Source organism: Lepus europaeus, chromosome X, assembly GCF_033115175.1.
Source record: "Lepus europaeus isolate LE1 chromosome X, mLepTim1.pri, whole genome shotgun sequence".
Lineage (NCBI taxonomy): Eukaryota > Metazoa > Chordata > Mammalia > Lagomorpha > Leporidae > Lepus > Lepus europaeus.
Genome location: NC_084850.1, coordinates 104514520 through 104586608, shown reverse-complemented (window position 1 = coordinate 104586608; position 72089 = coordinate 104514520). Strand labels below are relative to the sequence as shown.

General features: G+C 42.2%; 1 pseudogene; it reads left to right on the top strand.

Annotated features, from left to right (window-relative positions):
• The first annotated feature begins 40984 nt into the window (after positions 1-40984).
• On the top strand, positions 40985-64353 carry LOC133752819 (large ribosomal subunit protein uL30-like; annotated as a pseudogene).
• Positions 64354-72089: the final 7736 nt, after the last annotated feature.

Sequence of the window (72089 nt, the reverse complement as noted above, 5' to 3'; positions counted from 1 at the left end):
GTGCAGGGGCTCAAGCAGTTAGACCATCTTCCACTGCTTTTCCAGGCCATCAGCAGGGAGCTGGATCGAAAGTGGAGCAACTGGGACTTGAACCGACATCCATATGGGATGCTGGCAACACAAGCAGGGGCTTAACCTTCTACGCCACAGCGCCAGCCCCTTCAGTGGACTTTTAAATCATATTTAAGAATGCTGAAGAGAATTACTTAGCTGGAAAATATGCCTGAGGAATTTACTCAAAAGGCAGCACAACAAGATAAAAAAGATGGAATGTGTGAATTATGGAGTATATGAAAAAGAGGTCATAAAGGCATCGAGGATAGAATGAGATAGTCAAATATACCTCTAGAAGAAAGTCTCCAAGGAATGACTGGAAGGATTGTGGGGATGGAGTGTGATTGAGAATCAATATTTTAAGACATAATGGCTGACAATTTTTTTCCTGTATTGATTAAACTCATAAATCCTAGTTTTAAGAAGCATATTCGTGCCAAGCAGGAGAAAGAAAAATAAGCCGAAATCCGGACACTTTGCAGAGAAACACTACAAGATCAAAGTTAAACAGACCATCTTAGAAGCCGTTAACATCTTAAGAAAAATTCAATTGAGAAGAGATACTGCATGAGCAACACTGGAAGCCAAAAGATAATGGAATAGTGCCTCTACAGAGTGCAGAAGTGCTAGCTCTCTGGTTAGAACTCAGTAGGCAATGGTTATGGTTTGAATGGGTCTCCAAAAGGTATGTGTTTGAAACTTAGTCACCAATGCAACAGTGGTGAGACGCAGGAGCTAATGCAGGTGTTTAGGTCAATGAATAAATGAATTTAATGCTGACCATTAAAGGGCTCAAGGTCGTGAGTTCAAGCTCTCGCTCTCTTTCTCTTTCTCTCTCTCTCTCTCACTCTTGCCTTCTTTCTGCTCTTCAACCCTGTGATGGTTTTTCACAGTGTCACGACGCTGCAAGAAGGTCATCACCTTAATATTGAACTTCCCAGTTCCCCAGAACAGTAAGCCCATAAACTTCCCTTCCTTGTGAATCGCTCACTCTCTGGCATTCTGTTTAGAAGAGAACAGACTCAGCCACCAACTAAACCCTTATTTAATCAAGAAGATTAGCTGGAAAGATTTTCAGACAAAGATTGAGAGAGGTTCCCTGAAAGACATCCTTGTTGAAAACAAAGCCCCTCCAAATGGTATCGGAGTTGAAGACAGGCATTTCATAAGGAGTGCGCACCAAACAGCAGAGCTTCCAAATACCTGGAGTGAAACCTGAGAGAATGTGGAAGAGAAATAGACAAATCCACCGTTATCATTCAAGATTTCCACACTCTTCACGGTGTAATCAATATAACAAGTAGACACAAAATCAGTAAGCACATAGAAGACTTAAATGCCATTGACCAACTTGACAAAATTGACACCCATAGAAAATTCTACGGAACAAGAGCAGAACACGGATTCTTAAAAAATGATTCACTGGGGCGGCGCTGTGGCTCAGTAGGTTAATCCTCTGCTCCTCTTCCTCTTCTGATCCAGCTCCCTGGCCTGGGAAAGCAGTGTCTCTCCCGTGTGGGAGACCTGGAAGAAGCTCCTGGCTCCTGGCTCCTGGCTCCTGGCTTCGGATCAGCGCAGCTCTGGTCGTTGTGGCCATTTGGGGAGTGAATCAATGGATGGAAAACTGCTCTCTCTCTCTCTCTCTGCCTCTCCCTCTCACTGTCTGTAACTCTATCTCTCAAATAAATAAATAAAATCTTTAAAAAATATTTATTTATTGGAAAGGCAGAGCAAGAGAGAGAGAGAGAGAGAGAGAGAGAGAGAGAGAGAGAGAGAGAGAAGGGAGACAAAATATTCACAACTCCTATATCTGACCAGGGACTTGTATCCAGACCTGTAAAGAACTTCTATATGTCAATTATAGGAAGAAAAATAAATGGAATTTTTCAGTGAGCAAAGTATTTGAATAGAAGCAGGACTCCGCTCCTAGACATATGTAGAAAAAAAACAAATATGTCACTAGAGTTCTGTATGTATGAATGTACATAGTAGCTCTGTTCATAACAGCCGAAGAGTGGAGACAACTCAAGTGTCCATGAACAGGGGCACAGATGGCTCCTGGCTGCTCCTGTCCTCAGCCCTTGATCCTGCCAGAAACCACTGTGACAAGGCCATGGCGAGGGCCCAGGAAGAGTGAGAGTTGGGCTCTCTAGGCTGAAGGCTTGCATACTACTGCCTTGCTTGAAGAAATGAGTACTGGATTGGCTCCAGTTAAGACTCCATTGTATGCATTCAACTCACCCTTTTCTCTGATAATGACTTCTATCGAATATTTTCCAAGTGAGGCAAAGTTGGAAAGGCAACCATAATGAAAAATAAAGATACAAGGAAGAGTAAAAAGGTTGTATTTATTTTATGTTTGGAGAAAGATTGTGCACAAAACTGCACCAGGGCAATAAACAACACATAGTTAGGTGGTCGAGTGATAAAAGCCAGCACTGCTTTTGACAATGGAAGAGCAGGTGAGTTCATCCAAAGATGTGAGTACTTTGAAGGGCTGGCACTGTGGTGTAGTAGGCTAAGCCTCTGCCTGTGGCACTGGCATCCCATAGGGGTGCCAGTTTGAGTCCCAGATGCTTCTCTTTAGATCCAGCTCTCTGCTTATGGCCTGGAAAAGCAGTAGAAGGTGGCCCAAGTCCTTGGGCCCCTGCACGTGTGTGATAGATTGGAAGAAGCTCCCAGATCTTGGCTTCGGATTGGCCCAGCCCTGGCTATTGTTGCCATTTGGAGAATGAACCAGCGGATGGAAGATCTTTATCTCTCTGTAACTCTACCACTTAAATAAATGAATAAATATCTTTACAAAACAAAGAGCAACAAAAATAAATGGAAATCCAGCTCAGAGGGGTCCCGCAACATCAAATGATTCAAGATGCCCAAGGATAGAGAAAAGCACATATTTCAGTGATGAGAAAAAATTTGGCAATTAAAACGATATTATGTAAATAACTCTAAAATTAAAAAAAAAAAACTTGGGTCACAAAGGTCAGGTGGGAACCCAGATTGCTTTTGATATTTGAGCAGCAGAACACTGAATACCAATTTTTTTTTTTACTATAAAAGAGTTCATAGGAAATTTAAAAGCAATGTTAAAGTATTATGTTTCTATCCTGCCTCAGCATGGCACGTTTAAGCATCCTTAATTTAAAAATCTGAAATCCAAAATGATGCAAAATCCAGAAATTTTTGAGTGCTGAAAGAAAATTTCGTACCATGAAATTCTGTTTCACGCAAAGCATTATGAAGAATGTTATCTATGGCCTGCGCCGTGGCTCACTAGGCTAATCCTCCGCCTGTGGCGCCAGCACCCCGGGTTCTAGTCCCGGTTGGGGCACCGGATTCTGTCCCGGTTGCTCCTCTTCCAGTCCAGCTCTCTGCTGTGGCCCGGGAGTGCAGTGGAGGATGGCCCAAGTGCTTGGGCCCTGCACCCCATGGGAGACCAGGAGAAGCACCTGGCTCCTGGCTTCGGATCAGTGCGGTGCGCCAGCCGCAGCGGCCATTGGGGGTGAACCAACGGAAAGGAAGACCTTTCTCTCTGTCTCTCTCTCTCTCACTGTCCACTCTGCCTGAAGAATGTTATCTAAGTTTACCTTCAAGGAGATGTTTATAAGGTTATATAAAACATAAATGGATTTCACATTTAGACTCAGATCCCACCCCCAAGATATCTCATTGTGTATAGGCAAATGTTCCAAAATCTGAAAAAAATCTGAAATTCAAAACACTTCTGGTCCCAAGTATTTTGGATAAAGGATACTAAACGTGTACTAAAAAAAAAAATCAGGATGTGCTAGTAATAAGTAATTTGGAAAAGAACTAATTTTAATAACATTTTTTAAAATGCTAGGATAGTAATGTTATTGTCATCCCATTAAGATAGATATTAAAATGATTTATTTGAGATATTCATGATAAAATCTTTATTCATGTCTGACTGGTTTGCATAAGGATTTTTTAAATAATGTAATCTTCAAAAACAAAACTTAATAAAGACAGAAATTGAAAGAATTATTGTTAATACTAATGTTAATAGACTTTTCAAGAGATTTATGTCTTTAAATATGGGTGCTCTGTCATCTTATTTCTTTTAGCTTTATCCCAATATGGACAATGTAAATACCCATCAATTATAAAGCAAGATAGCTTTAAAAGGCTTATAATCAAACACAGCAGTTATCTGTCTGCCCTGTTTATAGTACTAAATTCCATTCCCCAGGAGCAACTACTTATAACTTCTTTAGCTGTTTCTTTTCATATACATAGACATATTGCTAAATAAAATACACGTATTTCTGTCATTTAATTCATAAAGGGATAAAGCAGGAATTTTCAATGTCTTATACTCTCCTCTACCTTATCCTATCTTAAGATTTCTGGTAAATCCATGTTTAGGGGGGGTATGTGATGACCATGTAAACAGTTTTCATTTCATGTATTTATCACATTTCTCTGTATTTACAGCTACATCTTCGCTTCCCCTTTGTCATATGGGAGTGGGATGATGGAGCTTTTCATTTTCTACTTTGTATGCTTCTGCAGTGTTTCACTGCTTTGTAAGAACACTCATGCATTTTCTACTTACTGAAAGCAATATAAATGTTTCTACTTTGAACCCTAAAAAATGAACAAAAAATTGGGGAAATGGGAAAGCAAATTGGGATATGTCCACATCATGGAATACTACTCAGCAATAAAAAGAAAGAATGAGTGATGCATTTGACAGCCACATATGAACCTTAAAATTATTAAGCTACATGAAAATAGACACAAAAGAGTAAACTGTGCATGATTTCATTTACAGAAAATTTTACAACAGTCAGATCTAACCTAAGTTGGCAGAAAACAGACCAATTTGCCTACAACTGAGGGTGAGAGAGAGAGATTAACTACAAAAAAAAAATGAAGGAACTTTCAGTAGGGAATGGAAATATTCTTTTTTAAAAACTTAATTTGGACCAGCAATGTGGTGCAGTGGGTTAATCCACTGGCCTGTGATGCCAGCATCCCATACTGCAATGTAGTTTGAGTGCTGGCTGCTCCACTTCCAATCCAGCTCCCTACTAATGCAGCTAGGGAAGCAGCAGCAGAGGGCCCAAGTGCTTAGACCCCTGCTACTCATGCGGGAGACCTAGAAGAAGCTCCTGGCTCCTGGCTCCTGGCTCCTGGCTCCTGGTTTCAGCCTGGCCCAGCTGTGGCTGTTGCTACCCTTTGGGGAGTGAACTAGCAGATGGAGGTACATTCTCTCTCTCTCACTCTCTCTTTCTCTCTCTCCCTTTCAAATAAATAAATAAATAATTTTTTTTTTGGACAGGCAGAGTAGACAGTGAGAGAGAGAGACAGAGAGAAAGGTTTTCCTTTTCCGTTGGTTCACCCCCCCCCCAATGGCCGCTGTGGCCGGCGCACCACACTGATCCAAAGCCAGGAGCCAGGTGCTTCTCCTGGTCTCCCACATGGGTGCAGGGCCCAAGGACCTGGGCCATCCTCCACTGCACTTCTGGGCCACAGCAGAGAGCTGGCCTGGAAGAGGGGCAACCGGGATAGAATCTGGCGCCCCAACCGGGACTAGAACCCGGTGTGCCGGCGCCGCAGGCGGAGGATTAGCCTAGTGAGCCGCGGCGCCGGCCATAAATAAATAAAACTTTTAAAATAAAATTTAAAGGGGTTGATGTTGTGGCTTAGTAGGTGAAGCTTCTGCCTGTGGCACTGGCATCCCATGTGAGCACTGGTGTCCCGGCTGCTCCTCTTCTAATCCATGTCTCTGCTATGGCTTTGGAAAGCAGTGGAAGATGGCCCAGGTCCTTGGGCCCCTGCACCCATGTGGGAGACCCCAGGGAAGCTCCTGGCTCCTGGATTTGGATAGGCCCAGCTCTGGCCATTGTGGCCACTGGGGGAGTAAATCAGTTGATAGAAGACCTCTCTCTCTATCTCTCCTTCTCTCTGTCTGTAACTCTGCCTCTCAAATAAATCAAATTAAATTAAAAATATTTTATTTGACAGGCAGAGAACAATGAGAGAGAGAGAGAGAGATAAGCAGAAGAAAAAAGACAGACAGAGACAGGGATATGGCCCATCCCCTGGTTCATTCCCCCAACGCCCAGGAGCTGGGAACTCAATCTGGGTCTGCTATATGGGTAGCGAGGACCCAAGTACTTGAGTCATCACCTGCCACCACCCAGCTTGTGCATTAGCAGGAAGTTGGAGTTGAGAGCAGAGCAGAGACCCAACTCCAGCCACTCTGATAGAGGATACAGGAGTCCCAAGCAGCGTCTTAATTGCAGTGCCAAACACCTGCCTCTGGAACTAGTCTTTATCTTGATTAGATGGATGTAATAGCACGATCAGTTACATGGTATCGTCAGTAACAGTTGTTGAAGGCCATCAAACTGTACACTTACAATGGGCACATTTCATTTCAGTTTTATAAATTTATTGTATTTATTTGAAAGACAGAGTTACAGAGAGAGGTAGAGACAGAGAGACAGGGAGATCTTCCATCCGCTGGGTCACTCCCCAGGTGGCCACAAGAACCAAGGCTGCCCCAGGCCGAAGCCAGGAGCCAGGAGCTTTGTCTGGGTCTCCTAGATGGGTAGCAGGGGCCCAAATATTTGAGTCATTTTCCAGTGCTTTCCTAAGCTTATTAGCACGGAGCTGGATAGGAGTGGAGCAGCCGGGACTTGAACAAGCACCCATATGGAATTGTAGGTGACAGTTTAACCCACTACACCACAACACCTGCCCAAGCACATTTGATTTTAAACTACAGCTAAATACTGTTGATTTTTTAAAAAAAAGCATTTATGATGGATTTGTAATGTGTTGATTTCCATAAGCTGAACAGCACTTCCTGGTGCAGTTTCCTTGGTATCTGAGGGGGACCAGTTCCAGGATCCCCTCCCAAGGATACCAAAATCTGGAGATACCCCAGTTCCTTGTATAAAATGGCATAACATTTGCCTGCAACCTAACCACAGCCTCCCATACACTCTAAATCATCTCTCGCTTACTTATGATACCTAAAACAACATGAATGCTATGTAAATAGTTGATGTGCTATATTGTTTACAGAGTCATGAAAGAAAAACAAAGCTGTACATATTCCATACCGATGCAATTTTTTTTTTCCTTAAAGGACTTCGATCTATGGATGGCTGGAGCCACAGATGCAGAACTTGAGGGTACAGAACGTCTAACGGCATTCTTCTTCCTGTGTGTTTCCAGTTAGTATGGACCATAAAAGAGATTCTCGTACAGGATTTGGAGGACAGGAGTGAAACAGCAGTTATCTTGGGACTTACACATGTTGTCGCTTACTCTCGGATTCGCCTTGTTGGTGTGAGCAAGTGGCTGCAGCAGCTCTATCAAGGTCAGAGGCAACCAGAGCTAACGTGACCTTCAGTCCATGCCCACAAGCTTGTGGGCTCTCACTTCTTGCTCTTCCCTACTTTACATTCATCATCCCTTACCAGCTGCTTGCCCTGTGGACTTGAATTTCCAACAGCAGATGCAAAGACAGCCTTACGGAGACTGTTTTACCACCTTCTACAATTGCCCAGGGTTAAAGCCCTGTAACCGATCCTTATAGCAAGGTCTTCAAAAGTTCATGGAAAATGCTTATGATGAAAAAAAACTATACATGGATTTAAAAAAAATTGCCACCAAAATAAACTCATCATATATATATATATTTGCTCTCTTCATTGCTTTTTTTTTGTGATGTTCCAAGTTTGGTTTTTTTTTTTTTTTTTAAGATTTATTCTGTTCTTCCATGAATATTTTGAAGTAACCTACATCCTGTTGTTCATTCATTCTTTTTTTTTTTTTTTTTTTTTTTTTTTTTTTTTTTTTTAGACAGGCAGAGTGGATAGTGAGAGAGAGAGAGACAGAGAGAAAGGTCTTCCTTTTTGCCGTTGGTTCACCCTCCAATGGCCACTGCGGCCAGCGCATCTTGCTGATCCGAAGGCAGGAGCCAGGTGCTTCTCCTGGTCTCCCATGCGGGTGCAGGGCCCAAGGACTTGGGCCATCCTCCACTGCCTTCCCTGGCCATAGCAGAGAGCTGGCCTGGAAGAGGGGCAACTGGGATAGAATCCGGCACCCCAACCGGGACTAGAACCCGGTGTGCCGGCACCGCAAGGCGGAGGATTAGCCTGTTAAGCCATGGCGCCGGCCCTGTTGTTCATTCTTAGTGGTATTGTTTCTCTGATTGAACCTTGACTGTTAAAGCCTATTTAGGAAGGGGACTTTCTTCAGCCACTGTTTGTTATTATTATGTATACTATGTTCCAAAAGAAAAAAAATAGCATCACTATAAATCTGTATTTTATCTTTTCTTTTATAAATCTATATTACATAAAAAATAAATGAGATATCCAAAACCTGATTACTGCTGGAATCACCATGTACTTATTTAATTACTGCTTTAATCATCCAATCTCTAAAACGTGTGCTGGCGAGCAAAAAAGGGACTAAAGGAATAATGGGGCAATGATAGAAGACAAAAAAGGGGAGAGTACAGCTATGCTATGAATAAGGGTCACTGTAGTTACTGGGATGGGAGAAGGGGAATCTGAGCTCCCTGGTAGCTAAGACTCAGAGGGAAAGAAGATGAAAATATCTGGCTAATATAAATCTCCCATTAAAATGAGGAGACACATTCATAAACACTGCAGTCCTCGTTTCTGCAATGGGTCACGTGGTTACAGTTACCTTCTTCCACTACCCATTCCATACTCCCTTTGTCTTCAGCAAGCCACTCAGCATGGTGGGGGTGGATATTCTTATATCGGGGCCAGGTGCGTGTGTTGACTTCTGGACCAGAGCCCTGGCACTCAAGGTCAGAGGTACCAAAGAACTGACACAAGTTTCAGTATGTTTTCACAGGCTCCAGCTTGTGCATGTGGGATCAGCCTCGCCCTTGGTCTTCCCCAGTGGACTTCAGTCTCTAGCCTGAAGCCTTACAGATACTGCTTAACCAGCTCTTACAATGGTATGCAGTCAAATCCCTGGAACAAATGCATAACAAATATATAGTGGCCCTGCTTCTCTGATTGAGCTCTGATGGTTACATGAAGTGTTAGAAATGCTCTCTTTAAGAAGCAAGTGTATGATTGAGTGGTTAAGATACCAGTTAAGGTGCTCACATTCCATATTCTAAGTATGTGGGTTCAATACCCGAGTCCGGCTCCTGACTCCAACTTCCGGCCAATTAAGACCCTGGGGAGGCAGCCATGGTGGTTCTAGTGACTGAATTCCTGCAGCCATGTAGGAGACCTGGAGTGTGAGCCCAACTCCAGCCTTTCAGTCCAGCCCCGGTACTTATAGACATTTGGGAGCATGAACTCACAGATGACAGCTCTCTGTCTCTCTCTTTTTTCTCTCGCTCATAAATAAAAAATAAAATAAGCAAAAATAAAATGACAACAGAAGCTTAGATTCTTTGAAAGAGAAGTCTCACCAAAAATTCATAGGATATTCCTAAAGAAAATTAATACAATCTAATGAAAGATACAAAAGAGGAAAAATGGGAAGATATACCACATTTGTAGGTGGGAATTCTCAACATCACCAAGATCAAAAATCTTCTGAAATTGATTTACATATTCAATGTAAGTTTAATCCAAATCTCAACAGGATCTTTCATAGAACTTGCTAATCTCAATTTAAAATTCCTGAGAAAAGCAGAGGACCAAGAACAATTAAGGAGATTATCCTGGAGAAAGAAGGAAAGATTTGTCTGTCAGATATTAATGCTTATTATAAATCTATAGTCATTAGAAGTATTGTTACTGGCAGATTCATAGGCCTTGGAAATAGAATAGAGAGCTCAGGAAAAAAGCCCACATATACTTTCAAATTTGGTATTTGATGAAAATGACATTATAAATAAGTCTAGAAAAGATGAACTCTTCATTAAATGGTGCTGGAATGATTTGCTAGCTACAGAAAAAGTTTTAAACATTACAATCAAAGCTCACTTCATAAAGGGAAATAATTCTGGTTGATTAAAAAACTCTGTAATATTTTGATCTAACAGACCACATTTAAACATTTTAAACCTCTATATGAAAAAGACACAAAAACAAAGTGACAAATCCAGCCACATCATATTTTTTAAAGATTTTTTTTATTTATTTGAAAGGCAGAGTTACAGACAGGCAGAGGCAGAGAGAGAAAGAGAGAGAGAGAGATCTTCCATTCGCTGGTTCACTCCCCAAATGGCCACCATGGCTGGAGCTGCGCCGATCGGAAGCCAGGAGCCAGGAGCTTCCTCCAGGTCTCCCACATGAGTGTAGGGGCCCAAGGACTTGGGCCATCTTCCACTGCTTCCCAGGTCATAGCAGAGAGCTGGATCGAAAATGGAGCAGCCAGAACTCGAATCGGTGCCCTTATGGGATGAAGGCACTGCAGGTGGCGGCTTTAACCCACTACACCCCAGCATCGGCCCCACATCAAATTTTTTTTAAGTTTTTACCTTTTTAATACACATACTGAAAAATCTGTGAATGAAATGATAGGCTGTCTGGAATTTGTTTCAAAAGTTCTGGTTGGGGGTGAGGGCTGAGAGGAAGGTTGGAGAATAGCTTGAATATAAAGCAAACAAGATTGACCATGATAATTGTTAAAGCTAGGTAATGTCAGGGCCCTGGCCCAGCAGCACTGGCATCCCATATGGGCACCAGTTCTAGTCCCGGCAGCTCCTCTTCCGATCCAGCTCTCTGCTATGGCCTGGGAAAGCAGTAGAGGATGGCTCAAGTCCTTGGGCCCCTGCACCCATGTGGGAGACCCGGAGGAAGCTCCTGTCTCCTGGCTTCAGATCGGCGCAGCTCAAACCTCGTGGCCATCTGGGGAGTGAACCAGCAGATGGAAGACCTCTGTCTTTCTGCCTTTCCTCTCTCTGTAACTCTGTCTTTCAAATAAATAAAATAAATCTTTTTAAAAGAAAGTAGGTAATGTGAATGAGCATTTATTATGCAATTCTTTCTACTTTGGTGTATATTTTAAGATCTCCATTAAAAAAAAAGATTTTAAAAAAGAGACAGGAAAAAAAAGAAATGATACCTAAGGACAAGGTCAAGATACAGGTTGGGAGACTATTGCGCATATAAATAACAGAGGATCAGTAGTCTCAACATATAAAGAATACCAACGCATCAGTAAGAATAAAATAATCAGCACAGTAAAACAGTGGCCAAAAGGTTTAAATGGCAAATTCACAGAGGAAGAAACGCAGATGGGCAATGTATGTATTATGCTCAAAGATCAACTACTCTTGTAACCAGGAAAGTATAGTTTAAATTTAGATATCTTTTTACCCTGAAATATTCTACACAAAACAGCAGATTGGCAAAAATTGAAAACATCCCAGTGGCTGATAACACTAATTGATGATTAGGATCTAGAACTAGGGGATCCTGTAGGTGAGTAATTTAGAGAACCAGTTGACTACACATAACAAAGTTGATTATGTGTTTACCCAACTACCCAAGATTCCACGTGTTCATATTCACCCTGGAGAAGCTCTCCCACATGTTCGCACGTCAACACATATACGTGTTTATTGAAACTCAGAAATCATGGGGGAAAGTGCAAATAAATTTTATTCCCATTAATTTAGGAATGGATAAATTAATATCCCACAGCAGTAATCTTCTTCTGGATTCATACACATATAATCATACACACTAACTTTAAGATGCTGATTTTCGTTGTGAATGGAAGAAGAGTAGGGGAAGAGAACAAAGCTTTAGGTAAAGCAGAATTTTTTGTTTTATTTTATGTTGTGAGACTAAAACCACGAAGGCCAAAGTTGATGCTTGCTGTTTTGTGGTAAAGGATACATAAGTGTTAATTATTCTCTTTTAAAATCCTTCTATGTTACAAAATCGCTTAAAACCAACAAATCCATATTCTTTCTTATTTACACCATGCCAAATGATAAGTGGGATCTTTTTGTCTTGCTTCCCACTAAAATAGCTATTTTGGTGTTATATAAATAGGGCCAAATTTACACACCACACCCGCTAGAACAGTTGAACATTGTTAAATGTTCTTTTCCAATAATTCATTTAGGAGACTAAAGCTAAGAGTCCTTCTGTCACTGTATCTTCATTGCAATAAGCACCCCAAAATTCGTAGGTGGAAATCTGAGCCCCAGGGTCCTAGTGTAAGCAGGTGGGGCTTTCAGGGGTGAGTGAATTACTAAAGAGACACCAGCGAGCCCTTGTGCTGTTCTTCCTCTGTGTGAGGACAAGGTGGACAGCCAGCTGTCTGCAACCCATAAGAGGGGTGTCACCAGAACCTGATCCCCTTGTCACTCTGCCTTTGGGCTTTCCGCTTCCCAAACTATGAGAAATAAATGTCTCTGCTTTAAGCCACCTACTATATGGTACTTTATTACAGTAACTTGAACTAAGACATTCATCCAAACATTTATCTTGGCATTTATAAGAGCCTAGCGTCTCATGAATGTATAATTATAAAGCAATTTTATAGTTTCTGCCCTAGACTTAGCATCTAGTTCAACATGTAAGCAAGTCAGGAGTTTTCCCAAATAAAGAGACCACAAACCGAAAAAACAGATTGGGAAACATCTAGAGTAGAAGGCAGGGTGACCCAGGTGTAGAGGCTTCTACTTTTCCAGAGAAAGTCCGTTCTATTATTGCTATTGCAAGCAGTTCTAAGACAGTGCTATTATTTTAATACTAATTCTGAGCTTTACCTTGCTTTTATGCTAATGTAAGAAGCAAGTCATTAGAATGGCTAGTACCACCTTGAAGAAAACACCCATAGAGATTATAGGAGTCCTAATGCCAGGTCTTCCGAATCCTAGGGGTAGATTGAAATCACCGAGAAGGCAGGCGGCTAATGCATAATACCGCATAAATCAGCATCCTCAAGTAGCTCTATTACATTTTCCCCTAGCTGGTTAAAGATTCTCCCCTCCACTCGTGTCACGAATAAACATATGACCTAGGCAAACTTTGGTTTTGCAATATCAGGACCAAAAGAAAAAATGGTTAGGATATAAAAGCACTATGGGGAATCTCAGGAATACATCTCTATTTGCATCAGGGCAGTTTCTCCCCAAGAGCTCCAATTTGGTTGCAGGCTTCGTGGGGTTATGGTAAGATGTGAAATACACATAGGATCAGCAAGGGAGGAAATACATCATGGGTTTTTGCTTTTTCTCCAGAATTAAAGCTCCCAGTTAGACAGGGGGAAGACAAATGCGACACAAGCTCTGAATTATTCTTTTTTATTTATATACTTCAGCAGTTCATTGTTGCCTTATCTTCTGGAGGTTGGAACTAATGAGAAGCAGAATAATTTCATGTAAGTCAAGGAAATGGAAATTGGATGTTCGGAATAGTCATTATATAAAATATGGTTGTTTTTATTACTTTTAACTTTTGTATGGTAGACTATCTTGATAATTCAATAAAAAAAGTATGAAGGTGAATGAGTAATGTCTGTAAGTCTCTTTAAGCTCCATGGATGAAAGGTGCTATATAAAACAAAAGAATAGTGTGCTGCATTATTATTTTATTTCATAAACTCCGCAGCATAAAGAGCTGCAAATAAAATCTCTCAATGGGCTTGGTAGGATGATCATTATCTTCCTACTCCTGGAAATAGATCTTGATGATTTTGTGAAAGCAACAAATCCTGATTTTTGTTGTTCAAGTTTGGAATGCTCGCAGGCAAATACAGACAGTTCAAGGTTTGTTGGAGCTGTGTGAATACTGTGTGTGTGTGTGTCCCCACACATGTACGTATGTACGCATGTGCACAGGCACCCTTGTATGCTCACATGGGAAATAAGTCACACACAAAGGATGACTCAGATATTTGATTAGGTGTCATTATATGGCCAGTATTTATTTCTGCCTCATAATGTGTACCGCATTCCTGAAATCAGTATTTTGTTCTAAAAAATACGCGATTTGAGGAGTGTTTATTTTCAGGGTCCAGAAATTGGAAAGAAAAATTTGTGCCTTGTCATCTTGTGACATCACTGAAATTTATGTGTCATGTTCCCAAATTAAATCACTTTACAAAGATAAATTGAGTGCACTTATGAAATTCTCACATCATAATCCCAAGCTGTGTTGATGAATTGGGACATTTAACACAAATTTGATACTCTGACTGCAGGCAGGAGGTGACAAAGGAAAGCAAAGGACATGTGCATCAAAAATCAAATAAGGAGAACAGATCATAGTATATGCCAAAAGGCACCCGATGAATAATGTAAGGAGTAAACACTGTATTCAGAGGCAGGAGAAGCCCAGGAGTCAGGGGTAAATGGGACAGCAGTCTTCAGAGGACTGGCGGAAATGGAATTGTCAGCGAGGGAATGGAGGAAGTAAGGTTGGAGATTCAGTTTGGTAATACTTCAAAGTGAAATAATATCATAAATTGTTGCCAATTTTCTTCTTCAATTGCAGTTATTCACCATTATTTGTTTTGTCCTTAATTTAAACCTTGACATATGAATATGCATGCTGCCCAGGACGGAGACACACAGTTGGTCTTGCTTTTCCAACAAGTACGACAGAACAGATGGTGACAAGATCTTAGTTGATGATGATAATGTTTAAAATATTTTATTTTATTTTACATTGGATTTTTTTTCCCTGACTATATCCAACAGGCTCACATCACTGTCAGCAGCCCTGAAACACTTGATGTGTTTGCTCTATCTCTTTTTAATTCTTTTCATCTTAACAGTCTGGTCTGCTGTCAGCAGTCTTGAAAGTCTGATTTAAAACAAAATCAAACAGATGTGGAGAACTCGGAACCCTCATACATTGCTAGCGAGAGTGTAAAATGGTGCCGCCACTGTGGAAAACAGTTTGGCTCTTCCTCAAAATATTAAACACAGAGTTATGATCCAATGACTCCGCCCCAAAGTATATATCCAAGAGAAATAAAAACATATGTCTGCGTACAAACTTGTACATGAATGTTCATAGCAGGATTATCCAAAGTAGCCAGAAAGGAGAAACAACCCAAATGTCCACTGACTGATGAACGGATAAAGAAAATGGCATCTATCTATAGAACAGAATTTTGTTCAACCTGAAAAATGAAGAAATGGTGGAGTCAGTGTGGCAGCATAGTAGGTTAAGCAAACCAGCATCCCCTATCTGAGCCATGGTTCGAATCCTGGCTGCTCTGCTTCCAATTCAGCTTCCTGCTACCGTGCCTGGGAAGGCAGCAGATGATGACCCAAATGCTTGGGCCCCCTAACATCCATGTGGAGAGCTGGATGGAGTTGCCGGCTCCTGGCTTTGGCCTAGCCCAGCCATGGCTATTGTGGGCATTTGGGAAGTGAATCAGTGAATGGAAAATTCTGTCTCTCTCGTTCTCACTCGCTCCCTCTGTCACTCTGTCTTTCAAATAAATATTCAAAAGTTCCGAAATCAGATGGTGCATACTCTGAATATACTAAAAACCACTGACGTGTACACTTTAGATGATCTTGTATGTTATGTAGCTTGTATCTCAACAAAATTGTTTTAAACATCAAACATAGTAAGATTTTTAAAGAGCTTTGTTTGCCTTCTTTTTTTGGCTCTTCCTCTTGACAGTGTCTTTCTCCCGCTTAGGCCATGCCATAGCTGTTATTTTCTGCTACATATGGCCCTCCATAATTTCCCTAGATCACATATTTTGATTCTAGGCACTTCTGGAATTTTCTTGATAACTATCTTAAGGTTTGATTTCTTTTCTGCATCAAATGATAAAAGGGAAACAACTGTGCTGTTATAAATTCTTCTTTATGCTTGGAAATAGAAATTGGTTTCTTATCAAATGCGCTATCAGAAAATGACATCATTTTTTAAACTGAAAACTCAACGTTTCTGGTATAAGCTGAGAGTTTATTACTTACATAAGATAAGACCATAAAATGAAATGTGTTTTTTAAACAAACCCAATAGACTGCACAGTTCCAAGAAGTTCCAGCACTTTCCGGGTAGTCTCTTTATGAGGCTTTGCATTAATGTCAAGATTGATGAAATCATTGCTCAAACATTTTTGGAATTCTTCTATTGTTATGTTTGCCTCCAAAACCATGATGTGTGATTTTTTTAAACATCCTGAATGGCAATACATTTCAGTCCTTTAATGGTGATTTAATTTTTGGAAATGTTCAAAAGTCACCCATGCCTGATGAATAGGTCTGAAGATCAATCTGGAGAGTATTTTTTAATGTCAAAAGTGAAATATGACTCTAGGGCAATGAAACTTTCCTTTCCACGGTAACTCAAACTAAATCTGAAGGCACTTAAAAATATGCATTTCAAAAAATAATTTGAGAAGTGACAGTGTTATTGGAATAAGCCACTGGCTTCTCACCAGACATCACGCCGGGGATTTTACCCAGATTACTCCCATAAATCCTTCCCACAGTCCTGCAGGGTAAAAATTATCCCCATTTTACTGATAAGGAAACAAGATTGGAGAAGCTAAACAACATGCCCAAGTCCACGTAGCTGCCTGAGGCAGAACTGGTCCTCAAATCTCCAGCCTGCTAACTCACAGGGCCAACTGGTTCCCAGACATTCTCATTCTCATTTTTAAAATCCAGTCACTTTATTCTCAGAGTGCTTTACAATTTTTTTTTTATTTAAAAGGCAGATAGAGAACCAGAGAGAAACAGAGAAAGAGCCTCTCCTTGCTGATTTACTTCCCAAATGTCCGCAATAGCAGGGGCTGGGCCAGGCCAAAGCCAGAGCCTGGAACTGAGCCTGGGTCTCTAACATCGGTGGCAGGAACCCAACTACTTGAGCCTCTCAGTGTGTGCATTGGCAGGAAGTTGGACTGGAAGCTGAGTCGGCACTCAAACCCAGGCACTCTGACATGGGAAGTGGGTATCCCAAATGCCATCTCAACTGTTGTGCCAAAGGCAGCCCATACAATCTTTATTTCCTGTGGTGTATGTGTCCAAGCTTGAAACTGGGGACGTCTTCCTTAAAGATCTGAGTTTTTCCTGCTGTTTCTAACCTCCTTTCTCATCTCTTCATTTCAGATGTACAACCACAAAATAAATTCAACCTGGAGAAATCTGAATGTGGTGCACTTCTCCCATAATAACACCAGGAACCTTTCATTTATCCTGTATCTAAATGGCCACGGATTCCAAGTCTGTGGAATCTACATGAATGAGGACTTGTCATCTTTCCGCTTTGAGCTTCTTGGAAGGCCCCCACGCCATGCATCATCCAAGACTGTGCTTTTTTAGCTTAGAAAATCTCAAAATACAGCCCAAGGTATCAAGGCCAAAGAAAGGTATTAGGAGGGTATTGTTAAAAACCTGTAATAGAATTAAAACCACGAATATAACTAGGGGAACTGTCCAACCATGGAATGAGCATATTAGTATAAATGCATTAAGAGTTAGGAACCAATGAGGTCTATTAATTGAGTCGGTTCCTGTAATCTAATAAAATTCAAATGGCATTTTCTGTTAGTTGGCCCATGGGCTGCCCGAATGAGCACCACTAGAACCTGTGGAAAGACTAAAAGTCAGCCTATGCTTTAAAACTTGCCATGCCGGGGGTAGCTCAGCCACCTCTTGGCTTTAGAGTCATGGGTTCCTGGAATTAGAGTAATAATAATAGAGACCGCTTACCACTTGCCACAGGTGAAAACAATCAAGGTACCGGTTAAGTGATTTGCACAGGGTCACATAGCTAGTGAGAGATGAGCGCCGGATCTAGATGCTTTCTAAATTATTACACACCCACGCCTCCCTTCACACTATGCTGCTGTGGGTGGGAAGTGGCTTGGCAGGGAGGACAGGCCTGCTACCTAAGTTACAGTCATGCACTCATCTGAAAACAAACACAAGCAAAAACCAACCATTGTAAATCTTCAAAGCCAGGTGATTGGAACAATTTAGCCTTCTCCCTTTGTTAACCGGTTCCCCTTTGTGGTCGATGCCATCTTGTCCCCATCTCTTCCTCCCTCCCCACATCCATCCAGCCTGCCTTGTAACTTTGTAGTTCTTCCCCGGAGAGGTGGAGTCCATTTCTCCACCCCTTAGACTTTAGGCTCCACCACGTGATTCCCCTTGGCCAAAGTGCTCTTGCAAAAGAGTTATGCAAGCAAGAGCTTGAAGTGTGCTGGCACAGCTGGGCTGCTTTCCTTTTTGCTTGCTGTTGCCATGTGAATTGCATGCTCTTGCAAACCCACTGGTCCAAGGAGGATGAGTGACACGTGGAGCAGACCTGCCTCCAACTCGGGCTTTGAGCCAATCCCAGCTGAGCCCGGCTGACACCAGCCAACCTGCGGATGTGGGAGTGAAAATAAATAAGTGGTGTTCTTAGCCGCTGGATTTTGAGGTGGTGTGTTTTACAGTAAGATTGTAGCAATAATGGATGATTAACCCACTCCACTGCCTTTCTACCTTAGGTATCAACTCCTCCCACTCATGAGTGTGCCCAGACACACTCACTTTGTATTTAATTATAGGACCCTTCATAGCCTTCTTTCCCTCTTCCACCACCTTTGTTTTTACTATGACTTTGTACTACCATGTTTACCTTTCTCTCCTTGGCTCTTCCGACACACCTCTCTGTGATCCACAAGCATCTCCACAACTGAGTCGGTGGCATTGAAACTGTGGAGGTAACACAATAATGTACTCCTATGCACACTTCACTCTTCCGGTTAAAATAATCCAAACAAGTAAGCACAGGAGGACAACACAGAGGCCAGTTTTCAAACGCCAACAGCTCATCAATTCTCTTAGTGTAGTTGATGAAGTGACTCTGTGGAACCAGACGTGATTTCCAGCTAGTCTGGATTTAATCTGCTGCCACCTGTCTCGTTCAGCAAACGTGGCCAGAGCGTTCATCTGCATATTAGTGGAGAGTTAAGTCAATCTTCTAAATGGATATTGAACTTCAGTCACTCTTCCAAAAGTATTTATTTTCAATTGACATGAAAATAATTTCAAATGCACTCAGAAACTCACAAGAATCGTACAATGAAATCCTGAGCACCCTTCACTCGAATTCAGCAATTAACATCTTGCTGCATTTGCTTAATCATTGTCTCTTTTTCTATTTTTTTTCCCCCTGAACCATTGGCCAGTAAACTGCAGTCCTCAAGCTGAATTCTTCCGTGTGTTTTTCCTAACAACAAGGACATTCTCACATGATCACAGCACCATTATCATGAAAATCAGAAACGGTAATGTTGATGCAATGCTATTACCTGATATACTGTGTGTATTCCCATTTTTCCAAATGTCCTTTATGGCATTTCCTCCTCCTTCTTTGATCAAGAATTCAAGTCAAGATCACAGATTGCAATTAATCAACACATTTCTTTAGTTTCCTTTAATCTAGACATTTTTGAGTAGTGCAGGCCAGTAATTTTGTGAAATGTCTTTCAACTTAGCATTATCTGAAGTTTTCCCCTGGTGAGAGTCAGGGTATGCATTTTTAGCAAGAATACCACAAAAGTGGCATTTACATTTTAAATTCTATTTCAAAGTATGATGGAGACTTGGAAATGGAAATATGTAATATCATTTAAAGACACTATCAGGTGAAGAATTATTTTGAGGGGAGAGAGAAGCTCACTATGCTATCTACATTGGAAGCCAATATTATTTTTCTGTAGTATGTTCATTGGGATCAAAAGAACAGCATTTTAACAAAAGCATGCTCTAATTACTGTCATGCAGTAATTGCATGAAGATTGTGGCTCAGTATAAAAACTTTCTAAATTTTAGCATCACATACGATGTCTTCAATTTTGTGAACTCCTTAACTCCAAACCGCTCTGCTAGACAAGGCAAGGAGGTCATCTAAGCATCGCACAAGGACTGGACCGGATGTAAGGTACTTGGTGACTGGGATTTGTGTTCCACAGAGGCTGCTGCTCTCTGGGCTCACTCCAGCTTTCTTGCTACAGGCAAGGATATCACTCTTTGAATCAACAGGGAAGTTTTTAGTATATTAAGAGTCTGCGTGTCATATGAAAAGATGCTCATTTTCACTGAGAATTAAAGAAATGTAAATTAATACTGTACTGAGATGTCACCTTAAATCTAAAGTTCGATGACAGTGCTCTGTCGATGACAATGTGAGTAAACAGACACTCTCATATATTCCTGGTGCCGATGTAAACTGGTGTAGGAACTCTTTGGAAGGTAATTTAGCAATAGCTACCACATTTATAAATTAACTTAAACTCTTAAATGGGCAAATACATTTTAGGGTATTTATTTCCCATATATTTGCATACACGGAAAATGATGGAAGTACAAAGTCACTCATCACAGCACTGTTTGCAATGGTGAAAGATTGAAATGTCCATCGATAGGGAACTAGTAATAGAAATATATATCCAGCTGGCGCCGTGGCTCACTAGGCTAATCCTCCGTCTAGCGGCGCCGGCACACTGGGTTCTAGTCCCGGTCGGGGCGCCGGATTCTGTCCCAGTTGCTCCTCTTCCAGGCCAGCTCTCTGCTATGGCCCGGGAGGGCAGTGGAGGATGGCCCAAGTCCTTGGGCCCTGCACCCCATGGGAGACCAGGAGAAGCACCTGGCTCCTGCCTTCAGATCAGCACGGTGCACTGGCCGCAGCACGCCAGCCACGGCAGCCATTGGAGGGTGAACCAACGGCAAAAAGGAAGACCTTTCTCTCTGTCTCTCTCTCACTGTCCACTCTGCCTGTTAAAAAAAAAAAAAGAAATATATATCCATACAATGGAATACCATGAAAACATTAAGGAAAGAGAAGGAGGGAGAGTCGTCTATGTGCTGATTTAGAAAGAGCTCTAAACATTTTAAGTGAAAAACTGCAACAGTTTTCATATGCAGCTCAGTTTTTATAATATTCTATCTTTGTTATAATAAAGAAAAGCCCAAAGGTCTACAAACATCCATGCCTATGAGGGGTCTTCAAAGAATTTCTGGGAACTATGTATTATGAAAAACTATGTATGGGTTCAAAATGGTTTTGCTACAACATAACTGTTTCTTTTAATTCCATTTTTCCATGAACATTTTGAAATATTCTCATATATTCATATTTGTTTATCCACATAGAAACTAAGAAAAGCAGCCAAGGACAGGTCTTGGCATGTGGGGATAAGGATTGACAGGAGAATTTTTACTGTTTATTCTTTTGTGTTTTCAAATTTTGGAATCATATGAGTATATTATCTGTTCAAAAACCAAGTTCAAAAATACACAAATAGAATGACCAGAAAATGGTAAACTAAACAAACCAAACCAAACCAAGAACTTATGTTTCCCTTCCTTTCTACCCAGAATTATGAACTCCAAAGACATCCTTCTAACATTTAGAACTCTTTCTTGTTTAAATGTGATAACTTGAGCCTCAAGTATTAAAGGATATTTTCAGTAGTGTTAGAGTAAGAGAGAAAGAGAGAGGCTATTGTTTCTCTTCCAGGAAATCAAATCCCCATACATTTATATGAAGGTACTTCAAAAAGTTCATGGAAATGGGGAATTAAAAGATAAGTTTATGGGGCCTGGCACTGTGGCCTATCAGGTAAAACTGCCACCTGCGATGCCACCATCCCATTTGGGTGGAGGTTTGAGTTCTGGCTGCTCTACTTCCAATCCAGCTGCCTGCTGGTGCACCTGAGAAAGTACCTGCTATGCCACAGCTCCGGCCCTCCATAAACTTTCTGAAGTCCCACCATGTGCAGCAAAATAAACACCTTTTTTTAAGTTTATTTTATATCTTTTTGTTTATTTTCATTTTTATTTGAGAGGGAAAGAGAAAGAGAGGGTGCAGAGAGAATCTTTCATCTGCGGAATCATTCCCCAAATGCCCCAAACAGCCAGGATTGGGCCTCGCCAGGCCAGGAGCCGAGAACTCCGTTGGTTCTTCCACATGGATGGGATAGACCTAAATATTGTTGCAGGAAAACAGGTGAGATGAGTCTGTGTTCATCTCCTGGTGTCAATGACAATTTACGAGACCAGACATAATGATGAGAGTAGAAGAAGTGAAGTTTTATTTAAGTAAGAAAAGAGAAGCTCTGAGGGCTGGTGCTGTGGTATAGTGGGTTAAGTCACTGCCTGCAGTGCCGGCATCCCATATGGACGCTGGTTAGCGTCCCAGCTGCTCCACTTCCCATCCAGCTCTCTGCTATGGCCTGGGACAGCAGTAGAAGATGATCCAAGTCCTTGGGCCCCTGCATCCACGTGGGAGACCAGGAATTAGCTCCTGGCTCCTGGCTTCGGATTGGCACAGTCCAGCCATTGTAACCATCTGGGAAGTGAACCTGCAGATAGAAGACCTCTCTCTCTCTCTCTCTCTCTCTCTCTCTCTGCCTCTCCCTCTCCCTCTCCCTCTCCCTCTCTGTAGCTCTGCCTTTCAATGAATAAATAAATCTTTTAAAAAAAACTTAAAAAAATAAGAGAAGCTCTGAACAGTAAGATCGGAGGAGCTGGTAGAAAGAGACCAAGCCACAGGAGCTCACAGTCTAGGGGTATTGTATGTCTTTAGCACATTATCCCCAAACAACAAAGGTAGAGGTTAGACATTAGTTACTGTGAGTGAACTCCAGGGCCAGTCTTGATGGAGTCCTTTCTGGCTATTTATTATTATTATTATTGAAGCCTAGATCTCGTCCTTGAAATCTAGATCTTGTCATCCTTGATAAGTATTTGTTATAAGGAGCTTCCATCCTGATTTGTTTAGTGTGTACATGCTGGGAAAGAGCTGCAGGATGGAGCCAGTCTGGCCTGCTTCTAGTCCTGGGATCCCTCAGGATCTGAGCCATCATCTGCTGTCTCCCAGGGTGTGCATTTTCAGGAAACTAGGCTCAGGAACAGAGCCAGGACTCAAACCCGGGGCACTCTGATATGGCATGTAGGCAACCCAAGTGTTATCTTAACCACTAACTGACACTTACCTTTTAATTCCATTTTCTGCAAACTTTTTGAAGTATCCTTATATAAGCATATTGTAGCCAACTTGTTGGTGTTCTCCACACATCCCCTTGGAGCTTCTGAACATTTGTATAAGTCCTCAATCCCTAACTGCCGTGCACTTTGCTTTATCATGACCTGCACCTGTGACACCTGTGCCCCTGGGCTGTTAGAGCTGCTTTGTCCACCCACACAGAAAGCAAGACATGCTCAACCGATTATTTTCCCTGGGAGCAACCTTAACCAGTGGCTGGCTAGTACAGAAATATGAAATTCTAGCTCATGGTCTCTGTTCTGAACCTTATTTGCTTCCTCCCTTTCCTTTTTTTTTTTTTTGGTAAAGATTTGTTTTATTTATTTGAAAGATGGAGCTACAGAGAAAGGTAGAGCCAGAGAGAGAGAGAGAGGTCTTCCATTCCACTGGTTCACTCTCCAGATGACCGCAACGGCCGGCACTGAGCTGATCTGAAGCCAGGAACCAGGAGATTCCTCCAGGTCTTCCACGTGGGTGCAGGGGCTGTGGGAGTTGGGCCATCTTCCACTGCTTTCCCAGGCCACAGCAGAGAGCTGGATCAGAAGAGGAACTGCTGGGACTCGAACCGGCGGCCATATGGGATGCCGTCACTGCAGGCTGAGGCTTTAACCTGCTGTGCCACAGTGCCAGCCCCACCTCCCTTTCCTTTCCTACCTCTCCTATTCCCCTTGATTCCTCCTCGGAGTACTTTCTTCCTCACTCATCTGTGTGTGAGTCTGGATCTCAGGACACTCTCTTGGAGAGCATGACCAAAGACATACGGTTTATATGTCTATAAACAGATGGCTATAATCTGACACCAAAATTATATTTTCCTAGAGACAGATTGGAGAAATTAGGATATCATTATTATAAATTCCAACCTCCCTTTATACATTGTAAATACTCCAGATTATATCGCATTATGTGATTATTTTATGATGCATAATAATTTTAATACCTTGCTTCTATGAGTAAATCGGCTTTACCACACACCTAATCATATTACCAATTTCGTTCACATAGAAGTCCTGCCCCTAAGGTCTAATATTTTAAAAGGCTATAAGTGAAATCTACAATGTTTTGAGTAGACCAACATGGAGGCTATAAAAGAAAAAAACCTCCATAGACCAGATTACCCCATCATTATTTCTGCCTGTCTACCTAAAGATATCATTAAAGCTCAAAGCAGAAGGCAGCTGATTTAACAACTGCGTATTTGCATTTCGCCTCTGTAAATGCTCATTTTCTCTAATATAACCCATCTTGGATCTTACCTAAGGACTAGCTTCCTGGGTGCATTTTTCTCTTGCTCCTTTCCACACAAACATCACATTGGTACCTGGAACCTCTCTACAGGTAATGGCTTTGGTCAAATGTTTGTGACCTCCATGGGGCTCCAAGCTGGATTCCCTCTAGGCTCTTCCTGCAGCTTTTTTTGCCAGTGGCTTGGGCTACTGTATTCTGGTCTCACCTCACTCTCCAGTGCTGGTGCAGAGGCCCCCAGCCACTGGGGTCCTGAGATGTGGGCGTCCACGCACTACACGTAGGTCCACTATGTCACTCTAATTTGCCTAGCATTTCCTCTGCTGTTTTCTCCCTAACTTTTCCCACTTTTTTTAAACTATTTTTTCCTAGACTAGAGTAGCAAGCTCCCTCCCTACTCTGCCATCATAATCCCCCTTAGCTTCTTGGGGTTCTTTGGCTTGTATGTGACCACGCTAATCTGTGCCTGTGTCTTCACATAGCCTTCTCCTCTGTATCTTTGAGTTCCCACTGCTTTTCTTTTATAAGGGCACCTGCCACTGGGTTTAGGACCCACCCTGAATCCAGTGTTACTTCATCTCAAAGTCCTTACTTATATCTGCAAAGACTCTTTCTAAATAAGATCAGGTTCATGGGTTCTAGGGGTGGGGGGTAAAGTGTCAGTCATATCTCTGGAGGCTGCTATTCAATATACTATAACCGCAAGCAGATTAAGTAATGTTGCATGGACTCGTTGTAGTGAAGAACCACTCCCCCCCCCCCTGCAGAGTACATAGTGTCTCACAATGGGGAAATGAACATCTGTAAACATGGCTACTTACAGGGTTTCATACACTTTTGGAAGACTCCTCGCATGCATGGATTTCAAAAATTTTTGTGCTAGGGGAGGGCGTTGTAGGGCAGTAGGTTAAGCTGCTGCCTGGAACACCCACATCCCATATCAGAGTACCTACAACTCTGCTTCTGATCCAGGTTTCTCTAGTGCATCTTGGGAGGCAGCAGGTGATGGCCGAAGCCGTTGGGTCCCTGTCACATAGCGGGGAGACCCAAATGGAGTTCCAGGCCCCTGACTTCAGCCTGACTCAGGCCTGCTTATTGCGAACATTAAATAAAAAAAAATTTTTTAAGATATTAATTTAAGGGCCGTGGAGCTCAGAGCTGAAAAAGAAAAACTACTAAAACAACTTATCTTCTAATTACATTTTCCATGAAGATTTTAAAGTACTTTGATATATTACATGCAACTATGGGAAGAAAAATATACTCATCCACTTATTTTAGGCATCGCTTTATAAACAGGATATTATTCTGTTTACTCATTTATTATCCATTTCTTTCTACTGCAACACAATCTTCCTGGGAAAAGGGCTTTCTCTTGTTCACCATTCCAGCTCTAGAGCTGTGCCTGCCACAAATTAACTGCTTGAAAAATATTGGTAGGATAGATGAAAATAGACTATTGCCATTTGGACAAATATATTAAACAACTGTAGGAGATATATGGATATAGCAGTCAGGCAGAAAACGTCTCTAGCTTTTACATCTTGCTGGTCAAATAAGTCAATTGCTGGATAAGATCTATTAAAATCCCACTGATTATGATAGTAGGGGTTTTGTGCAAGAGAAAGCCGATGATAGAAGTTCGAAATAGAAATATATAATTTGCTCTTGCTCTATTCTTAGGAGATTTAAAGTAGGATGTACAGTGACAGCATCTAAACTGTAGGATCAAGATGAACCTCTGAAAACAAATGACAACCTGAATGATGCAAGCTATTTTTCATAGCAGAAATGGAAGCTACATTGCACATCCTCTCTGAAGCAGCTAGTATGTACTAAGGCAGAGAAAATTATTGTAACGATTGATTTTAATTTAGCACAACTTTGCCTTTAATAAATGAAATTTTCTCTTTCTTAAGAGGTATCTAAAACGGCTTGGAGAGGTTGTCAAGAGAGGAGAGAGCTAAGCTTTGCAGGGAAAATGATCGAATGATGTTCTTAGGGGGAATTCTGAACAGTATTAAAATTGACTAATTCATTAGAAGAGCCTTTTGTGAGCTTATTACAGGTCCTTCATTATTGTAGGTCTTCCAAAAGAGCTTAAAGGGCTTTTAAATGCAAAATGACATTCTGCTTTTTGTTTCCCAAATATCTGACTTTTTGAAAATAGGATAAGTACATGTAAAAGCCAGACAGATTTTCAGCTTCCTCAATGATTCTAAATGTTGTTTTGTATGATTCTGAGAGTTCAGCAATTTGTACATCACAGTTCCATGAAAGATTTCATATACAAAATGTTTGTGGTGTGTGCGAGCATGTTTTATTAACTTCCAGTATACACCAAACTCAATTCAATTATACCTGTATATTATATTAACATTCATTACAATTTCCTCATTCTTTTTTTTTTAAAGACTCATTTATTTATCTGAAAGGCAGAGTTATGGAGAGGCAGAGGCAGCGAGAGAGAAGTCCTCCATCCACTGGTTCACTCCCCAAATGGCCACAACAGCTGGAGCTGAGCTAATCCAAAGCCAAGAGCCAGGAGCTTCTTCCAGGTCTCCCACGTGGGTGCAGGGGCCCAAGCACTTGGGCCATCTTATGCTTTCCCAGGCCATAGCAGAGAGCTGGATCAGAAGTGGAACAACCCCCACCTCGCCATTCTTTGACAGGGCCATGGTTCAGTGTAAAACTATGTGAATGCAAAAAAAAAAAAAAAATCTTCTTTCGTCTCATCATGTAGTTGCTGTTGGGTAACTCCCTGTGTATCTGATACACTTCAAACTGTTCTAAAAAGAAATCTTAAGTATAAACCTTGTGTCTTCTCTTCAAATGGTCTCAATTCAGATCCCCCCAAATAATATACTTCCTCCATCCAATCATTGCTAAGGAAAGTTATACAAAACTTGGAGACAAGACAAAAAAAATAAAAGAAAAAAACTAATGTCCTATCCTTCCAAAGCTGAAATGGAGAAGGGGGTTCAGTCAGGACGATGTGTCTCGTTTGCTCACCTTATCTTGGGTTAAAGCTCAAAGCTTTAGTGGAGCTACACAAAAACTTTGGGAATTTTGTCCAGTAAAGATGCAAATGATTTCTGTCCGAAGAAAAAATAATCCCAAAGATTATAGTATTTTTTCCCCTATAGAATAGTTTTGTATCTACTTTAGCGATTTTTAAAATAGATTTATTTTATATATTTGAAAGGCAGAGTCACAGAGAGGAAAAGATAGAGAGATCTTCCATCTGCTGGTTCACTCCCCAAAAGTCCTCAATGGCCAGGGCTGGGCCAGACTGAAGTCAGGAGCCTGGAACTCCATTCAGGTCTCCCATGTAGGTGGCTGGGGCCTAAGCACTTGGGCCATCTTCTGCTGCTTACCTAGGCACCTTAGCAGGGAGTCAAATCAGAAGCGGCGCAGTCGACACTCGAACCAGTGTCCATATGGGATGCTAGTGTTGCAGATGGTGGTTTCACCTACTGTACCAAAACATCGGCCCCTAATCCATCCAATTTATCATACCATTCCTTTACTAAATTGCCTGAATATACCTCACTCCTCACATGCTTTTCACACCAGACTTCATATCCTACTGGCTCCCACATTAATTAATGATTTGATTAAAATCTTTAGCATATGTTTGTTTTACGTAGGCTTTAGAGTCAAGCCTTACTTTTTTTTTTTTTGGAAATTATTCCTTAGGGTCACTTAACACCTTGCACACAGCACCACCCCACCCAACCCCTGCCATAGGCAAATGTTCTGGACTACTACTATAGGCAAGAAAACAGAACAGAGCAAACTTTAATATGAAAAACAAAATGAAAAGTCACTGGAAAAGGAAAAAAAAATTTTTCAGTCTCTGAAAAAGAAAAAAAATAATGAATCACCATAGAAACCAATGTGGTTAAAAATGTTCTTTCTTTGATCCTTATTCTGTTCCTCTCATTGGGAAAAGGGAAGACCTTGGGTCCAAGCAGTAGGGGAGGGTAAGGAGGATCATTGGTGGTAAAGAAGAGGTATTTGGTTCTCAGCTTTGACCACTGATCTTTCCTCTCACCAAGAACCCACCTATTCCTTAGCTGACCAACTCAGGGTACTTCCTTTCCTTTCTGTTCATTTAAAAAAATTATGCCATTACTCAATTTCCAGAGGTACAACTCTTATCTCCTCACCTATTCCCATTTTCAAAGGTCACCCAAGTCACATTTCAAGCTTTGAGGACCATCTGGTTATGATACACTGGCGTCAGATAGGTGGGGACAAGCTGTGCCCCTCCTTCAAGGAAGTCACACTCTCACAGAGAAAGGATAAGGGAGGAGAGTGGACACAGATCAGTGGAGGAGACAGCTGCCATCTGAAAGGACCTACTGGGATTTGTCTGAGACTCAAAGTGCCTGCGTCTGAAGTGAGAACTGATAGGAAAGCATCGGAAATTTCACCCTAAGGAATAAAAGTAGTGGGTTTTCAGTTATTTGGGCTCATGATTGTGGAGGCCGAGAAATCCATTATCAAGGGGCTGGCATCTGGCAAAGAAGTTCTTACTGAGTCACCCAATAGACTCAGGGCAAAGGGAAGGTGAGAATGAGGGGCAGAGGGGGTTCAAACTCATTCTTTTCTACCTAACCCACTTCTGAGACACTGGCATTAACCTGTAGGTGAGGAAAGAGCCCTAGTCATCTTTCATTGGCTCCACCTCCCAACACTACACTGGGGATTAAGTTCCTACCACGTGCTTTTTGGGGGAAACACTCAAATCATAGTAAGGGCCCCAACATTCTATCATTTGTTCACTTAGTAAGAATTTTCTGAGGAGGCATGTTTGTGTGATTTTTAATTCTTCAAATAAGTAAGAATCAATAACACAGTCTTTTTTTTTTTTGAAGATTTATTTATTTATTTGAAAGTCAGAGTTACACAGAAAGAGAAGGAGAGGCAGAGAGAGAGAGAGAAAGAGAGTCTTCCATCCGCTGGTTCATTCCCCAGGTGGCCTCAATGGCTGGAGCTAGGCTGATCTGAAGCCAGGAGCCAGGAGCTTCTTCCAGGTCTCCCACGTGGGTGCAGGGGCCCAAGGACTTCGCCCATCTTCTACTGCTTTTCCAGGACATAGCAGAGAGCTGGATCATAAGTGGAGCAACCGGGACTCAAACCGGCACCCATATGGGAAGCCGGCATTGAAGGCTGCAACTTTACCTGCTATGCCACAGCACCAGCCCCAATAACGCACTCTTAAATAAAGTGAGGTTATGATGCTAAACTTTGGACTCCTCTCCAACCTTGGGGAGTGTGGATGGGAAACCACGTGGCAAGGGACTTACCAATGGGACAGCAGCTTTAGAAAGAAGACAAAAGCCAGACTTATGACATGAACCCAAAGCTTGGGATTTACTCTAGGACTAGAAACATCCCCTTGGAACGCAAATAATAGACCCGTAGACCCTCTGTTGTATCGGTGAGCTTGCTTCCCCTCCTGTACACCCCTCAGGCTGCCCTAGAGTGACTTCCTCTTACTGTTGCCTTGAGGTTCACTTGAGCAAAACTGTTCATTTGTTCTGATGTCAAAGTATACAAATCAGGAAATGAAACCACAAAACAGAAGTTACCCATAATACCAACTCACAGGGCCAACACTCAAGATTTTGGTGCACATATTCCTTTCTATGCACGTGTGTCACATATATACCTGTGTTAGTTTTCCAGGGCCGTTGTGACAAATTAGGTGATGAAAATAAACAGAAACGTGTTATCTCACAGTTCTGAGGCTGCAAGTCCAAAACCAAGGTGTCAGCACGGTTGGTTCCTCCTGAAGGCTGTAAGGGAAGAATCTGTCCCAGGCCTTTCTCCTTGGTGTGAAGATGACTGTCTCCTCCCTCTGTGCCTCTCTAGTTACATTACTTTTCCTCTACATGTCTCCGTCTCTGTGCCCAAATGCCCCCTTTCTTTAGCTTTAAGAAAAAGTTGAGAGAGAGAGAGAGAGAGAGATTGTCCCATCAGTTGGTCCAGTCTCCAAATGGCTGCAATGGCCAGGGCTGGGCTGCGTTAAGGCCCTGCTCTGTAGTGCTGGCATCCCATATGGGTACCTGCTCAAGTCCCAGCTGCTCCATTTCCAATCCTGCACTCCTGGTTTTGGATCGACTCAGCTCCGGCCATTGCAGAAGATTCTCTCTCTCTCTCTCTCTCTCTCTCTCTCTCTCTGTAGTTCTTTCAAATAAATAAAATAAACCTTTAAAAAAAAAAAAACAAGACTTGGGGTCGGAAAGGTTTCCCAGTGTTACTTTATTACTTGTCTCTGGAGACCTCATCATCTCTTTTTGAATCTCCTTAATCCTGTCTACACCTTTGAAGTCGTCAGTTTATTAAACACTCCTTAGTTAAATCCCTTGTATGACATTAACTTCCTGCAAAAGCCCTGACTGACACTTTGACATACAACATTTTTTTTTTTAAGATTTATTGATCTACTTTCCCAAATGCATTAGCAGGGAACTGGATTGGAAGTGGAGCAGCCAGGATTTGAACCGGCTCTCATATGAGATGCAGGTATCACAGAGAGCAGCTTAACCCACTGTGCCATAATACTGGTCCCCATATATCTTCTTTAATGAAATAGCTTCAAATTTTTCACCATTCATTAATTGTATTCTTTATTTTCATGTTACTGAGTTTTGAGAGTTCTTTCTACAAAAACAAACAAAAGAATTCTTTCTTAATTGATAAAAACTCATATGCCATTGAATTCACCCTTTTCACATACAATCCATTGGTTTTTAGTATGTTCATAAAGTTTTGCAACCCATTCCTGCTCTCTAATTCCAGATTTTCATTGCCACAACAAGAAAACCTCTTGTCCATATTAGTCGTCACTCCCCATTCCCTCTTCTCTACCCCCTGACAAACACTAATCTAACTTCTGTCTGCATAGATCTGTTTATTCTGGTTATTATATACAAATAGAATCCTACAATATGTGGCCTGTTGTGTCTGGCTTTGTTCACTTAATATAATGTTCTCATAATCAGACACATTGTATTATGTGTCAGTATGTCTTCCTTTTTGTGGCTGAATAATATTCCATTATGTGAATATGTCACATTCTATTTATACATTCACAAGTTAATGGAAATTTGGGTTGTTTCTACATTGTACGTATTGTGAAGAATGCTACTGTTAACGTTCATATACAAGTTTTTATGTGGATACGTTTTTATTTCTCTTGAACATACATATAGCTAGTAGTGGCATCATTGAGTTATATGACACCTTTTGAGGAACTGCCGAACTATCTTCCACAGCAACGACACCATTTTACATTCTCTGCAACAACTTATGGAGGTTCTATTTCCCCCCAACCTTGTCAACACTTGCTATTGTGTGCCTTTTTTATCATGACAATTCCAGTAGATACCGAGTGATATTTCATTGTGGTTTTGAACTGCATTTCCCTAATGACTAATAATATTGAGTATCTTTTCATGCATTTATTGGCCATTTGTGTATTTTAAAAAAATATGCACATCCTTTGTCCATTTTATTAATTGAGTTATTTGGCTTTACTGTTTAAGAGTTCTTTATGCATTCTGAATACAAGTCATTTATCAGAGCTGTATGATTCGCAAGTTTTTTTCAATGCTGTGGTTTGTTTTCTTATTTTCTTGATGATGTTTTTTGAAGCAAAGATGTTTTTAATTTTCATATAGTCCAATTTATCTAGCTTTTTCAATTTTTATACATATGTTTCACACTCCTTACTTTATGTATTTTTCTTTTTTATTTTAAATATTTATTTATTTATTTATTTGAAAATCAGAGGTTCAGAGAGAGAAGGAGAGACAGACAGAGGGAGAGAGATATCTTCCATCCACACTCCCCAAATGGCTGCAACAGCCAGAGCTGAACCAATCTGAAGCCAGGAGCTTCTTCTGGGTCTCCCATGCAGGTGCAGGGGTCCAAGCACTTGGGTCATCTTCTACTACTTTCCCAGGCCGCAGCAGAGAGCTGGATCAGAAGTGGAGCAGCCAGGACACAAAATGGTGCCCATGTGAGATGCTGGCGTCACAGGCAGCAGCTTTACCAACTATGCCACAGCGCCAGCTCCAGATATGAATCCTTTTGGATTTGGCTTGCTGGGTTTTTTTGGTTGGTGTTTTGTGTTGAAGATTTTCACATCTATATTCACATGGTATATTGGGTCTGGGTTTTTCCCCTTCTTGATGGCTTTGTCTGACTTTAGGATCAGGGTGATCTTGAACTCATAGAATAAGTTGATCCCTTCTCTTCTATTCTTTAGAAGAGTTTGTGAAGGATTGGTATTAATTCTTCTGCAAACATTAATTCTTCTGCAAACATTTGACACCTGTGAAGTCACCTGGGCCTGAGATGCTCTTTCTGGAATGTATTTTGACTACTGACTCAATTATTTTACCCATTATAGGTCTATGCAGATTTTCTCTTTTTTCCCTCGAGATAGTTTTGGTAATTTGTATCTTCCTAGGAATTTGTTCATTTCCTCTAGGTTGTCTAGTTTGTTGGCATGCAGCTGTGCATGGTTTATAATCCTTTCCATAGCTATAAGGTTGGCAGTGATATCTTCTCTTTCATTCTTGATTTTAGTAATTGGAATCTCTCATCCTTCCTAGATCAGCCTAGCTAAAGGTTTGTCAGTTTTGTCGATCATTTCAAAGGATCCAGTTTTGGTTTTGCTGGTTTTCTCTATGCTTTTCTATTCCTTATTTCACTCTGATTAATAGTGCCAATTTTATTTCATGTACTTTGGGGATCTGTTATTATATTCACATATATTTATAACTGTTACATCTTCTTCATGGATTGACTTTTAAATAAAGTCAATTTATTTAATTTATTTTATTTGAAAGACAGAGAGAGAGAGAGAGAATTTTCCATCCATTGATTCATTCCCCAAATGACTGCAACAGCTGGGGCTGGGCCAGGCCGAAGCCAGAAATTAGGAGCTTCATCTGTGTGTCCCACATGGGTGCAGGGGCCCAAGCACTTGGGCCGTCTTCCACTGCTTTCCCAGGTGCATTAGCAGAGAGCTGGATCAGAAGTGGAGCAGCTGAGGCTCGAACTGGTACCCACATGGGATCCTGTGTTGCACTCAGTGGCTTAACCTACTACACCACAACACTGGCCCCCTGGATTGACTTTTTAACTATAGTAAAATGACTTGTTTGTTACTAGTACATGTTTGCTGTAAAGTCTATTTTGTCTGATAATAGTATAGCCTATCCAGCTCTCTTTTGGTAAAAGTTTGCGTGGTATATGTGTTTTTATTTTTTTCTTTTCAATGTATTTGTGTCTTTACAGAATAAGGCAGTACCTCAGTAGAGATGGGTCAGGTTTTCTTCCATTTTATTGATCTCTGCTTCAGATCTGTATCTACATATATACTTTTAATTGACACATAGTAGTAATATATATTTATGTGATGTTTTAATACATTTTTACAATGTCTAATGATCAGAACAGGGTTAGCACATATGCCACCTCAGATATTTATCATTTTTTTTGTGTTGGGAACTCTCAAAATTCTCTCTACAAGCTATGTTGAAATATTTAATTAGTCTGTCAACCATAGTTATATTGTGTTATAGAATATTATAAATTCTGCCTTTTGATTGGAATATTTCTAGAGAATTTCCCCCAAAAGGTGAGAAAATGGGAATTTTCTTGCAATGGGATTGGGGGGGAGCTCCCAAACCCTTTTTCCCCCAGGGGCCGTTAGGCTGTTGCTTTCACAGTTGCTTTGGTTGTGCTAGCATTGGACTTTAAGGCTTCCATAGAGCTGAGGAGAGACAGTGAGCTTTGTACTCTCATTGAGATTCAGTTGCTTTTCTTGAACAAATGTTCCCTGAATTGTTGCAACTCTTTGGCTACTTTCCAGAGTTCTGAAAAAGTCTGTTTTATTAATTTTTGTCAGTGTCCTCATTGTTCTTATGGGGAAATAGATTTTCAGAGGTCTTTACTCTGCCGTTCCTACTGATGCCCCTTCTTCCAAAACTGTCTTTGGGCCTATCTGGCCATGAGGGAAAATCTGTCACATGCTTATTTTTTATGAAATATATATATACATATATATATTCCTGTGTTACTGGAAACACGAAAATAAAAATTCCTTAACAGACAGATACATTTAGGAAATACACAGAAATGAGGAAAACAATAACTTGTATAATTCAGAAAGACAAGGAACAATTTGCACCATTAGAGCAAAGCAACTCAGATTTTAATTACATACTATACAGAACTCAGCAAGTTCATGCACCCAAATTCCAAACTTTATGAACATTTCCCTCCTAGTACCTGGATCTTCCCAAGATCCTATAGCAGTTTTATATTACCACCATATCAAATTACCACACACCTAGTGGCTTAAAATAGCACCAGTTATTGGCTTGTAGGTCTGGCTGTCAGAAATCTAGGTAGATTCCAATACTTTGTTCTGGATCTCACAAGGCTGAAGTGCAGGTGTCAGCCAGGTTGCATTTCTCTATGGAGATTCTGGAGAGAATTCCTCTTCCTAGCCCGTTGAAATTGTTGGTAGTCTTCAGTTCCTTTCGGGTGTAGTCAGATGTCTCCTTGCTCACTATCTTTTGGGAGCTTATTTCTTTTTTTAAAAAAAGATTTTTAAAAATTTTTTTTGAAAGCTAGAGTTACAGAGAGGGGGGAAGATAGAAAGAGATCCTCCATCCACTTTTTTACTCCCCAAATAACTGCAACTGCCAGGGCTGGGCCAGGCCAAAGCCAGGAGCCAGGAGTTTCATCCGGGGGCCCAAGGTCTTGGACCATCTTCCACTGCTTTCCCAAGCACATTAGCAGGGAGCTGGATCAGAAGTGGAGCAGCAGGGACTCTTGAACCAGCTTCCATATGGCATGCCAGCATCACAGGTGGTGGCTTAACCCGCTATGCCACAACACCAGCCCCTGGGAAATTGATATCTTTTCCTTTAGACTATTCACATTGCTTGCCTGGTGGCCCCTTCTTCAAAGCTAACTCAATATATCAAACCTTCCTCATGCCTTGAGTCCCTCTAACTTTTCTCTTTTGTCTTCAACCAGAAAAAATAAGCTGTTTTTAGATAGGTTCACGTGATTGGATTAGGCTCACTGTAATAGTTTCCCTATCAATTGTCAATTGTGCTATTTGACACAATTTATTTACAGGATCTGGGATTAGGGTATAAAATCTTGGGAGACTGGTGGAATTCTGCCTACCACAGGTACCTAAGTGAAAGCCAGTTTGTTTGCAAAATGATTTGCCTAATTGCGAATTTGAAGGCAAGTTACACCTAGATAAATTTTTCAACTAAATTTTTACTTTGGAAATTTGCAAACACAAATAGAGTAGAAAAAATAGTAGTCTGCATATATGACTGTATCTACCAAGTTTCAAGTGTTGTTAAAATTTTGCTTTATCTTCTTTATCCATCCATCTCCATACATGTCAAATCTTTTGAAAATTGCAAATATCATATTATGTTCCTGAATTGTTCAATATGCATTTCCCAAAGACATTTTCTTATATGAGGAACTTCAAAAACGTTCATGGAAACTGGAATTAAAACATAAGTTTATTGGGGTTGGAACTGTGGCGTAATAGATTAAGTCTCCAGCTGCAGTGCTGGCATCCCATTTGGGCGCCAGTTCAAATCCCAGCTGCTCCACTTCCAATCCAGCTCCTACTAACGGCCTGGAAAAGCAGCAGAAGATGGTACAAGTATTTGGGTCCTTGCCACCGATGTGGGAGAACTGGATGAAGCTCCTAGTTCCTCACTTCAGCCTGGCCCAGCTCCGGCCATTGCGGCCATTTGGGGAGTGAACTAGCAGATGGAAGATCTCTCTCTCTCTCTGTGTCTCTCCTCTCTGTAACTCTGACTTTCAAATAAATAAGAAAATCTTTTTTAAAAAAATTAAAACCTGCCTTTTCTGGGAAAATGCCCTAAAGTGTATGACACACATTTGTCGTAATGTCTCTACTGTGTCCTTTATTTATTTTGGTATTGCATCAACTCTGGAAAGACAAGAACAATTTGTACTCTAATACAATGTCCTATGTCATGGTGCATTTGAATGTTTCCTTGGGGTATCATGTAACCTGTTTCTTAGTCCCTGTATTCCATATGTAGCTGACTCTTCATATCTCCGGATCCTGTAGCTTAGGACTCAACACACTGTGGGTCAAAACTATTTTTTTTTAAAAGTGACTAGGAGCTGGTGCTGTGGCGTAGTGGGTAAAGCCACTGCCTACAGTGCCGGCATCCCATATGGGTGCCAGTTCGAGTCCCAGCTGCTCCACTTCCAATCCAGCTCTCTGCTATGGCCTGGGAAAGCAGTAGAAGATAGCCCATGTCCTTGGGCCCCTGCCGCATGGGAGACCCGGAAGAAGCTCCTGGCTCCTGGCTTCACATCAGTGTAGCTCTGGCAGTTGTGACCAATTGGGGAGTGAACCAACAGATGGAAACCTCCCCCGCCTCTGTGTAACTCTAACTTTCAAATAAATAAATAAATAAATATTTCCTTTAAAAAAAAAGTCTGTCTGGGGTTGGTGTTGTGGCACAGCGGGTTGAGTGACTGCCTGGTTGTCGACATCCCCTGTGACCCCTGATTTGAGTCCTGGTTGCTCTGCTTCCAATCCAGCTCCCTGCTAATGTACCCCAGAAAGCAGTGGAAGATGGCTCAAGTGTTTGGAACCCTGTCCTTCACATGGAGACCCAGATGGAACCCCTGGCTCCTGGCTTCAGCCTGGTCCAGCCCTGACCATTGAGTCCATTTGGGAAGTGAACCAGCCGATGGGAGATCTCTCTCTTCACTGTAACTCTGACTTTCAAATAAATAAATCTTTTTTTTAAAAAAGATATCTTTCAAAAAATGTGTCTATATGAGACCTGTCAGACCTCTTTCTTCTTGCCATTGTTCCTTAAACCTTACAGTTACAACTATTTAAATAACATTTATATTGTATTAGGTATTAAAATAATCTAGACATGATTTAAAGTACACAGGAGGCTGTGCATATGTTCTGATGCAAATACTAAACCATTTTATATAAAGGACTTGAGTATCTGGATTTTGGTGTCCTGGGGGGGGGGGAAGGTGTTCTGGAACCAACTGCCTGTGGATACTGAGGGACCACTGTATACTCAGAAGGCTGAACGGTGATAATATTGGCTGTGCTATTTGCACATATTGCATTCTACTAGAGTTATATAATGTCAGACTGTCTCACTAGTAGCGCTCCTAAGTTGAATCCTTTAATTAAGGTGGCAGCCACTTGATTTCTCCACTGCAGAGGTGTGATTTTCCCTATGTAATGACCCAGTAATCTATGGAGTGACAATTTGACACCATGCAGCTATCCATTCCCCAACAGCTTGACACCTAATGGGTCCATCATTCATTGATAATCCCTACCTGAATTAATTCTGTCGCTAGGGTTTGCATAGTGATAGACTGATTCTCTAATTCTATCACCCTTTTACATTTATTAGTTGTAATTATTCTCTCTTCAATTAGAATGGACTAAATATTTTTTTCTCTTAACATACGTTTTTAGAGAGAAAAATTGATGTAAATATCATCTTCAACAGTGGCAAATGAGTGCTTTTCTTCTTTGTCTTTCTTTTCCTTTTTATTGTGACTATAAACTCTAGAATTTTGACTTATTCAGTGTTTTTCAATCAATTATGTTTCTCATCATCATCATCATCATTATCTGATGATCAAATTACTCCCTTTTGTTTAGTGGGACCCCTTCAATGTAATGCCAGTTTTCTTTTGGAAGGACTCCATTAATCTTGCTTGTTTGTTTGTTTGTTTGTTTGGCTTCCTGACACAAGTCAATGTAGGCTCATTTTTAACTTTTCCAGCCCTAGCTTTGAAATCAGCTCTCTCTCCACCATCAATTTAATGGGGAATGGTATTAAGAAACCAAGATGCAGGTGCTAAATATTCTCGTTGTTAAGGGAAGAGGCATGGATTCCAGACCCTTCTAGTATAAAACCAGAGGCCAGCAATGTCCCTTAAGCCAAATCTATCCCACTACATGTTTTTGTAAATAAACTTTTATAGGAACACAGTCACACTCATTTACTTACATATTGATGCAACAAAAGTAGAGTTGAATAGTTGCAACAGTATGATATCGTCTACAGAGCCTAAACTGCTTACCATCCAGTTTGGGTTTTTTTGTTTGTTTGTTTTTTTGTTTTTTGTTTTTTGACAGGCAGAGTGGAGAGAGAGAGAGAGAGAGAGAGAGAGAGAGAGAGAGAGGTCTTCCTTTGCCGTTGGTTCACCCTCCAATGGCTGCCGCGGCCGGTGCGCCGCGCTGATCCGAAGCCAGGAGCCAGGTGCTTCTCCTGGTCTCCCATGCAGGTGCAGGGCCCAAGCACTTGGGCCATCCTCCACTGCCCTCCCGGGCCACAGCAGAGAGCTGGACTGGAAGAGGAGCAACTGGGACAGAATCCGGTGCCCCTACCGGGACTAAAACTCGGTGTGCCGGCGCCGCAAGGTGGAGGATTAGCCTAGTGAGCCGCGGCGCCGGCACCATCCAGTTTTGTTTTGTTTTTGTTTTGACAGGCAGAGTGGATAGTGAGAGAGAGAGAGACAGAGAGAAAGGTCTTCCTTTTTGCCGTTGGTTCATCCTCCAATGGCCGCTGCGGCCAGTGCATCTCGCTGATCCGAAGCCAGGAGCCAGGTACTTCTCCTGGTCTCCCATGGGGTGCAGGGCCCAAGCACTTGGGCCATCCTCCACTGCACTCCCTGGCCACAGCAGAGAGCTGGCCTGGAAGAGGGGCAACCGGGACAGAATCCGGCGCCCCAACCGGGACTAGAACCCGGTGTGCCGGCGCCACAAGGTGGAGGATTAGCCTGTTAAGCCACGGCGCCGGCCACCATCCAGTTTTATAAGGAAAGTTTGTCAACCCTTGGTGTAAACATCTATAAGTTATGTTTTATAATAATAATACTCCATGTTTAAATTTTCTATTCAAATTGAGCCTCAAGTATTTTTCTTAATTTCCTTGAGTTTTATATTTGCCTATTTTCTTAACTGAAAATCTTAAGTCATAATAATATGAACATGGTTACATGTTTTACTTTACCCTGTAATGTATAAAAAGCAGTTTCAAAATTACAACATTAACATTATACCTAATAATAAAATTACTGAAGAAAATTTAAGGTTTCTTTGTAGTGCTTTATATCTTAATAATGTATTTTAATAAGAATGTATGGTCAGGATACTGTGTATAAGTCACTTAAAATAACTTTCCTGGGAGCTGGTTCAAGTCCCAGATGCTCCATTTGTGATCCAGCTCCCTGCTAATGGCCTGGGAAAAAACAGTGGAAGATGACCCAAGTACCTGGGCTCCTGTCACCCACATAGGGGACCCAGATGAAACTCCTGGTCCCTGGCTTTGGTCTGGCCCAGTCCTGGATGTTGCAGCCATCTGGGGAGTGAACCACAGATGGAAGATCTCTCTCTCTCTCTCTCTCTCCTCTTGTCTCTGTAACTCTTTCAAATAAATAAATATTAAAAAAAAAAAACTTCTCTGTAGGTAATGTTAGTGATTTGATGTACAGTAAGGTTCAATTGTTTTACTTTAATTTTGGGACTTGTGTATTTCTTTTCATAATAATATTATTTTGAAGTATGTAAAACAAAATGCTAATGGAGACTTTTAGCAGACCTAATAGAAGCTAATAAATTGAGACTATAAATTACCAGTAAATATATAGAAGAATTGAACAGTATAACAATTAACAAGCTTGGGAAACCTCTCCAGCTCATTTTGTGAAATTAATAGACTCTTGGTACCAATAACAAAAAAGGAGAGTACAAGAAAAGAATAGGCCAATCATTTATACAAAAACAAGTATGTGAACCCCTAAATACAAAAAGAAAATCACCAAACTAAAGCCAGCATGATATGTATAGTTACATAAACAGATATTTGGTGGTTAAATGGGTAGGCAGGTACATTTACAGACAGTATGAAATGGAAGTTGAGACAATGGACTCTAAAGCCAGAATGCTTTGAATTTCAGTCTTACCAATTATCTGTATCAATTTGAGGATGTAATGTAATCTCTCCATACCTTAGTTTTTCCAACTGTAAAATGGGCATAATAATAGTACTTATCTCAGAGGCTTGTCAGAGGCATCCGTCAGTTAATATGGGTAAACTCCCTCGCATGATGAGTGTGCAAGCAATGTCAGTTACCACTATTCGTTATTTTTTCTGTTTTGCTTTTTTTTTTTAATTGAAGGACATCCTATCCAAAGAGTGCCCATGGTTCATGGTTCCTTCCAAGATGCAACCAAAGTCAAGATTAAGGGCATCGTCCTCTAGATGACTGAATCTGTCCAAGAGCTCTGACACCAGCTGTAAGGAGTGTGCCCTTCTGCCAAGTCAGTGGGATCAGTTCTACAAGACTGCCCTCACCGCAGACCCCAGCTGCAAGATTGGGGTCCCCAGTACCCCTAGCATTTCAGAGCAGCTGACTAAAACTTCTGAGATACCCACCCATCCCCAGTTCTCTCAGGTTCAATACTACTTTAGAGTGACTCAAAGTGGAAGACAGCACTCCGCTTAGGATGGCAATCTTGCTACGGAGAAAGGATGCAAATTAGAACCAGAAAAAGGAAGACATGCGTGCGTTGAAATCCGAGAGAAGTTCCTAAACACAAAGCTTCTGGCATTCTCAGGAACATGTCGCCCTCCCGGCATCAAAGCGTGACAATACTCAGGCACTATGGCCTACCAGAGGAGCTCACCAGAGCCTTTGGTGACCTGCTTGTACGGAGACTTTCACATAATGCCTATGTAGCTGACCATTCATAGCCAACTCTTTCCAGAGCTCAGACGGATGGCTTTAGCGTCTGGCTTTAAAGCTCCTATTGTAAATCCCATGGTTAGATCCCCATTGCCATAGCCTCCAGGCAAACAAAGACATTCCTATCAGGTTGGACATTTCCAAGGCCCAGAGACCTTGGAGCTGAGGGCAAAAGCTAGACTTCTCTTGGGTGAAGTTAATTCTTTACTACAGAAATCCCAGATCCTTTTTTGTTCAGGTTGCACTTGCCCCCCTCCTGTGACAGATGGGTATAATGACGGGGCCCCTAGAAGCACATCTGCCCCTAACCCTTGGCAATGAGATGTTTGCTCCTATCAAAAGGTAATGTCTGTTCCTCCACTCCTTTGAATCTGACTTAGCCTTGTGACTTGTTTGGACCAGCTGAAGGTGTTGGAAGGGCATGGTGCAGTTTTTGAGACTAAAGCATAAAAGCCTACTCTGCTTCTTCCTCTGTCTTAGAACACTGCCTTGAGACTGCCATGCTGAAAAGAAACTGGTTTAGCTACTAGAGGAAGAGAGGGCACATGGAGGACAACCAAAGCATCCCACCCACAGCCGGCACCAAGGCCCCTGATGTTTGAGTGAAGCCAGTTCAGTTCCAGCTGAACTTGCAGCTTACCGCAACCTCATGAATGAGCCCAAGCAAAACTAGCAGAAGAGGGGCTGGTGCTGTGGCATAGCAGGTTAAGCTGACACCTGCTACACGGGCATCCCATATGGAGGCCCGTTCAAGCCCCGGCTGCTCCACTTGCAATCCAGCTCCCTGCTATGGCCTGGGAAAGCAGCAGAGGCTGGCCCTTGGGCCCCTGTACCCACGTGGGAGGCCTGGATGAAGCTCCTGGCTTTGGCCTGACCCAGCCCTGGCTATTGTGGCCACTTGGAGTGAACCAGCAGATGGAAGATCTCTCTCTCTCTCTCCCTCTCTCTCTCTCACCCTCCCTCCCTCCATCCCTCCCTCCCTCTCTTCATAAGTCTACCTTTCAAATAAATAAAATAAATTAAAAAAAAAACAAACAGCAGAAGAACCACCTAACTGGTTTACAAAGTCATGAGAAATAACAAACCATTGTTGTTTTCGGTTCCTAAGATCTGGAGTCATTTGTCATGAAGCAATAGGTAACTGATGGATCTTACAATGAATTGATGTTTCTATGGGAAAATCTGTCCAAATCTCTTTCTTCAAACATGAAAAGTTCTGCAACTAGAGTTGTTTCAAACTTTTAATGGAGTCCTGAGTGTAACACCATTGTGCATAATGTTTAGTCTGCAATTTAAAGTATTTCCTTAGGACAGCCTCCTTGGTCAAGGTGCGTATATGTTTCGAGAGCTCTTTCTGCATATTTCCAAATGACTTGCCAGACCCTTGTACTTAATGACATTGTCAGCAGCAGTGCTGAGGGCCGTGAGGGTGTGTAAGCAGCTCTGGCTTAAGTACCAGAAAAGCTATGGAAACTTGCCAGACAGTGCCGTGGTAAGGCTTCGCGTGCGCACGTCTGCCTCTCCTGCTCATCGGGCCAGCACCCTTGACAGCAGAAAGTCGAGCAGGTCAGGAGGCTTCGGCTGAGCGCTCCAGCCGGTGCCCTGGTGCAGAAAGGCATCTAGCACAGTGATTGGGAGAGAAGAATCTGGAGAGAGGCTCCCTGAGGTTACATCCCATACAAAGCATGATCTACTTTCAAGCTTCTTAACTTCCCCAAGCCTCAATTTTACTCATCTCAAAAACTGAAAATAATGAGAGTCCCTATGTCGCAGGTTTGTGAGGATCCAATGAAATGAGATAAATACATGTCAGTTGCTTAAAGCAGCGTGTGGCACTCTCTAAGTGTTGCTATCACTATTGGTCTATATTGTTTGGGAGCTTGTCACCACACAGATGGAACTTCAACAGCGAGGGCCATTTTCCTGTCTCCTGGCCATAAGAAATAGCAGTGGCGAACAACAGGAGATAGGTAAGACACCTCACTGGCTCAGGAAGCCCATGCTGAAAGGCTGCGTGGAATTCTGCCCTTTACACTGGCCTTCTTGAGTCAGGAGAGCGCATGCTCAGAGCCCTCACCCTCAGGGCTTGGTGGGGAGCAAGGCTGAACATTTGGTTTGAATTACTCGGGAAGGGAAATGGGATAAGGCAGATTGCTTTATGGGATAAGGACTCCTGCTTTTTCTCTCCCAGTCCTTTGCTCCTTCAGTTAGGCAGCTCCACTTTCTTTTGGCCAGATGGCTTGAGAGATAACAACTCCACTTCGCAGTTTCCCCGTCTTGGTATCCATGTCGGAGTCTCCGTGTTGCGGTGAGCAGCTCAGAGGTGGCCTCGTGTAGTTTCCAGAGCAGCCACTCTCCAGGCGAGTGTCTCAGCTGCAGATGATAGAAAGCCAACTGAGTCACTTGTGCAAAAGAGGATTCACCCAAAGGACACTGTGGATAGCTTCTAGAAGCCAAGAGGCAGACATCAGGACAGCTCCCACAGCCTCATTGATTGGGATGAAGTTCCTCAGATGCTCCCCCGTGCATCTGTTCTGTCTGCTTCTCTCTGTGCACCTGTGACATGTTCTCAGATGAGCTTTTCCCCAGAGATTAGGACCAAGGCCCTATCAGCTCTGGGTCTCACAGCCACTAAATTTCACCTCCTCAAAGGAAAGTCACTTCTTTCTCTCACTCTAATTAAAATGCTCCTTGAAGGATGCAAGGCCATCTCAGGTCACCAGCTGTCCACCACCACCCACCACCCTGAGTCCCGTCACCATGGCCAGGGGTCAAGTGAGCTTGGTCAGCAGCCACCAAAGGCTCATCACGGTGGGCAAGGAGGTGGAGCCTGTAGCAAGATGACAACTGTGTGGACCAAAGGGCATCTCCCAAGAAAGCAGAGTCTTACATCCAGAAGAAAGGAGGTGCTGGGCGAAAGGAACAAATAGGTGACCCTAAGGTTTCATTAAAGACAGAAATCTCAGTTTTGAGACCACCTACTGATCAGCAGGACTTCCACAGTTGTTTCTGATGAATATTCATAATATAGCAGGTCCTCGTTTTCACCAATATACGAGAAAATGTTTCCACATGAGTCATTTTCCTAGGTAACTGAACTTTATCCCCTTAAGTGCCAAAGCACTCTTGCTTTAGATCATTTCCTATGAGACCTCTCTAAAATATGTCAGAAATCATTTTTCCTGCTTTTATAAAAACCATCCTGAACAAAATTGAGCCATTATAGCAGTCCTCCCCCCGGCCCCCGCCGCGTCTGTGGTTTTGCTTTTTGCTGCTTTAGTGACCTGCTTGTCAACTGCAGCCTGAAAACACTTAGTGGAAAATTCCAGAAATAAACAATTTGTAGGTTTTAAGCCAGTTATCCTTCTGGGTAGTATGATGAATCATCCCTTTGTCCAGTGTGTCCACATATCCACGCCATATATGTCACCTAATTAGTAATTTAGTAGCTGTGTCAATTATGCGACTGCTTCTTTTTTAAACAAAATACTTACTTATTCGAAAGGCAGAGTTACAGAGAGGAGGGAGAGAGAGACAGAGATCTTCCATCTGCTGGCTCACTCCCTCAATGGTCGCAATCACCAGCGCTGGGTCAGGTGGAAATCAGGAGCCAGGAGTTTTTCTGGGCCTCACACATGGGTGGCAGGGGCTCAAGCACTTGGGTCATCCTCTGTTGCTTTCCCAGGTGCATTAGCAGGGAGCCGCATGTGAAGTGGAGCAGCCGGGTCTCAAATAGGCGCTTGTAAGGGATGCTAGCGTTGCAGGTGGCAGCTTTACCTACTCTACCACAGCGCCAGCCCCCAGATAGACTGTTTCAGTATCACAGCGGTTGTGTTGGAATAACCCTTATTTTACTTAATAATAGCCCCAAAGCACAAGAGTAGTGATGCAAAGGAGTCAACAGGGCATCAAACATGGAGGCTGATTAAATTTTGTGGCAATGCTGCAGGGTAGAAAGACAAAAGCATAGTGGATATACCATTTTCTATCATCCTTGGTTTCAGGCATCCCCTTGGAGTCTTGGGACACATAGCCTGCAGATAAAGGAGGACTACTGCTCTTATCCTACTGGGTATGAATGATGTCATCCTGGACTATTGAGGTATGTAGAGCTATGTGTCCCTTTGGCAAAGGCACCAGCCTGCACAGGTTTTGATTTCCAATGTCACTGCTAAATTTTGGTCACATGCTCTTGGACACTCTTTCCTACTGTTGTCACTGCCTATCTCAAGCAATGCTCCCCTTTAAGTGCCTCCTCCCTTTGGTTATTTGCTGATTCTAATCTACCTCACACTGGAAAATCAGATGACCAAAAATGTTACAATATCGTGTAAAATATTTGCAAATTCTGAAGCTAGAATTTGCAGCTCCGTGAAGAAATAGCCTCTGAGAAAACTGGGAAACTTGTCTGAATAAAATAGGAGAGCTCTTTAGCACTTACCCAAGCATTTCCAGACACTTGTCATTTTCTTTCCTATGTTCATATGTCTCTCAGTTCACAGATATATTCTAGATGGTTCAGTTACCTAAAATATGATTTCATAATAACTGAGCTATTTTTGCTTCAGATTATCTGTTTGCTAGATTATAATCTCTTCATTTTTAAGCATCATTTTGCCTGTGAGTCCTCACTCAGCTTTTTATTTATATTTTATCTTTTTAAAAGATTTACTTATTTGAAAGTCAAAAAGTGTCAGAGAAAGGGAGAGAGAGAGAGAAAGAGAGAACTATCTTCCAATTGCTGTTTCAATTCCCAAATGGCCACAAACACCAGGTCTGGGCCAGGCTGAAGCCAAGGGCCAGAAAATCCATCCAGGTCTCCCACGTGTGTAGTAAGGACCCAAGTACTTGAACCATCTCCCTCTGCCTTCAAGGCACATTAGCAGGAAGCTGGATGGGAAGTGAAACAACTTGGACTTGAACTCTGATATGAGATGTTGGCATGTACAAGCTGCATCACAACACCGGCCCTCAGCTTACTATTTTATTTATTTATTTATTTATTTATTTATTTATTTATAAATCAGAGTTATACAGAGGGAGGAGAGGCAGAGAGAGGTCTTTTGATGGTTCACTCTCCAATTGGCCGCAACGGCCGGAGCTGCGCTGATCCAAAGCCAGGAGCCAGGAGCTTCTTCCAGGTCTCCCACATGGGTGCAGGGGCCCAAGGACTTGGGCCATCTTCTACTGCTTTCCCAGGACATAGCAGAGAGCTGGATGGGAAGTGGAGCAGCCGGGTTTTGAACCGGCGCCATATGGAATGCTGGTGCTTCAGGCCAGGGTGTTAATCTGCTGTGCCACAGCACTGGCCCCCAGCTTACTATTTTAGATCTTTTGCAACAAGGGAAAATCTGGACCCCCTTTCCATATGTAAATGAATATGTAGGGTGGGGGTGGGGGTTGGACAGCATCCTGTCATGGAAGGAGGAAGTGACAGACAACTTCTACTGTGGATAAATCAGTATGAAAAAGGCTGTGATTTCAAACCGAACGGTGGGCAATGCTGGATCCTGGAAACTGACTGAGATGTCTCCTCAGGAAGAAGAAAGAATGTAACAAAGGCTAAGGTGGATCTGAATTCCGATACACAGAGCCTGCTTTTACGATAGATAAAAAGAGACAAACATCAGCCCACTTCTGTGCTGCTAGGGGAGTAGACGGAGACGGGCATGCCCTACATGCCCCAGATATGAAGACCTAGTGTGAAAACAAACTCTTCCCACGGAATTCTCTGGCTCTGTTTCCACCTGCCCAAACCACTGCCTAATTGGTTGATTCAGGATGAAACTTAACTTACTCTTTGGTCAAGTTTAGTAGTATTCCAGTTACTTTGTTGCATAATGAACTACCTAAAAATGTAATGCCTTGGGGCAGGCATTTGGCCTAGTGGTTAAGACATTTCACTTCTTAATATTGGAGTACGTGGGTTCAATACCCAGCTCTGGCTCCTGACTCCAGTTTCCTGCTAATGCAGACACAGTGACAGCCCCCAAGGGGTCAGTGTCCTGCCACCCACGTGGGGGACCTGGATTGAATTTTTGGTTTCACATCACCTGGCTGTCGCAGAAATTTGGGGAATGGATCAGCAGAAAGGAAAGCTCTCTCTCTCTTTCTTTCTGTGTGTGTGCTTCTTAACTAAATAAATGAATAAATAAACAAATAAATAATATTTTAGGAAAAACAGAATGGCCTAAAACAGCAGGATTCATTTCGCCCTCAAATCTGCAATCTGGCCAAGGCTCAGCAGGGACGGCTCACCTCTGCTCCACTCTCAGTCAGATTGGGGTGATTCAAAGGCCAGTTCCACTTCGGGGCTGGAGTCACCCAAGGTTTGCTTACTCACACATCTGAGTCTCAGGAAGACCCAAACAACAGGGCTGGGCAGGGGGGAGGGGAGCGGCAACAGCTGGAGCTCCTTGGCATGTCACTCTATCTCTAAGTGCTTTCTCCGTGCGGCCTGTCTGGTGCAGTGGCCTCTGGGAAGCCTCCAGAGTCCGAAGGCATGTCTCCCAAAAGAGTAAGAGCCTGGCAGAAGTTGTGTTGCCTTTTGTGACCCAGCATCAGCCGATTTTCAACATAACTCTACATTTTGTTCATTAGAAGCAATCATCCAAAGCCTGACCCAAGTTCAAGGGCAGAAAATAGACTCCATTTTGGTAATGGGGACTCCATCAGCCTGACGAGTGGACAACAGATATTTCTAGATTATGTTTCTTTTTAAAAAAATTATTTATTTATCTGAGAGGCAGAGTTATACAAAGAGAGAAGAAGAGACAGAGAGAAAAGTCTTCCACCAGCTGGCTCACTCCCCAAATGGCCACAATGGCTGGAGCTGGACCAATCTAAAGCCAGGAACCAGGAGCTTCTTCTGGGTCTCCCACATGGGTACAGGGGCCCAAGGACTTGGACCATCTTCTACTGCTTTCCCAGGCCATAGCAGAGAGCTAGATTGGAAGAGGAGCAGCCGGGACATGAACTAGCGCCCATATGGGGTGCAGGCGCCGTAGGCGGAGGATTAACCTACTGTACCACAGCACTGGCACAGTAGGGTAACAATAGTTAACAATAACATATTGTATATTTCTAAATAGCTAGAAGAAAGACTTGAATGTTCACACTACAAAGAAATCTTGAATATATGAAGTGATGGATGCTAATTATCCTAATTTGATCATTAAATGTATGCACTTATTATGCAAAATATTATATTGTACCCCATAAATGTGCACAATTATTGTGTCAATAAAACAAATATCTAATTTAAAAAGTTTTATTTACTTATTTATTTAAAAGGCAGAGTGACATCAAAAGAGAGGGAGCAAGCAAGCGAGAGAGATCTTCCATCTGCTGATTCATGTCTCAAATGCCCACAACAACTAGGGCTGGGCCAGGCCAAAGCCCAGAACTCAATCTGGGTCCCCCATATGGGTGACAGGGATCCAACTACTTGACCCATCACCTGCTGTCCTAGGGTATGCAGTAGCAGGAAACTGGATCAGAAGTGCAGAGTAGGCAGGACTGGAACTGGCACTCCAATATGCGATGCAGGAGTCCCACGAAGCATTGTAACTGCTGTAGCACCCGCCCCAGATTAAACCTCTTAATATGCTCATTCCACACCTAGTCCCACTCCCTCCTAACCATTCTAGCCAGCTACTAACTAATCCTTCCTGGCATCTTTCCCTATATGCAGCAAGATCTGTGAGCATGCTACTTTGGTGCTTGTTTTCGGATGAATCTGAAACAGAGGGAGAGAAAAGGAGACTGGGCTTAATTAGCAACTATCCTTCCCAGAGGCCAAGCCATGAGGAAGCTCTGCTGAGAGCAAGGTTGCTTTAGAGCAGGGCTGAGTTTCATCAGCCCAAGATCCCCAGAGCCAAGGCCCAGGCGGAAGCTGCTGTGCTGAAAATTTCAAAGAACCTAGCCTGAGTGAGGAAGTGAAAGTTCACCAAGTCACCAAGTGGCCCTTTCATATTCATTTACACTAATGCCATAGAGGTTGTTAAGAATAAGAGTAATCATGGCATTGTGGTACAGCAGATTAAACCGCCACCTGCAACACCATCATCTCATATGCGTGCTGGTTTGTGCCCTGGCTGCTCCACTTCCAATCCAGTCCCCCCTACTAATGTGCCTGGGAAAGCAGCAAAGATGGCCCAAGTGCTTGGGTCGCTGCCATTCATGTGGGAGACCTAGGTGGAGTTCCAGGCTCCTAGCTTCAGTCCGACCCAACCCCAACCATTGTGTCCATTTGGGAACTAAACCAGCAGATAGAAGATCTCTCTCTCTCTCTCTCTCTCTCTCTCTCTCTCTCTCTCCCTCCCTCCCTCCCTTCCTCCCTCCCTCCCTCTGTAATTCTGTCTTTCAAATAAATATTTTTTAAAGAAGAGTAATCATGATAGGCAAATGGTAGAAATTTTTATTCTCTATTTAATGGTAACAGAGGTCACTAACAAGTTCATCTCTAGGCGAGAAATTAGGACAATTTTTGAAAAGATGATTTCCTAGGCTGGGGAAGACTTGTAGCTACTTGCAATGGTAATATTCATTGATCAAAGTGAATCACCAGTGTTTCCATGAAGTTCTCTTGGGTATTAAGGCTGGGAGTAATTGTTCTCTTTACTCTCACAGCATGCTGATCACACCTTTATTTCCCATTTATTCTCTTGGTTGCTGTTTTGACTTAGTTCTTTTCATAGCCCTACCCTAGTCCTCACCCTCACCCCACAATCATGAACTCTGGAGCACTAAGGACCATTTTGTTGTAATTTTATTCCCTGAAGCACTTAACACAGTGCCTTGCATGTATAAGGGGACTTCAAAAAGTCAATGGGAAAATAGAATTAAAAGAGAAGTTTATTTTGGCACAAAACAATTTGAAATCTATGCATATTTTTTTCCATAATACACATTTCCCATAAATGTCTTAAAGTATCCTCATATATGTCTGTTGAGGAGGGAATATATGAAAACATTATACAGAAACTTCAACATAAAAAATGTGAACATACCAACATCACACTCATAAACACAAAGGCTATCTCTACTAACTAGGAGAAACTAAGAAAATAGAAAATAAAAGCACTTAATCTGGTTTTCAAATAGTCTGAAGAAATATTGCAGTAGCCTCCTCTATCCATTTTGATGAGCGTGAGCTTAGTATATCTTAGTGGGCCTGCATCAATATTTGCATCATTGTCATCAGCAGAAAATAGACTTTTAATATTTTATAGCAATTTTATGACCATCTCATTTGAAAATTGCATAAATATTATGAGAGACTCGTTGTTTTAATAAGCTAGATTTATGGAAGACATTTCGAGTATCAAATGAAGGGGAGCCTCATCACACTTCCACTGCAAATGACTTTTCATATTGCCAAGTCAATTATTATGGTTCTGAGACACTGAGCCCAGAAAAATCATTGCAAAGTCCGGAATGGGAATGCTTGATTTTTGTAAGATGTGAAGTGAATGGATGTCTTTACTTTGAATTATCATCAAAACCAAAGAGAGACAACCTATTAACTTTCTAAGGGAAGAGAACTCGAAGTCCAATGAAGTGAGGCTAATTCTTTGCCTCACGGGCAAGGAGCTGATTGCCCATGTGTAAAAGCCAATCATGGCTTCCATGAGAGGGACATGAGCAGAAGCATGACAGTTTGGCTTTTTTGAGGCAATGGGGCCCTGGCAGAATAATAGGGTAATGTGGAACAGAGAGGAAGAAGAAGATGGGCTTCTGCAGGGCCTAGATGCCAGTGACGGTCATTTGAGCTTAGTGCAGGTGGGGCACACTGCGTCTGTCCCCCTCTCCTAGATCCAGTGTGCCGGCTCTCTGACTTTCCATCTCACTCAATCACCATGTAAATAGAAGAATCCTACCCGCTCAAAGGCACAGAGACTTTTGCCCAAGGGGCCAGCACTCAATGAGGAAGGAAGAGGGCAAAGCACATGTCATTCCTCTCCATCCTTGGGTGGTGGACACTGAATGGTTGGAAAGGGGAAACTGGGAAGATCAGCCTGGATTTGAGGGGTGGCGCCACTGTAACTTGCATTGGCCGGCACCTCTCAGGGAAAGAAACAATGGTCACACTCCAGGCTTAAAACTCATAGGAATCCCAAAACTACTTCTTCCCCTCCCTGTTGATTTGAGGGTTCTTGCAGACCTCACCTACACCCTGATCTTTCTTTCTCTCGCTACCTCCCTCACAGTATCTGTCTTCTTTCTTTCTCCCTCCCTCCCCCACTTCCTTCCTTCCTTTCTTTAGATTTATTTATTTATTTGAGAGGCAGAGTTACAGACAGAGAAAGGGAGAGACAGAGAGAGAAAGAGAAGTCTTCCATCCACTGGTTCACTCCCCAACTGGCCGCAATGGCCGGAGCTGTGCCGATCCGAAGCCAGGAGCCAGGAGCTTCTTCCGGGTCTTCCAAGTGGGTGCAGGGGCCTAAGGACTTGGGCCATCCTCCACTGCTTTCCCAGGCCATAGCAGAGAGCTGGATGGGAAGTGGAGCTGCCGGGACTCAAACCGGAGCCCATATGGGATGCTGGCACTGCACGCGGCAGCTTTACCCGCTACGCCACTGTGCTGGCCTCTATTAGTATTTTTGTGACCACAAGGAAATACCTAAGGAAACTAACTTTATAAAGAGAAAGTGTTTGTTTGGCTCACAGTTTTGCTGATTCAAGTTCCAGATTGGGCAGCCCAGCTACTTGGGCCTCCGATGAGGGCAGTTGGATGGCAATGACAGAGCAATGCAGGAGAAGGATCAGATGGGGAACTGGGGAGCTGAGAGAGCAGTTGGGCCAATCTCAGGCTTTTATAAGCAACCCTCTTGCAAGAACCACCTCCCAAGGGCCCGCCCCCAGTGACCTAAAGGCCTCCCACTAGGTCCACCTCGTAAATAACATAACTGGATTAAGTTGCTACCCTCTTAGCATCATTAGCTTTTTTTTTTCTTTTCTTTTCTTTCTTTTTTTTTTTTTTTTTGACAGGCAGAGTTAGAGAGAGAGAGAGAGAGAGAGAGAGAGAAAGGTCTTCGTTTTCCATTGGTTCACCCCCAAATGGCTGCTATAGCCGGCACACTGCACCGATCTGAAGCCAGGAGCCAGGTGCTTCCTCCTGGTCTCCCATGCAGGTGCAGGGCCTAAGCACTTGGGCCATCCTCCACTGACTTCCCGGGCCACCGCAGAGAGCTGGACTGGAAGAGGAGCAACCGGGACAGAATCCGGCGCCCCGACTGAGACTAGAACCCAGGGTGCTAGCGCTGCAGGTGGAGGATTAGCCAAGTGAGCCTCGGCGCCGGCCAGCACCATTAGCTTTTGTCTTTGGGCTTAAATGTCTGCATGAATCTAAGGGCCAAATCATATTTGAACTATTGCACCTTCCTGGGCCCATCTCTGCCCATGCCATCTTTGTTCAGGGGCACAAGACAAACCTTAGCACCCCTAACCCCAAGCTCTTCCCAAAGCCCTAGAAACACATGTCCCCCACTGTGGTCAATACCTCCATTTATCACAACCACCTTTTCTTGAAAACTCAGAGCAAGTCCTTTGGGCAGTGACCTTTCCCCAACAATGTCCCCTGAGGGCCCCATTTGAGAAAGTCTGGTCTGGTCAATGATTTTCTTTTTGGTAATAGACAGTACCTTGTTACCTTTCCAAATGTGTTAGGCGTAGCTAAGTTTATACACTAGTCTAGATGACCTCATTGAGATCACATAGGCCACATCACTTCTGTCACCTAGTGCCAAATCATGACTAATTCACTGGTTCATGAAGAACCCTCGTGAAGATCAATCTTCACTGGTACAGAGCTTCAATGGCTACAAATACTCCATCCCATGGCTAGACCTCAACTATCATCCTGCTTTTGGACATCCTGGCTCTCCGGACTGCTTCCAACTTTCCATAAAATTTCCCTTTTTTAAATTAAAACAATCTTGGCAGTAGTATGGGATTTGGATTGAATGAGTAAGAGACTAAGCCCCTTAGCCAACTATTGCAATGGTTCAGAAGAAGGTCATGAGATCCTGAGTCCAGAGGGAGGCAGAGGAATAGAACAAAACAGCCCAAGCCAGATTTGCAAGAAAAATAAATAAAGTAAAATAAGGGTTATTTGGGGGTATTCAGATATCTGTTTCATGTCACAGTCACTGAACTGAGTTCTTAACTCCCTTTTCTTAATGACTTCTTTTAGATCAATTTTAGGTTCATAATAAAATTAAGAGAAAGGCACAGAGATTTGCCCCATACCCTCCTCCTCTACACACACACGCACGCACACACACACACAGAGCCCCCCTCATTGTCAACATCCTCCACCAGAGTGGCACATTTGTTACAATCAATGAACCTGCATCGACACACCATTGTCTTCCAAAGTCCACAGCTACATTCGAGTTCACTCTTGGTGTCGTGCCCTCTTGGAGTTTGGACAAATGTATAATGGCCCACGTCTATCATTATAGTATCATACAGAGTAGTTTCACTGTGCTCAGGATCCTCTGTGCTCTACTTTTTCATTCTTCCTTCCCTCACCCCTAGCAACCATTGAATCATTTAGTCTCAATAGTTTTGCCTTTTCTAGAATGTCAAGCTACAGTACGTAGCTTTTTCAAGATGGCGTCTTCCGCTTACTTATATGCATTTAAACTTCCTCTATTTCTTTTCATTTGACATGTCACGTCTTTTTAGCTTTGAATAATATTCCATCGTCTAGATGTCCCACACTTGGTTCATCCATTCACCTACTGAAGGAAATCTTGGTTGCTTCCAAGTTTTGGCAGTCGTAAATAAAACTGCTCAATCGTCTGGTGCAGGTTTCATGTGGACCTAAGTTTTCAACCATTTTGAGTAAACACCAAGGAGTGCAATTTTTGGATTATATGGCAAAAGTTTGTGCAGTTTTGTAAAAAATGCCAAACTACCTTCGAAAGTGGCTGAACCATTGTGCATTCCCACCAGGAACGAATGACAGCTTCTGTTCCTCCACATCCTTGCCAGCATTGGGTGTTGTTGGTGTTCTAGATTTTGATCATTCCAAAAGATATGCGATGGCATCTCATTGTTGTTTTAATTTGAATGTCCCTGATGCCATATGATCCGGAGCATCTTCTCAGATGCTTATTTGTCATTCTTAGTTCTTCTAAACCTGCCTTCTGCATAACACTCTGATTCCGAGCAGCTGTTCCCTCTCCATTTCTCTTTGAGCACACCAGTGACCCTCACAGGGCATTTGCTGTCAGTGGTTTGCACATTGCACATCTGGAGCGAAGAAAGAGCTGAAGAGCCCTGACTCTTCCGGGTCCCTTTGCCCTTGGGTGTTGGCCCTGAGGACGAGTAGCAGACCACACACCTCTGCTGGAAGTCAAAGGCTGCCGGGAGCAAAGGGTTCTCATTTCTAGAAAAAGTTTTCGTACTAGGTTGAAGAAAAGGACATTTAAATAATCAGAATTGTATGATTGTTCCAAACAGACTTTACGCTTACCAAGACAGAACTGAGAGTTTAGGTGTCTCAACTATTTTCCTTAAGAGACTATCTTCAAGTCTAAGCACTGAGAGTCAAGATTCTAGATTTTGGCTATGTTTGCTTCATTTTTCTAAGAGATCAATCTTTTTAAATTGAAATTGAGGTGTTGCTTCCTGATATTATACATATAGATGTATATATGTATACATATATACAGAAGGCAGGTTTAGATGTATACATATATACATATCTCTATATATAGATATTTAGAAAGAGAGACTTGACTACACTGGATGCCTATGCAAGATTCTAAAACGTGTCTTAACACCTTGCCAAGCAAATAACACAGCCTCATAGTAAATTCAGAAATCTGCTTTGCTCTCTTTTGGGTGAATGCTTCAGTCAAAACAGATTGCTTTTTTAATCATTCTAGAGTTTGGTTCCATCAGTGTCTCTCTTAGCTCTTCAGCCTTAAGACCCTCCCTCGAAGTAACAGTCATATACTGAAAAGGAAAAAACCATTCTTGCAGACTCCCAGGGCTTATTTTTCTGGGACAATTGTATTGCCTTCCTTCTGAGATTATTTGGGAAAAATGAATTGCCCCTCTTTGCACATGTCAGAGGGACCAAGAGTTCCCTCACTGGATGAGTGAGTTCTAAAGAAATATCCAGCTCCAAAAATCTATGGGTTTTTCACATCTACATTCAAGTTGTTTTGGAAGTAGATTTATTACCCAATAACAGAAGTAAATGCTGACTATTCCTTTTACGGCAGCCCTCCACTCCCTCAATTAGTCAAGAGCAGCTGCTTACTTCACACCGAAACCATCCTTAATATCCCAAATCCGAGGTAGTCAAAGCAAAGAAGAAACCAGGAAGATAACTAAAGCAACGTGGCTGACACTTAGACCAGAGAGAGTGATAAGAGGCCTTTTGATTAAGAAATAAGGAAGAGGGTATAAAAAAATTTAAGGGAACACACTGTATAATGAAATCCAAATGCTTTATTTTGGTCAGTGAAGTAGAAACAACGCTAAATCTAAGGGAACATTAAGTTTGCCACCTGGGCCTACAGGGCACGATGGCCCAAATGTCAGCAAGCTGAGCTGCCTTCCTTTGCCTGTGTGCTTCCGACAAGGGGTCCTGGACTCCAGCGTTGTGGCAGAGACGCCCTTTAGTTCTGACTGACTCAAGTCTGTGATGAGGCAGCGTTGCCACCAGTTCCTGTTGTTCCCTTCATATGGGCTTCTCGCTGAATGTCTTGACTTTCCCAGTTCCAGTGCTGCAGAGCAATGTGGCCTATGGAAAGGACGAGAGCTGGGAAACTTGGTCCAGCCCTCTCTGTAGTAGAACCCAAGAAGTAATCTCAAACACGTCTCATCGACTTTCTGAGCCTTGGTTTCCTCCATAGTAGAGTAAGAGGCTTGGTCTAGATGATTCTATAATTATTCCTTTCTCTTCCATACAGAAATCACTCTGAATTTACAGCTCAGGGTCGGTGAAGCAAATGAGAGTCTGACCTATTCAGAATAGCTCTCTGTTGGGACTGGAGCCCTTGTGGGTAAGAGAGAAGGACAGGTGTAGGCATTCAGCCTAAAGCACACGTGATACACCTGACAGGGTGTTAAAACTCATTCTGAGAATGGCCTTGGCAGAGTCCTGCTGGGCCTGAAATATCCCTACCAGTTTGGTGATAAGCATATTTTGTTTAAGCCCTGGGTTGGGCTCCAAAACCCTCTTTAATCCATCCTAATGGTCTTAAAAATCAGAGACAAGAGCCCCCACATGATTCCAGTGGTCAGAGCAGATACCCAGGCCAGTTGCAGGTAGACAAGAGACAACCTACAATGTTCCCTCCTGGTCTTAGTAATTCACAATTCCCCAACAGCATCTTTATCATAAGCAGCAGGAAACCTAGACTGAGCCATTTAACCACGGAAGGTATCATTTGCCAAGAGCTTACTCTGAACCAAGCACCACGCTGAGAACTTTACCAAGCTTAATTCTCATTGCAACCTGCTCACAGAGTACTGTTTTTTGTTTTTAACATTTATTTATTTATTTGAGAGGCAGAGTTATAGTCAGAGAGAGGGAGAGACAGAGAGAGAGAGAGGTCTTCCATCTGCTGGTTCACTCCCCAAATGGCCGCAACATCTGGAACTGCACCAATCCAAAGCCAGGAGCCAGCAGCCTCTTCCTGGTCTCCCACGTGGGTGCAGGGGCCCAAGCACTTGAGCCATCTTCCACTGCTTTCCCAGGCCATAGCAGAGAGCTGGATTGGAAGTGGAGCAGCCAGAACTGGAACTGGTGCTCATATGAGATGCTGCCGCTGCAGGCGGAGGCTTAACCTAGTATGCCACAGCGCCAGCCCCAGTACTGTCTTAATCCCCATAGTACAGATTGGGAAACTGAATGCGGCAAGGGTTGAGTAACCTGTCTAACATCAGACAACTGGTAAGTGGCAAAGCTGGGCTTCCAATCCTCAAAACCAGATGTTGGAGTCCACACTATAAAAGAATAACAGAGGGGCCGGCACTGTGGCTCCCTTGGTTAGTCCTCTGCCTGCGGCGCAGGCATCCCATATGCGTGCCAGGTTCTGGTCCCAGTTGCTCCTCTTCCAGGCCAGCTCTCTGCTGTGGCCCGGGAAGGCAGTGGAGTATGGCCCAAGTGCTTGGGCCCCTGTACCTGCATGGGAGACCAGGAGGAAGCATCTGGCTCCTGGCTTTGGATCGGCGTAGCTCTGGCTGTAGCGGCCATTTGGGGAATGAACCAACAGAAGGAAGACCTTTCTCTCTGTCTCTCTCTCTCTCACTGTCTAACTCTGCCTGTCAAAATAAAAAAAAATAACGGAAACAAAAAAAATCCTTGTATTTTGATATAATTTCATTCATCAAAGTGCAAGAAGAATATCAAGAATTCCACATACCCTGTATTCAGTTTCTCAATATGCTAAAATGTTGCCAAAATTTGCTTTATCCTTCTCTTGGTGTATAGATATATTACATACTTCAATACATACATGCATATATAAGGATACTTCCAAAGGCTTGTGGAAAAAAGAATTATAAATTTATTTTGATGTGAAAAAAATTTTGAAACTGGTGCATAGCTCTTTCATAGTACACATTTTCCATGAACTTCCTGCAAGTTCCTTTAAATATGCTTATGTGTATATAATATATATTACATATATATAATCATCTTTTTTCAAACCATTTAAGAATCGGTTGCAGACATGAATATTTCAGTGTGCATTTCCTTAAAAACAAGGAGATTGTCTTATCTCAACACAGTATAATTGTCACTGTGCTGCCAATTTACACTGAAACAAATCTGTTAGCAGAACGTCAGACCTTTTTTAGAGTCTACCCATTCTTCCAGTTATGTCTTACAGAAAAAAAAAAAAAATCCTGTGGTCCCTGATCAAATCCATCTCATGCAATCACCACATTATTTTAGTTTCTTTTAACTTTGAACATTCCCTTAGTCTTCCTTTGTCTTTCATGATCTTGACATGTTCGGATAACACAGGCCAGTTACGTTCTAGAATATCCTGAAAGTTGGTATAACGTTTCCTCTTGTTTAGGTCCAGATTATCCATCTGGGGCAAGGCTATCACAGAAGTGAGATTGTGTCTTTCTCCATGCAGCATGTAAGGAGATCTGTGATGTCAGTTTCTCCCATTACTGAAAATGTTCATTTTGATCACTTGATTCAGGTGGCATCTCTTTTTGCAATGATTCTAATACAGACAGAGCATACGTGCTTAACCTCTTCATTATTGAACTGCTTCTGATAGGCAACCAGTGTTGTGCTAGCCATTGAGGATACAGGATCCTTGAAGGAATTTTCCTGAGAGAAGGAGAGTACAATATTATTGAGAAGACAAGTATGTGATATATGACTTTAGCATCCATCCACAAATTGTTCTGTGAGTCCCACAGACAATGGAGGGTTACAGGAACTCGGTGGTATAAGTGACTTTTGAGGCCTAAGGGCTCCCGGAGGAGGAGGGGTTGAGCAGCTGCTCTTGCTAGGGAATGAGAAGGGAGAGGAGGTTTTGGCCTGCAGACACTTCAGGGCTGTGGAGAGCCATAACCAGGAGGTGGCAAGGGTTAGAAAGAGTCTGCGCACTGATTTAAGAGAGCCAGAACTGGGTATCATGGTCTCCTGGTCTCACATAACAGGACAATGGCAGTATGGATAGGGTGGCCAAAAGAAAGGGAGAATTTCAGGAGTCTTGGGAATTGGTGGAATGGGATCCGGGTCAGCACAGAACAATCAGACTAATTAACTCCTTAGCTCCTGGGCTCTCATTTTGCCAAATCCTAATAGCATCAAGTGGCCCCTTCATACCTGCTGTGGAAGAAGTGTTTATGGTATTTCCAATGCCAAGGTTAAGGACATTTGGCAAGAGCAGGGGTTCCCTGCAGAGGAATCACATGAGCTAAGGTAGGAAAGAGACATGGGGGTTGATTGGGAGAGATTCTCGTGCTCCATTTGGGAATTAATTTGCAGGTCCTAATTTGGGGACTCCACCCCATATCCACACAATAAAGCAAAAGAGTGAGAGTTTGAAAATTCTCTCTCATTTCCCCAACTACTCCTAAACTCAAATGAGAACGCTGCAGAACAGCATTTTCACCTGTTTCTGTAGTGAGACTAGGAACTGACAGTTCTCTGAAGGACCCTTTGCCTCTAATCTGGTTCAGAATGAAAGTGCTCTCATTAAATGGAGACCTCATTACCTTCTGCTCTAATCTGCAACACAATCATAATGCAGTGATTACCTTGAATCATTATTGCACAGACTTCCACCCACTTATTATTACATGTCTCTGTACTTTAATTATGTTTCAATGAATATAATTCCATACCCTTCAATACTTAAATAATATTCACTTTAAATATAACTGCGTGCCCATAATTCTCTGTAAGTGTAAATGCTTGCACGGCAAATAATAAAAAGTGAGAACTGCTCTGGAGGCTGAAACAAACGAAGCCATCCCTAAGAGAAATCAGTTAGCATTTAAATAGAATCTTAAAACATTGAAATTTGTTGCCAATTCATTTTTCAAAACACATTTTAAGAGGGTGAGTTTTGCAGCATACACACACACACACACACATTTTTAGAAGGAAGCAGCAATTCTCTAGAGGCTTTTGTTGCCTACTAACACTCCACCAGGGACTTTTCTCTGGTGTGGAATTGATTTTTTAAAAGAAAAACTGCACTGAGATTTTTTTTTAATTTTATTTACTTATGTATTTATTTTCAGCCATACACTGGCTCTGGGAGAAATTACCCAGAAAGTTTGATAGGTCAAAGGGAAATCTCAGAGTCAACAAGCAAGTAATGAGCACAAAGTCCTTCTACCTGCTCCACCTTCGGTGTGTGTGTCCTTATTGCCCAGGAAAAAGAGAGGCCTTAGAGTTCCTATCGTCTCAGTCTGCAGTCTTCGGAAGCCCTATACTCTCTCATTTCTGCCTTGATAGGTCTCAGAGGAGACTGGTTTTGGAGAGTTTTTGCATTCCATTGTACTTACTAGTATAGCTACAACATGAGTGCGTATGCTTTGGTTGATATTTATTTGAAACATATGGTCGATAATAGCTTGGACTGAAAAGTAATCATTTGTGATAAATTAATTCATGACCTCATGCCACAGGACAATGATCCCAAACAGCTAGAAAAATGGCAATCCTGCCCTTTCATTTCTAGTCTCTGATTTTAAAAAATAGTGTATGAATTAGAGACCCCGGGCATAGGCTTGTTAAGAGGAGAGAGAACTAAAACAGAAAGCCATTTTGATCATCTTTGATTAGGAATAAACACAGAGCAGGTTTTCCAAACCTTCAGGCAAGGTAAACCCTTCAAGTTCAATTTTGGTTCCCTATTGTGAACTATTCAAAACTCATTGTCCAGGAAGAGTGCCCTGCCATTATCTCTGCTGGAAAGAATCAATGCTATTAAAATAACAATTCTTCTGGAGAAGCAGATCTGCAAAGCTGGCCACTCTACATGTCCCTGGAATAAGTCAAGTCATTTTACAAACTGGTTACTAGAGTTTTATCTCAAAAGAAAGGAAATAGAAGCAGCAAAAACAGTGCCAAACGGGGTGGTTATGTAAGAGGTAAAGAGATTGAACTGGTTTTTAGTTTTTGTGCTAAACCAGAAGTTGTCTGTTCTCTCATGAGTGCATTTGGCATGATAATAACTAACTTAACTTAGCCAGATACAGTAACATTTCAAATATATGTGATATTTTAAAAGAAAGAAGCTTCTAAGTGTAGCCTATAATGACACAATGCATTAATCACCCAGTGACTGTCGTGGGAAACTGCAACAGGGGTCCCCAGGTTCTTGTCTCCACATGAGAAAAGAATGCAAAGCAGAGACATAAAGGTGTATAGGAAAGCAGGAGTTATTTAAAGAGGAAGTACACACTCAGGCATCCATGCAGGCAGCATCTCTCCGTGAGAGTGGAGGCTGCTGCTACTGCTGCTCCACCCACTCAAGCTAGGATAGCCTCTTTATTGGGTAGAGGGTGGCTCCCTAATTGAATATACAAAGGAGGAGAGTGTGGGTGGGGCTTCAGCACAGGTGGTATTGCAGCATCTCCATGTGGAACTCAGCATACACGTGGTCATGCTGGGGTCTTGTGCATGATGGGGGAGTGAGGCTCAGGTGCATGATGGGGAAGTGGGTGTGCCAAGACTACAGCCACGTTGGGTTGATAGGGAAGGGGGTGAGATTTTAGCAGTACAGGCCTCTGGCAAGGAGACTACTGGCAATCTCTTAAGTCCTTTGATCACTAACTAGCTCCCTGCCTAGCCCATATGTGCTCTGCATGGTTCTCTATCCATGTTAACCAGTTAGCTATGGTTCCTTTTTCATGGAAATTCTTCTAATGGATTGATCCATTGCTCTATCAAGATAGTTGAGCCTGCAGTGTTATTGCACACTGGATCCACTTCAGTACCTTGACTTTCACTTCAAGGAGAAGATGTAGAAAACTGGCAATCATGGGTCAATGTAAAACTCAAAGACAAGGTTTACCACTTTGGGAATGACAGTATGGAAGGTTCTACAGACCCTTTCTCAGAGAAACAGGTGCAACTTATTTTTTTAAACTGTCACTCAAAGCCTCTGAAAATGGTCCCAAGGGCTGTATAGCAAATGAAGAAACATTTATTCAATAAAATCTACTAAAACTTGGTAAGGACAAAGAGAATCTGTGGTATCTGGAGCAAGATCTTCTCCCGTCCTGCAACCCAGCTCAGGAAGACAGGGACTCCACCCCAGACAGCTGTAGCCAAGTATGCCCCCCCAGCTCTTAGTAAGAGGTCTAGCTTCCTGTGAGCATTTCTCATCCTGTCTTCAGCTTCCCGCCACTGAGGTTACGTTCCAAATGACTATAGCCAAGAGCCTGGGAATTCCATCTTCTGCCAGCCCCCTTTTGTGGAATGGAGGTTATGCTTTGGGGGTAACACCACTGAGAATACTGGGAATCTGGATTTCCCTTTCAGCTTGTAAGGTAGAGGTCTCACGTGGCGTGAGTACCTGGGACTGCTGCCCTCCCAATGCTTAGCCACTCGGGGTTTCATTCAGGGAGAAACTTATCACTGTTCCCACCCACAGTCCCAGAGTCATGGCTCAGAAATTGTGCCGTGGGGGAAGAAACAGGCTGTGAAACAGAATTCTGGATCTCTTCTCAAAGAAAGATCACTTCCTTTGTAGCAGAGTATAGAGAAGTTCAACCCTAAAGGCACTGCCAAAAATAGTGGAAGTTGTGGTGAAAAGCAGTTGAGAGGACATTGATAGAGTCATTGGAAATGTAGGCAAAATTGTAGGCAGGGGGTTAACCCGCCATCTGAAACACTGGCATCCCATATGGGTGCCTGTTCAAGTCCTGGCTGCTCCACTTCCAATCCAGTTCTCTGCTAATGGCCTGGGAAAAGCAACAGAGGTAGCCCAAGTGTTTGGTCCCCTGCCACCCATGTGCAAGACCTGGATGAAGCTGGCTCCTTGCTTAGGCTTGGCTCAGCACTGGTCACTGTGGCCATCTGGGAAGTGAGTCTTTCTCTCTCTCTCCTTCTCTCTCTCTCCCTCCTTTCCTCCCTCCCTCTCTTTCTGTAACTCTGACTTTCAAATAAATAAATTTTTAAATCTTTTAATGTTCTGATGCTTTTTTTTTTGGACAGGCAGAGTGGATAGTGAGAGAGAGACAGAGAGAAAGGTCTTCCTTTTTGCTGTTGGTTCACCCTCCAATGGCCACTGCGGCCGGCACATCGAAATTTTTAAATCTTAAAAAACGTCCAACATCACCTTGATATCAAAACCAGACAAGGACACAACAAGAAAAGTACAGGCCAATATCCTAGATGAGCATAGTTGTGAAAATTCTCAACAAAATACTAGCAAATCAAATCCAACAGCATATTAAGAAGTTTTTCTCCAATTTTGAGTGGGATTCATTCCAGGAATGCACAGGTATGCAAATCAATAAATGTGATATAACACAGCAACAGAATGAAGGGCAAAAATAATATGATCATCTTAATAGATACAAAAAAAGGAATTGATAAAAGCCAACATACTTTCATGATAAAAACTCTAAACAAACTAGGGATAGAAGGAACATACCTCAACATAATAAAGACCATATATAGCAGACTAACAGCTAACATCATACTGAATGGGGAAGGGGAAGACTTTCTCTATAATCTGGAATAAGACATAGTTGTCATCTTTCACTGCTTCTATTCAACACAGTATTAGAAATATCAGCCAGAGTAATCAAGCAGGAGACAAAAATAAAGGGCATCCACATGATCACTGTTTGCAGATGACATGCTCTTACATATAGAAAACCCAAAGACTCCATCAAAAATCTATTAGAACTAAAAAAATAAATTCAGCAAAGTTTCAGGATATGAAGTCAGTATACAGAAATCAGCCATGTTGGCTCTTCTCCAGCTGTAATCATGGAGGGTTCTGAAGAGGAAAAAAAGGCAGGTTCCTGATGTGCCAGAAATCCTTACCAAAAAGGGGAGGAATTTCTGCTGAAGATCAAGAGCCCAAGAAAGAAATTTACCCAAAATATGCTTCAAAAGCAAGAAGGAAGCTGATCTATGAAAAAGCTGAGCATTATCACAAGGCATATAGGTACACGTACGGAACTGAAATTCAAATGGCGAGGAAGGCGAGAAAAGCTGGCAACATCTATGCACCTGCAGAGCCCAAACTAGCATTTGTCATCAGGATCCGCAGTATCAACGGTCTGAGCTCCAAAGTCCTAAGCGTGTTGCAGTCTCTTCACCTTTGCCATCTTTTCAACAACACTTTTGTTGAGCTCAATAAGACTTCGACTCACATGCCAAGGACTGTGGGAACATGTATTGCCTGGAGGTACCTGAATCTGAAGGCAGTAAATGAACTAATGTACAGGGATGGTTATGGCAAAATCAGTAAGAAGTGAGTTGCCTTGACAGACAACGCTCTTATTGCCCAATCTCTTAGTAAATATGTTATCATGTGCATGGAGGACCTGATTCATGAGATCCATACTGTTGGAAGACACATCAGAGATCCAATAACTTCCTGGGGCCCTTCACGTTCTTTTCCACACAGGGGATGAAGGAAGAGGACCACCTGTTTTGTAGTGGGTGAAGATAGGGGCAATAAGGGAAAACCAGATCAGCAGGCTGATTAGAAGGATGAGTCAACACATCTACCACGGTGTTTTTATAATCTGGTCGGGTAATAAGCAGTGACCAGTCTCAGATTGAAACATGTTGTCGCATTGGTGCCTTTTCTTAGCCTGTCTGCCTCCCCTTAACTATTGTGGCAAATCTTGATGTGTGATAACGTGACACCAAAACAACAACCTGTCACATGCAAAAGCAGGGACCAGTTTGTGTCTTGTGAAAAACATCTTATGGATTTGTAAAAGATTTTTTGCCAGGAAAAAAGAAATCTTTTTTTTTTCATCTTTGAATTTTTCTGAGTCAAACTGTGCTTAGTTGAAGAAAGCCTGTTTGATGGGCATTTGTGCATGATTTGTAGGTAAGGCGATAAAAGTTTCATTTAGCAAAAAATAAATGTACCTGTTGAATTTCCATCTCAGGCTTTGATTTACCAGTAAACTATTGTGTAAATGTGCTGTTTTCTTTTATCGTTCCATTTTTATGTTCTTGTTTTGCATCTTTTGTCCATATTTAGGTGAGTTACTGGTAATTCAATTACCTATTGCAGATCTTATGAAGGAAGAATGAAGTTTGTGCCCACATATGCAAATTATTTTGGAGCATTGTAAGCATTCCTAGTGCAATTAATAAGCAAAAATGAACTAGAAATTTTGGTATTTTGTAAATAACATTCTTGCATATTTTTATGGATCATCTCACCTAGACTATTGAACTGAAAAATTTTTAAGTGAAGAGTATAACATGAAGTACATATAATAAAAGCAAAAATTGTTGTGGTCCTCCAAAAAAAACCAGTAGTGTTATTATACGTTAATAGTGTATTATCAGAAAAAGAAATCAAGAAAGCAATACCATTTCCAATAACTACAAAAAATACATGCAGATAAATTTAACAAAGAGGTTAAATATCTCTATAATGAAAACTATGAAACACTGAAATAAAAGAAATTGAAACAGACACAAGGAAATGAAAAAGATATCCTCGGGGCCGGTACTGTGGTGCAGTGGGCTAAGCCTCCGCCTTCAGTGTGCTGGCATCCTGTAAGGTCACTGGTTCTTGTCCTGGCTGCTCCACTTCCAATCCAGCTCTCTACCTGTGGCCTGGGATAGCAGAAGATTGCTCAAGTGCTTGGGCCCCTGCACCCACATGGGAGACCCAGAGGAAGGTCCTGGCTCCTGGCTTCAGATCAGCTCAGTTCCAGCCATTGTGGCCATTTGGGGAGTGAACCTGCAGATGGAAGACCTTTCTCTCTGTCTCTCCCTCTCTCTGTCTGTAATGCTGCCTCTCAAATAAATAAATGAAATCTTATTTTTAAAAAAAGATATCTTCTCTTCATAAATTGGAAGAGTCAGTATCATTAAAAATGTCCACCTACCCAAAGCAATTTACAGACTCAATACAATCCTTCTCAAAATAACAAGGACATCTTTCACAGAACTAGGAAAAAAAAAAACCACATTACTTAAATTTGTTTGGGTCCACGAAAGATCCCAAATATCCAAAGGAATCTTGAGCAAAAATAGCAAAGCAGGGGGCATCACACTACCTGACTTTAAAAATAGATTACAGGGGCCTGCATTGTGGCATAGCAGGCTAAGCTGCTGCCTGTGGCATCAGCATCCCCATAGGGGTGCTGGTTCGGACCCAGCTGCTCCATTTCTGATCCAGCTCCCTGCTAATGCACCTGGGAAAGCAGCAGAGGATGGTCAAAGTGCTTGGGCCCCTGCCACCCACATGGAGACCCAGATGAAGCACCTGGCTCCTGGTTTTGGCCTGGCCCAGCCCTAGCCATTGTGGCCATTTGGGGAGTGAACCAGAGGGTGGAAGATCTCTCTCTCTCTCTCTCTCTCTCTCCCTGTGTGTGTGTGTGTGTCTCCCTGTCTGTAATACTGCCTTTCAAATAAATAAATCTTTAAAAATTTATTAAAATACATCATAGAGAGTGCTGGTTAAGATGCCACATTGCAGTATTTGGGTTTGATTTTCATCTCTAGCTCCTGACTCCAATACGGATGCTAAGAGGCAGCAGTGATGGCTCAAGTAGTTGGGTTCCTTCCACCCACATGGAAGGATCTGCATTGAGTTCCTGGCTCCTAGGTATTTGAGGGGGGAGCCAGCAGATGCAAATGCTTTCTCTTTGTCTTTTGCCTCTGAAATAAATATTTTTAAAAAATTGTATTACAAAGCTACAATAATCAAAACAATAGGGGCTGGCATTGAGGCATAGTGGTAAAGTCACTTCCTGCAACACCAGCATCCCATATGGGCACTGGTTCGTGTCCCGGTAGCTCCACTTTTAATCCAACTCTCTGTTAATGGCTTGGGAAAAGCAATGGAAGATGGCCCAAACGCTTGGGCCCCTGTCACACACATGGGAGACCCAGAAGAAGCTCCTAGGTCCTGGCTTCAGCCTGGCCCAGCCCCTGGCTGTTGTGGCCATCTGGGGAGTGAACCAAGGGGTAGATGATCTTTTTCTCTCTTTGTAACTCTGACTTCCAAATAAATAAATAAATTTTTAAAAAATCAAATGACAGGCTATTGCATAAAAGCAGACACATTGATCAACGGAACAGAATATAGAGCCTAGGATTAAACCAATGCATTTATAGTAACTTGGTCTCTGACAGTTGCTAAGCATATACATTGAAAAAAGGATGGCTTTTTCAATAAATAGTACTGGGGAAATTTAATATCCACATGCAGAAGAGTGAAACTAAACCCCTCTCTCTCACCACATACAAAAATCAACTTAAAATGGATTAAAGATCTAAGTCTCAAAACTTTGAAACTACTAGAAGAAAACATAAGGGAGACATTTCAGGACATTGAAATGGGCAAGACGCTTTCTGGATCAGACCCCAAAAGCACAGGAAACAAAAGCAAAAATAGACAAGTGAAGTCTCATCAAACTAAAGAACTTCTACACAGCAAAAGAAGCAATCAACAAAATAAAGAGACAAGATATAAATGGGAGAAAATATTTGCAAGTTACCTATCTGACAAGGGGTTAAAAACCAGAATATTTAAGGAACTCAAATAACTCAATAGGAAAAATAAATAAATAATCCAATTTAAAATAGGCAGGATACTCAAATGCACAATAGATACATGAAAAAAAATGCTCAATATCGCTCAGCATTAGGGAAAACCAGATCCAAAGCACAATGAGCTAACCCCTCACTCCAGTTAGATTGGTTCTAATAAAAAAGATAATAAAAAATAACAAGCTCTGGTGAACCTCGGAGAAAAGGGAACCCTTATATATTGTTGGTGGGAATGTATATTAGTACAGCCAGTATCGAAAACATTCTAGAATCTAGAAAAGTTAATCTCATAGAAGTGCAAAATGGTGGTTATCAGAGGCTAGAGAATACAGTGGGGAGGGACAGATGAGGAAAGACTGACTAATGGATTTTAAGATAGTTAGATAGGGGGCCGGCACTGTGGCATAGCGGGTAAAGCTGCCACATGCAGTGCCGGCATCCCATATGAGTGCCAGTTGGAGTCCCGACTGCTCCACTTCTGATCCAGCTCTCTGCTGTGGCCTGGGAAAGCAGTAGGAGATGGCCCAAGTCCTTGGGCCCCTGCACCCACATGGGACACTCAGAAGAAGCTCCTGGCTTTGGATTGGCACAGCTCCAGCCATTGCTGCCAATTGGGGAGTGAACCAGAGAATGGAATACCTTTCTGTCTCTCTCTCTGCCTCTCCTTCTCTCTCTATGTGTAACTCTGACTTTCAAGTAAAATAAATAAATCCTCAAAAAGATGTATAGATCTGATGTTCTATTCCACAGTAAGGGGCCGATAGATAATGTACTGTAATACTTCTCTTAAAAAAAAAAAAAACACTAGAGGGATGGCTCTTGCTGTTCAGTGGTCAAGCCACTGCTTGAGACACCCACATCCCATGTCGGGATGCCTGGCTTCAAGTCCCACCTCCACTTCAGATCCAGCTTCCTGCTAATGTATACCGTCACTCCCTTTGTGGCCTTGTGTTTCAAATAAATTTACAAAGCAAAACAAAGATTCAAGAAAAAAGCAGCGAGAAAGGATTTTTGAATGTTTTCACCATAAAGAAATGTTAACATGTCTGAGGAGGGAGATATGTTTACCCTGATTGGAAATTATGTTGTATGTACAATATAGACATATCACAAGGTACCCCATAAAAATGTACAATTTTTTGTGCATAGGTTAAAAATAAAAGAACATTTAAAAAAATTCAGGAGGGCTGGCACCGTGGCTCACTTGGTTAATCCTCCACCTGTGGGCCAGCATCCCATATGGGTGCCGGGTTCTAGTCCCGGTTGCTCCTCTTCCAGTCCAGCTCTCTGCTGTGGCCCAGGGAGGCAGTGGAGGATGGCCCTAGTCCTTGGGCGCCTGCACCCACATGGGAGACCAGGAGAAGCACCTGGCTCCCGGCTTCAGATCAGCGTAGCTTTGGCAGTAGCAGCCATTTGGGGGGTGAACCAACGGAAGGAAGACCTTTCTCTCTGTCTCTCTCTCTCACTGTCTAACTCTGTCAAATAAAAAAAAAAATCAGGAACAGGCATTTGCATTCTAGACTTCTAGTTTTGTCCTGGCCCAGGCTTATCTGTTGTGGACATTCAGGGAGCGAACCAGTGGATGGACTCTGTCTGTCTCTGTCTTTTCTCTCTTCCTCTGCTTTTCAAATGAAAAATAAATTTGGGACTGGCATTGTGGGGTAGCAGGGTTAAGCTGCCACCTGCAACACTAGCATCCCCTACAGGCATCAGTTTGAGTTCTGGATGCCCCACTTCTGATCCAGCTCCCTGCTAATGTGCCTGGGAAAGCAGCAGAAGATGGCTAAAGTGCTTGGGTCCCTGCACACACTTGAAAGACCTGGATGGAATTCCAGGATTCTAGCTTTGGCCTGGCCCAACCTTGGTCTTAGCAGCCATTTGGGGAGTGAACCAGTGGATGGAAGACTTCTCTATCTCTCTGCCTCTACCTCTTTCTGTGTAACTCTCCCTTTCAAATGAACAAATAAACCTTTTTAAATGAACAATAAATTTTTTAAATTATTTAAAAAGTCAGTGAAACCAAAAACTGGTTCTGTGAAAAAGTCAACAAAATTGACAAACCTTTATTTTGATTGACTGGGAAAGGAGTAGAGAAGACTCAAATTACTAAAATTAGAAATGAATGAGGAGACACTAATGCTTTCTTACAGAAATAAAGGATGGTAAAAAAAAATAACAACTGCATGACACTAAATTGCATAACTTTGATGAAATGAAAATATTCTTGGAAAGATATAAACTAGCAAAATAGACTCTAGAAAAAATGGAAAATTTGTATAGATCCATACCTAGTAAGGAAATTGAATCAATAATCAAAAGCCTTCCAACAAAGAAAAGTCCAGGACCAGATTTCTCTGGCAAATTCTAACATTTAGAGAAGAATGAACACCAATCCTCCTCAAACTCTTTTGGAAAATGGACAAGGAGAGAGAAATTCTTAACTAATTCTGTAAGTCTAGCATTATTGTGATACCAAAGCCAGACAAAGACACAAAAAGGAACAATACCACAGATCCATACTCCTTACAAATATTGATGCTAAAAATCTCAACAAAATACTAACCAACTCCAGCAATGTATAAAAAGATATACATCATGACTAAATGGGATTTATCCCAAGAATACAAAGTTTGATTGACATCTGAACATCAATCCAAGTAATAATATGCCATGTTGATGGACTAAAAAGAAAAATCACATAATCATCTCAATAAACACAGAAAAAGCTTTCAATGAAACCCAACACCCTTTCAAAACACTCAGCAAACTAGGAGTAGAAGGGAACTTCCTCAAGATGAAAAAGGGCCTCTACATAAAATTCACAGCTAACAGTACATTTAATAGTAAAAGACAGGCTGCTTTCTCCCCTAGAATCAGGAACAAGACAAGGATGTCTGCTCTAGTCATTATCTTTAGCTATTCAACATTGTACTGGAAGTTCTAGCCAGGGCAATTAGTAAGGGGGTGGGGGAAATAATCCAGCTTGGAAAGGAAGAAGTAAAACTATCTCTTCACAAATAATTTCCAAATAAACAAAAAATTCTAAGGAATCCACTAAAAAAAAAAAAAAACCCTATACTTAATGAATGAGTTCAGCTAGATTTCAGGGTACAAGATCAATATATAAAAATCAATCATATTTTTCTACACTTGTATTGAATGATCTGAAATGGCATTAAGAAAACAATTCCATTTATAATATCATAAAATAAAATACTAAAAAATAAATTTAGCAAAAGAAATGTGAAACTTATACTCTGAGGCGTATAAAACATTGCTGAAAGAAATCAAAGATCTAAATAACTGGGAAAAAAAAATCTTTCGTTCTTGGATTGGTGGAATTAATAGTAAAATGGCCATAGACCCCAAATTGATCTTTAGGTTCAACACAATGCATAACAGAGTCCCAGTAGAGTTCTTTGTCAAAATTTACAAGCCAATTCTGAGATTGAGATGCAGTTGCAAAAGAAGCCAGAAACAATCTTGAAAAAGAGCCAAGTTGGAAAGACCCACCAGCCTCCATTTTTGAAATTTCTATGAAGTGCAACCACTATCATTTGGTGAGAGATGTGATCTACCAGAATTATAAACTGAATGACAGGAAGGCATGGTGTTGGGGGAAAGGGAAATGAAGCTGAAAAGACTTCACAAAGGAAATATTTGAGCCTTTAAAGAGTTTTCATTTGGTTTAATGACTTGAGAATCATTTTTCTAATTATAAAAGTCATGCATGTTTAATGTTGGGAGTTCAGGAGACACAGAATAGCGTAAATAGGAGACAGTTTAAAAGAGGATTACAACTGAGGCTGAAGAAGTCAGGAAGTAGTTGCTTCAATATATTCTTTGCTGAAGTCTCATAATCAATTTTTCCAACATTGGCTGAACACAATTGCTCAAGCCCAGACCAAAAACTCATTGGCATATCAGAGTGGGTGGAATTCACATACAAGTGAAACTTCAGGCTTTGACGTTTATGTGATTCACTTCTGAGTTCAGACCTTTTGTTTCAGTTTTTCTGAAATGGTAGCCCATGGACTCACTTGCATCAGAATGGCCTGGGGCAACATTTGAAAAGGCAGACTTGGCCTGCGCCACTGCTCACTAGGCTAATCCTCCGCCTGCGGCACCAGCACACCGGGTTCTAGTCCCAGTCGGGGCACCGGATTCTGTCCCGGTTGCTCCTCTTCCAGTCCAGCTCTCTGCTGTGGCCTGGGAGTGCAGTGGAGGATGACCCAAGTGCTTGGGCCCTGTACCCGCATGGGAGACCAGGAGAAGCACCTGGCTCCTGGCTTCGGATCGGCATGGCGTGGCGCGCCTGCTGCAGCACACCGGCCGCACAGCCAATTGGAGGGTGAACCAATGGAGGGAAGACCTTTCTCTCTGTCTCTCTCTCTCTCTCTCTCACTGTCTAACTCTGCCTGTCAAAAAAAAAAAAGGCAGACTTCCAAGTCTCATGAAAAACCCCCTGAATGGGACTCTGGGAGCCAACCACATCATCTGCCTTTTAACACACCTTTTTTTGTTTTTTAAAGATTTATTCATTTATTCAAAAGTCAGAGTTACACAGAGAGAGGAGAGGCAGAAAGAGAGGTCTTCCATCCAATGGATCACTCCCCAATTGGCCACAATGGCCAGAGCTGAGCTGATCTGAAGCCAGGAGCCAGGAGCCAGGAGCTTCCTCTGGGTCTCCCACGTGGGTGCAAGGGCCCAAGGACTAGGGCCATCCTCTACTGCTTTCCCAGGCCACAGCAGAGAGC